Raw genomic sequence first — 72,089 nt, 5'->3', positions numbered from 1 at the left:
CTCGGTGGTGATGTGGGAGAGAGCAGAGGAGGGGGAGGGGGTCCAGGGAGAGAGCGAGGGGGTCGAGAGGGAGTGCGTGGCGTCTCCAGGGTGTCCTGGGGAAGCGGCAAGCAGGAGCTGGCGGAGCGCGGGCGCGCGCGGGGCGACCACGCGCCCAGTCCTTCTGGCAGAGGAGGAAGATGACAAGGGGGGGCACTGGTGGGCTGGGCTGGCCACTTGGGCGGCAGGTAAGCGCCAGGTAATTCCTCTGTCTCTCTTTTCTTTAATTGTTTCTATTTTCTATTTTTTGTAATTGTGTTTGGCTTTATTAAAAATGCCAGGGCATTTCCAAAAATCATGAAACTGCTCATGATCACTGTTGGGAATATATCCTACAGTAAACATTTTAGTTTATGATTATTTGAGCATTTAAAATATTTAATAGCATTTAAATGCCCAAATGCAAATAGAGTATGATTTAATCCAGAGCCCAAATATGTCATGGAAAAATGTGCATCACCTCTGGTTACTGTTTCCAGCATTTTCCAAGAATGATGAACATTTTCTGAAAGCCATTTGGATTTACTGCAAATATTTTGGTTGAACCTAGTGAATTCCTTTAATGCTAGGGTTTAGGCAATCCCCATTTCAAGTTTCTTTCAAAGTTTAAACATGATGCACACATGAAGTTAGCCTAGTGCAATGTCAGAAGCTAGGGATGTGACACGACTCCAAAATAGTTCTTATAGCATTTTTCCTCCGTTTTGGAATATTTAGAAAAATAGAAAAATAAGAAGCAGTACGGGAAGGACACGAGGCCTCCGCGAGGGTGGAGGGCGGGCCCTACCCCCTGGGCGCGCCCCCTGCCTCGTGGGCACCTCGTGTGCTCTCCGGACTCCGTTTTCTTGCACGATACGTATTTTGGTCGGTAAAAATTCATTATATAATCTCCCGAAGGTTTTCACTCTTGTATCACGCAATTATCCTATGTTCTTGTTTCGAGCTATTTCCTGTCAGGGTTGTCAAGGCCAAGCATCATGTCGTCCCCCTCCTCCAACAATGGTGATAACGATGCGTGGCTAATGAATATAGAGCTGAAGAGGGAAGAACCCATGGAGATCAACAAGGATGAAGGGATCAAGAAGGCCACGGAGGACCAAGCTCCGGCAGCAGAAGACATCCTTCAACTTGATCACAATCTTCTTACCCCAATTGAGATCGAAGCTTTCAAGATGACTGAGTTAGCTCGTATATAGAACAAGTATCTCACACGTGAAAATATTTTGTTGAAGGAGCATATCGTTGCACTCAAGGGCATTATCCGCAAGCTGGAGGACCTCTTACGCTCGATGTGCGACTATCCATCATCACCTCCACCTTCTTCACCAGCAAAGGAGACATGATCACCTGGGTATGGGCACTCCCCTTGGCAACTGCCAAGCTTGGGGGAGATGCCCCGGTATCATATCACAACCACATCTCCTATCTTTACTGTTTTTCTTAGTTCAATCTTATTAGTAGTATCTTGATCTAGTAGAATAAAGTTTATGGCATGATCTAGTTTTGAGTTTTGCTTTATGATCCCTCTTTGTAATCGAGTCCGTGAGCTATATAATAAAAATTATTGTTGAGTCAAGGGCTTGATTATTTTGCCATGATCTTGAGGGAATAAAAGAAAAGAGAAAAGAATAAAAAGAAACAAAGAGATCACATTGATCTTATGGAGAGTAATGACTTCACATAGAAAGAGTATGATGATTAAAAATTGTTGGGAGTTGGCAAACATAGCTTTGGTCATCGTTGCAATTAATAGGAAGTAATAAAGAAAGAGATGTTTCACATATAAATATACTATCTTGGACATCTTTTATGATTGGGAGCACTCATTAAAATATGACATGCTAAAGAGTTGATGTTGGACAAGGACGACAACGTAATGGGTTATGTTTTCTTATATCTGAGATAAAGTATATTGTCATGGATCATCCAACATGTTGAGCTTGCCTTTCCCCCTCATGCTAGCCAAATTCTTTGCACCAAGTAGAGATACTACTTGTGCTTCCAAAAACCCTTAAACCAGTTTTGCCATGAGAGTCCACCATATCTACCTACGGATTGAGTAAGATCCTTCAAGTAAGTTGGCATCGGTGCAAGCAATAAAAATTGCTTTCTAAATATGTATGATTGATTGGTGTGGAGGAAATAAGCTTTATACGATCTTGTGATGTGGAAGAAATAAAAGCGACGGACTGCATAATAAAGGTTCATATCACAAGTGGCAATATAAAGTGACGTTCTTTCGCATTAAGATTTTGTGCATCCAACCCTGAAAGCGCATGGCAACCTCTGCTTCCCTCTGCGAAGGGCCTATCTTTTATTATTATCTTCTACCTTATGCAAGAGTCATGGTGATCCTCACCTTTCCTTTTTATATTTTATCCTTTGGCAAGCACAGTATGTTGGAAAGATCCTGATAGATATATCTAATTGGATGTGGGTTAGCATGAATTATTATTGTTGACATTACCCTTGAGGTAAAAGGTTGGGAGGCGAAACTATAAGCCCCTATCTTTCTCTGTGTCCGGTAAAAACTCCGTAACCACAAGTATTGCGTGAGTGTTAGCAATTATGAAAGACTAAATGATAGTTGAGTATGTGGACTTGCTAGAAAGCTCTGACATAGACTCTTTCTGATAAATTGCAATCGCTTCAATGACTGAGATTATAGTTTGTTAGTTCTCAATAAAGTTTCTGATTCATACTTTGCATTGTGAATAGATTATTACTTGAGCATAAGAAATCATATGACAATATCCATATATGTTGCTGTTATGAGAATAATCATGATGCCCTCATGTCCGTATTTTATTTTATCGACACCTCTACCTCTAAACGTGTGGACATATTTATCGTTATCGTCTTCCGCTTGAGGACAAGCGAGGTCTAAGCTTGGGGGAGTTGATACGTCCATTTTGCATCATGCTTTTATATCGATATTTATTGCATTATGGGCTATTATTACACATTATGTCACAATACTTATGCCTATTCTCTCTTATTTCACAAGGTTTGCATAAGGAGGGAGAATGCCGGCAGCTGGAATTCTGGGCTGGAAAAGGAGCAAATATTAGAGACCTATTCTGCACAACTCCAAAAGTCCTGAAACTCCACGAAAGGTATTTTTGGAAATAATAAAAAATACTTGAAGAAGAATCTACGTCAGGGGGGCCTCCACCTGTCCATGAGGGTGGGGGCGTGCCCCCCTGCCTCGTGGGCCCCCTGTTGGCCCTCCGGTGCCCATCTTCTGCTATATGAAGTCTTTCATCCGAAGAAAAATCATAGGCAAGCTTTCGGGACGAGACTCCGCCGCCACGAGGCGGAACCTTGGCGGAACCAATCTAGGGCTCCGGCAGAGCTGTTCTGCCAGAGACACTTCCCTCCGGGAGGGGGAAATCATCGCCATCGTCATCACCAACGCTCCTCTCATCAGGAGAGGGCAATCTCCATCAACATCTTCACCAGCACCATCTCCTCTCAAACCCTAGTTCATCTCTTGTATCCAAATCTTGTCTCATAGTCTGGGATTGGTACCTATAGGTTGCTAGTAGTGTTGATTACTCCTTGTAGTTGATGCTAGTTGGTTTATTTGGTGGAAGATCATATGTTCAGATCCTTTATGCATATTAATACTCCTCTGATTATGAACATGAATATGCTTTGTGAGTAGTTACGTTTGTTCCTGAGGACATGGGAGAAGTCTTGCTATTAGTAGTCAAGTGAATTTGGTATTCGTTCGATATTTTGATGAGATGTATGTTGTCTATCCTCTAGTGCTGTTATGTGAACGTCGACTACATGACACTTCACCATTATTTGGGCCTAGAGGAAGGCATTGGGAAGTAATAAGTAGATGTTGGGTTGCTAGAGTGACAGAAGCTTAAACCTAGTTTATGCGTTGCTTCGTAAGGGCCTGATTTCGATCCATATGTTTCATGTTATGGTTAGATTTACCTTAATACTTTTGTTGTAGTTGCGGATGCTTGCAATAGAGGTTAATCATAAGTGGGATGCTTGTCCAGGTAAGGGCAGCACCCAAGCACCGGTCCACCCACATATCAAATTATCAAAGTACCGAACGCGAATCATATGAACGTGATGAAAACTAGCTTGACGATAATTCCCATGTGTCCTCGGGAGCGCTTTTCTCTATATAAGAATTTGTCCAGGCTTGTCCTTTGCTACAAAAAGGATTGGGCCACCTTGCTGCACTTTATTTACTTTTGTTACTTGTTGCTCGTTACAAATTATCTTATCACAAAACTATCTGTTACCTATAATTTCAGTGCTTGCAGAGAATACCTTGCTGAAAACCGCTTATCATTTCCTTCTGTTCCTCGTTGGGTTCGACACTCTTACTTATCGAAAGGACTACGATAGATCCCTATACTTGTGGGTCATCAACCACAACCCGCCAGGGCGCGCTGGGCACCCCCTGGCGCGCCCAGGTGTCTTATGCCCTCCTCGAAAGTCAGTTGGGGCGATTCTTCTGGTGCAAGAAAGATAGGTTATGGAAAAAAATCATGTAAAAATTTCAGCGCAATCGAAGTTACGATCTCCGAGAATTTAAGAAACCGTCAAGGGCCAAATCTGGGGAACGCGAAACAGAAGAGAACAGAGAGGGAGATCCAATCTCGGAGGGGCTACCGCCCCTCCGCCGCCATGGAGACCATGGACCAGAGGAGGAACTCTCCTCCCATCTAGGGGGAGGCCAAGGAAGAAGAAGAAGGAGGGGGGCTCTCTCCCCCTCTCTCCCGGTAGTGCCGGAACACCGCCCGGGCAAGGATCGTGATGGCGATCTACATCAACAATCTTGCTACCGTCAACACCAACCTTCTCCCCCTCTATGCACCAGTGTGATACGTCCATTTTGCATCATGTTTACCTACTGTTATTTATGATGTTTTTATGCATAATAATGCTTTTTGGAGTAATTCTAATGCCTTTTCTATCATAATATGCAAGGTACACACAAAGGGGGAGAATTCCGGCAGCTGGAAATCTGGACCTGGAAAAGCTACGTCAGGCCATCTATTCTGCACAACTCCAAACAAGCTGAAACTTCACGAGGAATTTTTATGGAATATATAAGAAATATTGGAGCCAATAAGTACCAGAGGGGGCCCACCAGGTGGGCACAACCCACCTGGGCACGCCAGGGAGCCCAGGCGCGCCCTGGTGGGTTGTGCTCGCCTCGGCCCACCTCTGCTGCCCATCTTCTGGTATATAAGTCATTTTGACCTAGAAAAAATAAGGGGAGGACTTTCAAGACGGAGCGCCGCCGTCTCGAGGCGGAACATGGGCAGGAGCACTTTTGCCCTTCGGCGGAGCGATTCCGCCGGGGGAACTTCCCTCCCGGAGGGGGAAATCATCGTCATCATCATCATTAACAACTCTCCCATCTTGGGAAGGGAAATCTCCATCAACATCTTCAACAGCACCATCTCCTCTCAAACCCTAGTTCATCTCTTGTGCTCAATCTTTGTACAGGAACTATAGATTGGTGCTTGTGGGTGACTAGTAGTGTTGATTACATCTTGTAGTTGATTACTATATGGTTTATTTGGTGGAAGATTATATGTTCAGATCCAATATGCTATTTAATACCCCTCTGATCTTGAGCATTATTATCATTTGTGAGTAGTTACTTTTGTTCTTGAGGTCACGGGAGAAATCATGTTGCAAGTAATCATGTGAACTTGGTATGTGTTCAATATTTTGATAGTATGCATGTTGTGATTTCGTTAGTGGTGTCATGTGAACGTCGACTACATGACACTTCAGCATATTTGGGCCTAAGGGAATGCATTGTGGACTAGTTATTAGATGATGGGTTGCGAGAGTGACAGAAGCTTAAACCCTAGTTTATGTGCTATTCCGTAAGGGACCGATTGGATCCCAAAGTTTAATGCTATGGTTAGAATTTATTCTTAATACTTTTCTCGTAGTTGCGGATGCTTGCGAGGGGGTTAATCATAAGTAGGAGGTTAGTTCAAGTAAGAACAGCACCTAAGCACCGGTCCACCCACATATCAAATTATCAAAGTAGCAAACATGAATCGAATCAACATGATGAAAGTGACTAGATGAAATTCCCGTGTACCCTCAAGAACGCTTTGCTTATTATAAGAGACCGTTTTGGCCTGTCCTTTGCCTCAAAAGGATTGGGCTACCTTGCTGCACTTTTGTTACTATTACCGTTACTTGCTCGTTACAAATTATCTTGCTATCAAACTACTCTGTTACTTACAATTTCAGCACTTGCAGACATTACCTTGCTGAAAACCACTTGTAATTTCCTTCTGCTCCTCGTTGGGTTCGACACTCTTACTTGTTGAAAAGGCTACAATTGATCACATATACTTGTGGGTCATCACAGTGTAACACCTCTTCTCCCCATTGCAATCTCTACTTAAACATGGTGCTCAACTCCATATATTATTTCGCAATGATCTATGGTTATCTTATGATGTTTGAGTAGATCCGTTTTGTCCTATGGTTTAATCATGATCTTGGTTGGTATGATTGTATGTTTTATTTATGGTGCTGTCCCATGGTGCCCTCCGTGTCGCGCAAACGGAGGGGCCCCCACTATAGGGTGTTGCAATATGTTCATGGTTTGCTTATTGTCGGTGTTGCGGGGGTGACAGCAGCCTAAACGCGGATAAGTGAGTTATGGCGTGTGAGTAAAGAGGACTTGATACTTAATGCTATGGTTGGGTTTCACGACCTTAATGATCTTTAGTAGTTGCGGATGCTTGCTAGGGGTCCAATCATAAGTGCATATGATCCAAGTAGAGAAAGTATGTTGATACGTCTCCAACGTATCTATAATTTTTTATTGTTCCATGCTATTATATTATCTATCTTGGATGTTCTATATGCAATAATATGCTATTTTATATTATTTTTGGGACTAGCCTATTAACCTAGAACCCAGCGCCAGTTTCTGTTTTCCTTGTTTTTGAGTTTTGCAGAATAGGAATACCAAACGGAGTCCAAACGAGCTAAAAATTTACGGTGATTTTTTATGGACCAGAAGAAGCCCCAAAGCACAAGAGTTGGGCTAGAAGAGTCCTGAGTCAACGATAAGGGTGGAGGGCGCCCCCCCCCTAAGGCACGCCCTCCTACCTTGTCGCTGCCTCGTGGACCCCCCTGACTTGAAACCGACGCCAAAAATTCCTATAAATCCAGAAATCCCCGGAAAGAAACCTAGATCAGGAGTTCCGCCACCGCAAGCCTCTATAGCCACGAAAAACCAATGGGGAAACCATCACCGGTGGCCATCTTCATCATCCTGGCGCTCTCCATGACAAGGAGGGAGTAGTTCACCCTCGGGGCTGAGGGTATGTACCAGTAGCTATGTGTTTGATCTCTCTCTCTCTCTCTTTTTCTTCATTTGGCACGATCTTGATGTACCACGAGCTTTGTTACTATAGTTGAATCATATGGTGTTTTCCCCCTCTACCTTCTTGTGATGAATTGAGTTTTAGCTTTGAGGTTTCACTATTATTGGATTGAATACTATTATGGATTTGAGAACACTTGATGTATGTCTTGCGTGGGATACCCGTGGTGACAATGGGGTGTTCTATTGATTCACTTGATGTATGTTTTGGCACTCAAATCGTGGATTCCCGAGGTGACATTGGGGTAATCTATGCATAGGGGTTGATGCACGTTTTCGTCCTCGTTTCTCCGGTAGGAATCTTGGGGCACTCTTTGAGGTTCTTTGTGTTGGATTGAATATTATGAATCTGAAGTTGTTTGATGCATATCATATAATTGACCCACAGATACTTGTGGTGACATTATTGGAGTATCTAGGTGACATTAGGGTTGATTGATGTGTGTCATATGGTGTTATTTTACTACGAACTCTAGGGCTGTTTGTGACACTTATAGGAATAGCTCAATGGATTGATCGGAAAGAAAAACTTTGAGGTGGTTTCGTACCCTACAAGCAATTTCATCTTATGTTCTCCGCGATAGGAACTTTGGAGTGACTTTTGTTGCATGTTGAGGGATTGCCATATTATTTAATTATGTTATCATTGTTGAGAGAACTTGCACTAGTGAAAGCATGAACCCTAGGCCTTGTTTCCAAGCATTGCAATACCGTTTTCGCTCACTTTTGTTACTAGTTACCTTGCTGTTTTTATATTTTCATATTACAAAAACCTATATCTACTATCCTCATTACGCTTGTATCACCATCTCTTCGCTGAACTAGTGCACCTATACAATTTACCATTGTATTGGGTGTGTTTGGGACACAAGAGACTCTTTGTTATTTGGTTGCAGGGTTGTTTGAGAGAGACCATCTTCATCCTACGCCTCCCACGGATTGATAAATCTTAGGTCATCCACTTGAGGGAAATTTGCTAATGTCCTACAAAACTCTGCGCTTGGAGGCCCAACACGAGTCTACAAGAAGAAGGTTGCATAGTAGACATCATATGTTAGCTCATGCCTCTCCCTCATATAAAATTACAAGAATGATTACCGGTACTTGTTATCGATTGCCTAGGGACAAATGACTTTCTTGTTGACAAAAGCTATCCACTTTTATTACCTTGCAATTTATCCATAGTCTTATTCTCGCAAACTACCCGTAGTTTTATTTCTTGCAAAATAGTTTCATACTTGTTCTAGGTAAAGCAAACGTCAAGTGTGCGTAGAGTTGTATCGGTGGTCGATAGAACTTGAGGGAATATTTGTTCTACCTTTAGCTCCTCGTTGGGTTCGACACTTTTATTTATCGAAGAAGGCTACAAATGATCCCCTATACTTGTGGGTTATCACTTCCGCGGCATTGGTCTTTGCTGTCTGGTTATATGTCCACCCAAAACTCCTCCTACCGGTCATGGCGGAATGACTTGACAGAAAAGACCAGTTTTGTGGGTGATGAGGAGAGGAACTGTGAAGTAATTTTCGAGTGGGCAATTTTTATAGCCCGGTGCTAAGTGTGAACACATATTAGTTTGATCGGTGTGAACAGATTTGCAATTACTTATTGCGTTGTAATCTATAATGTGACGAGAAACAATGTCAAAATTTATTGATGGTTCTGGGCCTACAAAGCCCATTTCTGTTGTTCTAGCGCATCGCAAACAGTTCTTATAGATCAACTGTATGCCACACATCGGAAGCCCGAAACGTGGGCCCGTGTTCTTGGATGTACGTGTACGTGTCTGCCTACTATCACACACGGTCAAGATATCACCATCGTGTCCGATGGATGCGCCGTCGCGCCTCCCACGGGGTGCCAGAAGGTTGACCACGTGGTTGCTCGCCGTTGAGGCGGCCGCGGTGCGCTCTGCTCCTCGTTGAGGCGGCCGCGGTGCGCTCTGCTCGCGTCCGTCCACGCATTTTGCTCGCCATTGAGGCGGCCGCGGCGCGCTCCGCTCTGGCATCCCTGCGCGCTCTGCTCGCCGTTGAGGCAAAATTACAATGGCAACGGTTAATAATTGTCTGACATATTCAGGATAATTTAAAATGCCACATGCGGCAACGCCCAAAACACTCACGACCTACATATGCATACAATTATAATAAAATATAGGCTAAAAGGCTGAGCTGACGGCCTTCTCACAACGGTCTTCTCGGACTCCATGATTAGCATAGCATCTGATGTCTACTACGCAACCTTCTTCTTGTAGACTCGTGTTGGGCCTCCAAGCGCAGAGTTTTGTAGGACAATAACAATTTTCCCACAAGTGGATGACCTAAGGTTTATCAATCCGTGGGAGGCGTAGGATGAAGATGGTCTCTCTCAAACAACCCTACAACCAAATAACAAAGAGTCTCTTATGTCCCCAACACACCCAATACAATGGTAAATTGCATAGGTGCACTGGTTTGGCGAAGAGATGGTGATACAAGTGTAATATGGATGGTAGATATAGGTTTTTGTAATCTGAAAATATAAAAACGGCAAGGTAGCAAGTAACAAAAGTGACCGAAAACGGTATAGCAATGATTGAAAACAAGGCCTAGGGTTCATAATTTCACTAGTGCAAGTTCTCTCAACAATGATAACATAATTAGATCATATGACAATCCCTCAACGTGCAACAAAGAATCACTCCAAAGTTTCTATTGGAGAACGTAGGACGAAAACGTGCATCAACCCCTATGCATAGATTACCCCAATGTCACCTCGGGAATCCGCGAGTTGAGTGCCAAAACATACATCAAGTGAATCAATAGAACATCCCATTGTCACCACAGATATTCCATCGCAAGACATACATCAAGTGTTCTCAAATCCAATACTCAATCCAACATAACGAAACCTCAAAGAGCAAGACTCAATTCATCACAAGAAGGTAGAGGGGGAGAAACACCATATGGTTCAACTATAGTAACAAAGCTCGCGGTACATCAAGATCGTGCCAAATCAAGAACATGAGGGAGAGAGATCAAACACATAGCTACTGGTACATACCCTCAGCCCCGAGGATGAACTACTCCCTCCTCGTCATGGAGAGCACCGGGATGATGAAGATGGCCACCGGTGATGGTTTCCCCCGCCGGCAGGGTGCTGGAATAGGGTCCCGATTGCTTTGTCGTGGCTACAGAGGCTAGCGGCGGCGGAACTCCCGATCTAGGTTTATTTCTGGGGGTTTCTATATTTATAGGAATTTTTGGCGTCGGGAACAAGTCAGGGGGGTCCACGAGGCGACGACAAGACAGGGGGCGCGCCCTAGGGGCGCCCTCCACCCTTGTGGAGGCCTCGTGGCTCCTCTGGTCCATCCCCGATATTCCGTGGGCTTCTTTTGGTCCATAAAAAAATCGTCGTAAAGTTTCAGCTCATTTGGACTCCGTTTGATATTCCTTTTCTGCGAAACTCAAAAACAAGGAAAAAATAGAAACTTGCACTGGGGTCTAGGTTAATACGTTAGTCCCAAAAATCATATAAAATAACGTATAAATGCATATAAAGCATCCAAGATAGATAATATAATAGCATGGAACAATCAAAATTTATAGATACGTTGGAGACATATAGAGCATCCCAAGCTTAATTCCTGCTCGTCCTCGAGTAGGTAAATGATAAAACAGAATTTTTTTATGTGGAATGCTAGCTAACATATTTATCCATGTAATTTCTCTTTATTGTGGCATGAATGTTCAGATCCATATGATTCAAAACAAAAGTTTAATATTGACATAAAAACAATAATACTTCAAGCATACTAACAAGGAAATTATGTCTTCTCAAAATAACATGGCCAAAGAAAGCTTATCCCTACAAAATCATATAGTCTGGCTATGCTCCATCTTCATCACACAAAATATTCAAATCATGCACACCCCCGATGACAAGCCAAGCAATTGTTTCATACTTTTGATGTTCTCAAACTTTTTCAACTTTCACGCAATACATGAGCGTGAGCCATGGACATAGCACTATTGGTGGAATAGAATATGGTGGTTGTGGAGAAGACAAAAAAGAAGGAGATAGTCTCACATCAACTAGGCGTATCAACAGGCTATGGAGATGCCCATCAATAGATATCAATGTGAGTGAGTAGGGATTGTCATGCAACGGATGCACTGGAGCTATAAGTTTATGAAAGCTCAAAAGAAAACTAAGTGGGTGTGCATCCAACTTGCTTGCTCACGAAGACCAGGGCAATTTGAGGAAGCCCATCGTTGGAATATACAAGCCAAGTTCTATAATGAAAATTTTCCACCAGTATATGAAAGTGACAACATAGGAGACTCTCTATCATGAAGATCATGGTGCTACTTTGAAGCACAAGTGTGTAAAAAGGATAGTAACATTGCCCCTTCTCTCTTCTTCTCTCATTTTTTGGGCCTTCTCTTTTTTTTGGCCTTTTCTCTTTTTTATTTATTTTATTTCCTCACATGTGACAATTCTCTAATAATGAAGATCATCACACTTTTATTTACTTACAACTCGATACTTAGAAGAAAATAGGACTCTATATGAATGCCTCCGGCGGTGTACCGGGATGTGCAATGAATCAAGAGTGACATGTATGAAAGAATTATGAACGGTGGCTTTGCCACAAATACGATGTCAACTACATGATCATGCAAAGCAATATGACAATGATGAAGCGTGTCATAATAAATGGAACGGTGGAAAGTTGCATGGCAATATATATCGGAATGGCTATGGAAATGCCATAATAGGTAGGTATGGTGGCTGTTTTGAGGAAGGTAATAGGTGGGTGTATGGCACCGGTGAAGTTGCGCGGTACTACAGAGGCTAGCAATGGTGGAAGGGTGAGAGTGCGTATAATCCATGGACTCAACATTAGTCATAAAGAACTCACATACTTATTGCAAAAATCTATTAGTCATTGAAACAAAGTACTACGCACATGCTCCTAGGGGGATAGATTGGTAGGAAAAGACATCGACCATCCCCGACCGCCACTCATAAGGAAGACAATCAATAAATAAATCATGCTCCTACTTTGTTACATAACGGTTCACCATACGTGCATGCTACGGGAATCACAAACTTCAACACAAGTATTTCTACAATCCACAATTACTCACTAGCACGACTCTAATATCACCATCCTCATATCTCAAAACAATCATAAGGAATCAAACTTCTCATAGTATTCAATGCACTTCATATGAAAGTTTTTATTATATCCCTCTTGGATGCCTATCATATTAGAACTAAATTCATAACCTAAGCAAATTACCATGTTGTTTAGAGAGACTCTCAAAATAATATAAGTGAAGCACTAGAGCAACTGACAAACTACTCCAAAATATATAAGTGAAGATCAATGAGTAGTCGAATAATTGTGTGACTATGTGAAGACTCTCTAACATTTAAGAATTTCATATCTTAAGTACTTTATTCAAACAGCAAGCAAAACAAAATAAAATGAAACGACGCTCCAAGCAAAACACATATCATGTGGTGAATAAAAATGTAGCTCCAAGTAAGGTTACCGATGAACAAAGACAAAAGAGGGGATGCCATCCGGGGCATCCCCAAGCTTAGGTTCTTGCCACTCCTTATTCCATAGTCCATCGAAACTTCACCCAAAACTTGAGAACTTCACAACACAAAACTCAACAGAAAACTCGTAAGCTCCATTAGTATAATAAAGCAAATCACCACTTAAGTACTGTTGTGAACTCATTATAATTTTATATCGGTGTTATCTCTACTGTATTCCAACTTCTCCATGGTTCATACCCTCCGATACTACCCATAGATTCATCAAAATAAGCAAACAACACAATGAAAACAGAATCTGTCAAAAACAGAACAGACTGTAGTAATCTGGAAACTATCCATACTTATATAACTCCAAAAATTCTGAAAAATTAGGACAACCTGGGCAATTTGTATATCAATATACTGTAAAAAAACAGAATTTTTTGATGCTCCGGTGATTTTTAACAATTCTGTGACTGGGCACAAAAGTTTCTGTTTTTGGACAGAATTGAATCAACTATCATCCACACTATCCCAAAGGCTTTACTTTGGAGAAGTATCATGTGGGGCCCCTCCTCTCCCCTCCAACATATATATACTAGAAGCTTTTGCACCTTTTGTACACACAAGTTTTTTGAGCCTCCTCTAGTTCTCTAGTTTTAGTTGGTCCTAGTTGATCAATTAGAGCTTGACCTAGATCCTCTAATCCTCATAATTAGAAGCCCAATGTGGTTCTAATCTCCTCTCTCTAATTCTCCAGCGACGATTAGCTCTTGACTGCGAAGCGCTGCCAGATCATGAAGACCATATGCTTGCAACTCATAGAGAGGTCGTGCTTTCGCTCTTCTGTTTGAGGGTTGTTCATGGGCGGTTCGCAGGATTGTTCATCTACGGTTTGAGGGACACCAAGAATGATCTACACCGACTCGTCTTCTTCTGCTACAACTCAGACTCAGTAACGATCGAGTCCAAACCATTAATGCATCTTCATATTGTTCCTGGGTGATCGTAGGGTGATTTTTGTTTGTTTTCTACTATGTTTCCCAACACACTCGAACTGCGCCGCCACTCCAGCTCTTCGTCTTCGTCTAGAACCAGCGTCGCTGTCATCTACCCCGACCACTTCATTGCTGCTTGTGAACTGTGTTGGGAATTCTCGGAAGAGGAGAGGATGATGATGTACAATAGAGATAAGTATTTCCTCATTTAAGAACCAAGATTATCAATCCAGTAGGAGAACCAATCAACAACTCGTTAGCAGCATCTGCACACAAACAACAAATCCTTGCAAACCAACGCGAGCAAAGGGGTTGTCAATCCCTTGGCGGTTACGGCCAAGATTAAACTGTATGGTATTTGATAGATAGATCAGACAAAAATACAAAATAAAATAAATAAAAGAAAAACGCAGCATGGTATTTGGGGTTTTAGTATATGATAAAAGATAGACCCGGGGGCCATAATTTTCACTAGAGGCTTGTCTCTTGAAAATAGCATACGGTGGGTAAACAAATTACTATTGGGCAATTGATAGAAAAGAAAATAATTATGACGATATCCAAGGCTTTGACCATATATAGGCATCACGTTCGAGACAAGTAGACCGAAATGATTCTGCATCTACTACTATTACTCCACACATCGACCACTATCCAGCATGCATCTAGTGTATTAAGTTCATAGAAAACGGAGTAACGCCTTAAGCAAGATGACATGATGTAGACAAGATAAACTCACGTATGAATAAACCCCATCTTTTTACCCTTAATAGAAATGATACATATGTGTCATGTCCCCTTCTATCACTGGGATTGAGCATCACAATATCGAACCCATAACAAAGCACCTCTCCCATTGCAAGATAAATCAATCTAGTTGGACAAACCAAATCAATAAATAGGAGAGAAATACGAAGCTATATTAATCATGCATAAAAGAGTTCAGAGAAAACTCAAATAAAATTCATGGATAGATATGATCATAAACTCACAATTCATCGGATCCCAACAAACACACCGCGAAAAGTGATTACATCGGATAAAACTCCAAGAACATCGAGAACATTGTATTGAAGATCAAATAGAGAGAAGCCATCTAGCTACTAAATATGGACCCGTAGGTCTGTGGTAAACTAATCACGCATCACCGGAAGGGCATCAAGGATGATGTAGAGCCCCTCCGTGATCAAATCCCCCTCCGGCAGAGTGCCGGAAAAGGCCTCCAGATGGGATATGTCAAGAACAAGAACTTGCGGCGGCGAAAAAAGCATTTTGTGGACTCCTCTGTTGGTTTCATGATTTTAGAGAATTTATAGAGGCAGAGTTAGGTCAAACGGAGTCACGTGGGCCCCACAAGCCACCCTGGTGCCTCGTGGGCCACTGTTCCATCTACTCGTCCCCTCCCGAAGGTTCCAGGGTCTCTTATTGCTAGAAAAAAATCTCCAAAAAGTTTCGTGGCATTAGGACTTCATTTGGTACTGATATTCTGCAAAACCAAAAACAAGCAAAAAAACAGCAACTGACACTGGGCACTAAGTTAATAGGTTAGTCCCAAAAAATGATACATAATTGCTTGAAAGTGTATATAAAACATCCAAGATTGATAATGTAATAGCACAGAACAATAAAAATTATAGATACATTGGAGACGTATCAAGCATCCCCAAGCTTAGTTCCTGCTCTTCCTCGAGTAGGTAAATGATAAAGACATATTTTTTGATGTGGAATGCTACCTAACATATTCATCATGTACTCTTTTCTTTTGTAGCATGGATATTTAGACTTGAATGATTCAAAGCAATAGTCTATAATTTGACATGAAGACATCAATACTCAAGCATACTAAGTTACTAACGAGCAACCATGTCTTCCAAAATATCAACGCTAAAGAAAGTTATCCCTAGCCCATTATGCTCAACCATTGATCCATTCATGAAACACACTCAACATTAGCTACATCCAATGCAAAAGTATGACAATTGTTCTCTCTAGTTGGTGCTTTATAAGAGAAGATGGAGACTCAAAATAAAAATAAAAATTGCATAAAAGTAAATAGATAGGCCCTTCATAGAGGGAAGCAGAGATTTGCAGAGGTGCGAGAGCTCAAGGCTTAAATTAGAGATAAAATTATTATGAGAGGCATGTTTTTCCTGTCAACAAAAACGACCGTGATTCCCAATATCTTCCATGCTAGGCAAATTATAGGCGGTTGCCAAACAGAAAATAAAGTTTATTTCCTTTCCACCATTCTTTCACAATCTGTGGCTAGCCATATCCATGGGTGCCTTCCATACCAACACTTTCCAAGGAATTTATTATTATCGTCATATTATTATTATTTTCATTTTGGGACTGGGCATCCCTAATACCTGCCACACTCTCATGCAATGACAAGTGAATAAACATTCATCGTGAGAATAAAATACCTAGCATGGAAAATATTAGCCACCCCCTGCCGCTTCATGAGCACTACGGGCACACAAAACAGAAATTTATTTTCAAAAATTAGAGTTGGCACATGCAAATTTACTTGGAACAACATGGAAATACTGCATATAGGTGGGTATGGTGGACTCATTTGGCACAACTTTGGTTTTAAGGAGTTGGATGCACAAGCAACATTCCCGCTTAGTACAAATGAAGGCTAGCAAATAGATTTAGAAGCGACCAACCAAAAAGCAAAAACGCTCATAAACATGCATTGAGCATAACTAACACTGAATAATGCATAATTAGGATGTAACTTCATTGCATAACTATTGACTTTATGTGCATGCATAGGGAATCACAAACCTTAACACCAATATTCTTACTAAAGCACAACTACTCACTAACATTACTCACATATTACTATCTCCATATACAAAACTATTGCAAGGAATCAAGTTTATCATATCCAATGCTCTATATGAAAGTTTTTATTATATCCCTCTTGGATATTCATCACTTTGGGACCAAATTCATATATAGCAAATTACCATTGCTATTATCAACTCTCAAAAAGATATAAGTGAAGCATGAGTGTAAATATTTCTTCAAAATTTAATATTATCAACTCTCAAAATAATATAAGTGAAGCATTAGAGTGTATGTATTTCTTTAAAATATAACCACCGTTGTGCTCAAAAAGATATAAGTGAAGCACTAGAGCAACTGCCTAGCTCAAAAGATTTAAGTGAAGCACATAGAGTATTCTAACAAATCATGATAAACGTGTGGCTCTCCCAAATAAGTTTGTTCAGCAAGGATGACGGTGACTAACTAAAAATCAAACAAAGCAAATAATCATATAATACATGACACTCCAAACAAAACTCATGATATGTGACGAATAAAAATATAGCTCCAAGTAAAATTACCAATAGTTGGTAGAAGAAAGAGGGGATGCCTTCCGGGGCATCCCCAAGCTTAGTTGCTTGGGGGTCCTTGAATATTACCTTGGGGTGCCTCGGGCAACCCCAAGCTTAGGCTCTTCCCACTCCTCATTCCTTCATCCATCGTGATCTCACACAAAACTTGAAAAGCTTAATCACACAAAACTCAAAAAAACCTCATGAGATCCGTTAGTATAATAAAGCAAATCACTACTTTAAGTATTGTTGCAAACCCATTCATATTTTGTTTTTGCATTGTAGCTATTGTATTCTAACTTCTCCATGGCTTATACGCCCCGATAAAATCCATAGTTTCATCAAAGCAAGCAAAACAATGCATCAAAAACATAACTATCTGTAGTAATCTGACCATTGACCATACTTTTGTAACTCCAAAAATTCTGGAAAATTAGGAAAACATGGGAAATTTGTCTATCAATCATGTGAAAAAAATCAGAAATTTATCACGCTCCAGCAAATTCACATTAATTCTGCTACTGGACGCAAAAGTTTCTGTTTTTTCATAGAATCAAAGCAACTATCATCCAAATCATCCCAGAGGCTTTGCTTGTCACAAACACAATTTAAACACTAAAACACAATCATAAAAGTAGCATAATTATGTGCTTATTGAAAAATAGAAAAGAAACAAAAAAATAAAGGATAACGATTGGGTTGCCTCCCAACTAGCGCTATTGTTTTATGCCCCAGCTAGGCATAATGCATAGTTTCAAGTGTTGTCTTCTTTGGTTTCGACAATCTTTGTAGGAGTTTTCTCAAACCCAGGAGGTTCTTTACGCTTCCCATTATTCTCGGGAAGTGAGGCCATTTTAGGATCTAGAATATCCAATCGCTTATTAAATAGAGTAATCAAAGTGTTCATGCGATTGAGGTTTCCACTAATATTTTTGAGAGGTTCGTTAGAGTTTTGCAACTCAACCAAAATTTTCTGCCTATCTCCTAATTTGTCTAATATTTGAATCCCCTCTTGAGTAAAAGCAAATCCCTTTTGTGGTGGTGGAACCCCCAATATTCCCTCATAGTCAGCATTGGCATCACTCTCAATAAAATTCCCTTTGCGGCAAAATCCAAAAGTTGTCTATGGTGCATGGTTAAACCTATATAGAAATTGCGAAGCAGAATTTTTAAATCCCCTTTTACAGATCAAACATGGTAAGATTTCATTAACCTATACCAAGCATCTTTAAGATTTCCTCCTTGATTTTGTTTGATGTAAAGAACTTCAAAATCTGGTGACAAAGGAGGGATAATTATGCTAGTCATGACGGCAAGGTAAACTAATCAAACAAAAAGGCAAATGAAAAATATGTTTATATTTCTATAAAACTTTTTAGAAGTGAGGGATATAAAAACGAGAGGCAAATGGCAAATAATGTAAATGCAAGGAGATGAAAGTTTATGCGAAGGTACTTGATAGTTGTTGATGATGTCTCCTCGGCAACGGCGCCAGAAATTCTTCCTGCTACTTGTGAACTGCGTTGGGATTTCCCCGAAGAGGAGAGGATGATGTAGTATAGTAGAGATAAGTATTTCCCTCAGTTAAGAACCAAGGTTATCAATCCAGTAGGAGAACCAAGCAACAATTCGTTAGCAACACCTGCACACAAACAACAAATCCTTGCAACCCAACGCGAACAAGGGGTTGTCAATCCCTTGACGGTTACGAGCAAGATTAAACTGTATGGTATTTGATAGATAGATCGGACAAAAATACAAAATAAAAGAAAAACGCAGCAAGGTATTTTGGGGTTTTAGCATATGATAAAAGATAGACCCGGGGGCCATAGTTTTCACTAGAGGCTTATCTCTTGAAAATAGCATACGGTGGGTAAACAAATTACTGTTGGGCAATTGATATAAAGCAAATCATCATGACAATATCCAGGGCAATGATCATATATAGGCATCACATCCGAGATGAGTAGATCGAAACGATTCTGCATCTACTACTATTACTCCACATATCGACCGCTATCCAGCATGCATCTAGTGTATTAAGTTCATAGGAAATGGAGTAACGCCTTAAGCAAGATGACATGATGTAGATAAGATAAACTAACGTATGAATAGACCCCATCTTTTTACCCTTAATACCAACGATACATACGTGCCATGTCCCCTTTTGTCACTGGGATTGAGCACCGCAAGATCGAACCCATTACAAAGCACCTCTCCCATTGCAAGATAAATCAATCTAGTTGGCCAAACCAAATCAATAGATCGGAGAGAAATACGAAGCTATATTAATCATGCATAAAAGAGTTTAGAGAAAACTTAAATAATATTCATGGATAGATCTGGTCATAAACTCATAATTCATCGGATCCCAACAAACACACCGCAAAAAGTGATTACATCGGATGGAACTCCAAGAACATCGAGAACATTGTATTGAAGATCAAATAGAGAGAAGAAGCCATCTAGCTACTGAATATGGACCCGTAGGTCTATGGAAAACTACTCATGCATCATCGAAAGGGCATCAAGGATGATGTAGAGCCCCTCCGTGATCAAATCCCCCTCCGGCAGAGTGCCGGAAAAGGCCTCCGGATGGGATATGTCAAGAACAATAACTTGCGGCGGCGAAAAAAACATTTCGTGGACTCCTCTATTGGTCTCATGATTTTAAAGAATTTATATAGGCGGAGTTAGGTCAAACGGAGCCACGTGGGGCCCATAAGCCACCAGGGCGTGCCCCACCCCTAGGCGCGCCCTGGTGCCTCGTGAGCCACTACTCCCTCTTCCCGTCCCCTCCTGAAGCTTCCAGGGTCTCTTATTGCCAGAAAAAATCTCCAAAAAGTTTCGTGGCATTTGGACTTCGTTTGGTATTGATATTCTGCAAAACCAAAAACAAGCAAAAAAAAACATCAACTAACACTGGGCGCTAAGTTAATAGGTTAGTCCCAAAAAATGATATATACTTGCTTGAAAGTGTATATAAAACATCCAAGATTGATAATATAATAGCATGGAACAATCAAAAATTATAGATGCGTTGGAGACGTATAATTCATCTACTCCGACAACCGCAGGCGACATTGTCCCCGCGCCGATTAGCGCCGCAACTGTCATCGAGTCCTTCGTGCTAGCCCCCTCAACATGGCGTACAACTTGTGCAGGTCCTCGTCTATGCATGCCCGGTGCTGGCAACATCAGCGTGTTCCCAGACCTGGCAAGCATGGATCGACGCATCGTCAACATCAACATCGTCAGTCTACGCATGCCCGGTGCTGGCAACACCGACACATGCCTTCGTCCACAATGTGTCCCGGGCTTGGCAAACCCAACGTGGCGCCTCGTCAACACCGTCTTCTTTCCGGCGCACCACTACCTCGACACCACTACGCCCATAACTAACATGGCACCTCCTTGCGCATGTGGCTCCACGCCGACTACCTCGACACCGGCCACCCCGACTCGACATCGACCACGGCGTCCCTCGCACGGCTACCTCGACCACAGCTACACCACCATACGCTCTTGGTTACATCGACATTGGCATAACAGGGCTACCACCTCTCTTGAGCAACTCGTCGGCTTCCTGTACAATCAATGCATCCGTGATGTGACATCGTCCAGGTCGCTCCCGCTATGATTGCGAGGGGTGTCAGCCCATCGGCTGCTATTCTCTCCAATCTAACCGTCTGCAATGCTCCTGTTGTATGTGACGCTACCGCTACGACTATAGGGGGTGTTAGAGTATATAGGCATATCTATGTATTTGGTAGATTATGATTTGTAATCATCTCCTGCCTTATCTCTAGGAGAGGCTTCTTGCCCTTCAAGCCTTGTACTGTATATAAACCGCCCGAGAGGCTCAATACAACATCCAATGTATTACGACAATTCCTCACTATTCCTTCTACACTGTGGAGTGTTTAGGAGTGGTGCGCAGCCTCCATAGTGAGGAGTCGAGCTCCTCGACCCAGTTTCTTGTCGGTCTGACCAACCTCGGCTCAATACTGCCGAGGACCGAGTTCGACCCATTATCCGTGATTATACTGTGGGGCGTGACATACCGATGCACCGCGCCGGAAATGAATTTAATGATCGGCTCGACTGCTTGGGTGGCAACCAGCCTTGATTCCTTTGGTGAACTTATCAATCATAACAAACATGTACTTACTACCGCTCTCTGCCTTACGGAAAGGTCTGACCATGTCCAACCCCTCATCTGCGAACGACAAGGTTATTGGGATCATCTTTAGGGCCGTAGCCGGTAAGTGGCTAACATTAGCGAAAAGCTGGCGCCCGACGTGATGTTGGATCAAATCCGTTGAGTTAGTCCTTACCATGGGCCATAAAAGACTCGCACGGTAGAACTTGCTCACTAGGGTCCCAGGAACCGTGTGGCAACCACAAGTGTCGACATGGATCTTGTGCAAAAGTTACCGCCGCTCATCGGGAGAAATACAATGCTAGAAGATGCGAGCAACGTCATGCTTGTACAACCCTCCTTCGTGGGCGGTGTGAGCGGTGGCTCATCTGATGACCCGATGTGCCACCGATTGGTCCTCGGGCAACTCCTCGCGTAGCAGGTAAGCTAGGACGGGTTCAATTCTTGAGGCAATGCCCTCCCCGGTCCTTGGTGCTCCCATTTTCCTGAATTCATTCCAGCACTATTTGTTTAATGCATGAGACGTTTTCGTCGACTACATGGCGTATGTGGTGACTTCATCAATCTCAAGACATTATGCCGGCCCAGTTTTTCAAATATGCTCATAGGGGTAAGGTGTGGGCGTATGTTCTTAGAGATGAGTGTATGTGTATATAGGGGAGCGTCCTTGATTATACTGTGTTAAAAAAACTATTTGCCATCTAATTCGGCTAACTGCATCATGATCATGCACCCAGATGATCAGAGACGCTATAGACGCGTTTGGTTGGTCGCATTAGGTCGGGTCAGATCCGCGCGGGAAGAATCTGGCCCGTTTGGTTGCCTGGGCCGCGCGAACCTCGAAGCAGACCTTAGCCTCGCTCTAGAGGAACGGCCGAATCGGCCGTTTTTTGTGAGCCAGGCTCGCTCGAGCCATGCGTGGCGAGCGCCTGCATGCCTTGGGACGCGCGGGAGACGACGCGACTACTCATAACTCCCCATGCCCTCTCCCGTCACCTCCCTCGCCAGTTCACACCTACTCCCTCTCTCTCACCTCACCACCCGTTCGGTTTCTCCAATGGCCACGCCGCTGTCTCGCCACGCCCCACCCACTCCGGTCATCGCCAGTAACAATCCCATCTAAGAGAGGTGGGTTGCCGGCCTCCCCGCGGCCGGAGTAGATCTGGTGTTGACACTGCGCGCTCCCCCTTTATGCACCAGGCCGTCGCCCCGGGCCAATGAAGCGCCAACGCCGGTCGCTCCGGCTTCGCCATCGGAGCCGATGGTCCTTTCCATCGGCTCGAACATCGCGAGGATCCAATACCCGCCGACGCCGTCCCTTGCATGCCCCTCTTATGGGGGTATGTTTACCCCCATAAGAGGGTTTTCTCCTCTGCGTCCGGTGCAAGGGGAGGGGAGCTCGAGGATGCCGGCGTCATCTTCGAGCCGGTGCAGGCCGAGGTGCACGTTCGTGACCCTGGGAATGGCCGGGTCCTCTTCATCGGCGGCGGTAGCACCCCTCTTCCCGCCGAGGTTTTCACCACGGCCAGCGTACGCTACACCGCCAACCCCCACTGTAAGCTCTCAAATCCCCATCTGCTTCTTAGTAAGGGTTCTTAGGGTAGTTCATAGTGTGCTAGATTAGATTGTGGCCCGTACATTTGACCCGATTCGATTTGATTCGATCCGATGCGACTGGATTCTACTAGATTCGACCGGAGTCGATGATAATCCACTGTTCTGGGGATGAACAAGAGTGCATGCTTACTTTGTTCATCCCACATGGCTAGATTGTTCATAATGTAGTGGTAGTTTGCATCGTTTTAGTGCCACATTGTTACTTTCTACTGCCAAATTGTTAGTTTGTAGTGCCACATTGTGTGTTCTTGATGCTATTACTAGTGTATACGCTACTATTGTTAGTGGTTACCGATGTTGTTCATGCTACTCTTTTGTTGCTGTTGTTGATGCTACTATTCTTGCTACTGTGGTTATGTTGCTCTTGTTGCTAGGGTATGTGAGTGCATGTGGCATGCAAGCAGGACATAACTGAATGCCAAAAATAGTATGCAAGTAGGACATGTGAGCGGTGGCTTCATCTGATCAGTGTTAGCACTAATAACTGTAACCACTGATAGAGTAGCACTGATAATGTGTTAGTACTTAGTAGTGATCATTGTAAGCTGTGTTAAGTGAGCATACATCATGTTCTACTTGTTAGCTTTGATCATGTGTCATATGTGTTGCTAACTGATGGCCATCTTGCTGACAAGATAATGAAGGCGGAGTGGGACAGAGCCGGCGGTGGGCGCAGGTCGTCGCTGGCGCAGAGGGGGCGGAGGACCTCATCCCCACCAACTGGTGGCTGAAGAGGATGGTGCTCCCTGGCAGGGTGGAGTTCATGAGGATGCCGCTGGGCGCTGGCAGGAGGCCGAGGACGGGACACAAAGAGGGTGCACGGGAACCTATGAGGTTCTACGTGCAGATCGCTGACCAGGAGGACATCGCCATGCTCATCATCCCGCGGCGGTTCAGGCCGGTGATGAAGCAATGGCTGGTCAGCGGCCCTCCTTGCGTCGTCAGCCTCTCCGCCAACAAGTGGTGCGAGTTTTGGGTCCAGGTGCAGATGTTCAAGGGGCACATGATGCTGGGGCGCGACTGGGAGTACTTCTGCGGCCGGCACAAGATCGTCACCGGCGACCTTGTCGTCTTCAAGCTCTCCGGCTGGGGCTTAAGGTGCAGATCTACAACGCCAACAACTCCAACATCTGCACCGTACAGTGCACGAGGCACAACTGCGTCGACGACATCACTCAGGCCCTCTAGTTCATCTATCTAGTCTGAACCATGCGTAGTACTCTGAACCATGTGTAGTACTCTGAACTTAAGTACTGTAGGTTTGAATTGAAGCCCGATCGTCTCTTTTGCTGTGAACATGTCCATATTTTGCCGAGGGAGCAGCACCCTGGGGTCCATCAGGGGCATGGGATGCCCTGCCATTTTAAACTTATGCCTAGTAGATTATGATCTGCCTGTTCTTTGCTTGTTCTTGCTGTTTTTGTGTTGCTGATGATCATAGTGTGTTGTGTGCTGTCAAATGGGTGGTAACTCCACCACATTTGAAAGAGATGAGCAGATTAAGTACTTGCACACAACCAAACAACTGTGCTTTGCATCTGCTCACACCTAAAGCGCAAACACAGGCAACCAAACAATTTGCAGCCATCTGAGCCTTGATGCAATGCAGGCAACCAATCAACATGCAGATATTGGTTTTTTGCGTGCATATGATCAAACCATGCCCCCCAAAACGATGCAACCCCCCCGCCCCCCCCCCCCCCCCCCCCCCCCCCCCCCCCCCCCCCCCAACCAAGCGCACCGGCAGAGCCACACACAATCCCACAGATCCTCACCGCGCAGAGCATCCGCGAATGCCCAAAAAGCGCACGCAGAGTTAGCAGTCGGTAGACCCATCCACATACCACTCTCTCACTGACATCGGGCCCGAACCCGGACCCCGGCCTTGACTAGCCCGCGCGTGGGTCGCTTTCTCGGTGGACGTACCCCGCCTCCCAGGCACGGCAGTCGTCGTCGCCGCACGAAAACAAAAATAAAAAAGAAGAGGCCCGCGTCACGCGTGGGCCACCGTCGTGTGACCTCACTGCCGGGTGGTCCCGCAAGGAGCTCGCGTCATCCACGGTCGGTAGCGGCACACGACTAATGTTCCTCTGCGTCCGCCCCCTGTGCACCGCTACGCGCACAACGCCCTCGCCCTCGCCCGCGCACACCTCCTCGGCTGGCCCCTCCCCCACTCGGCCCCTACCCGCTCCTGGTCGCCCGCCGCTCGCCGCTCGCCGCTTGCCGCGCCATCCATTGGACTTCGCCATGGACGCCTCTGAGTGCGCCGCCCCTCCGCCATCTTCGAAGAATCAGCCGTCGATTGTATTTCAGGGCGATTTTTTGATGGGCTCCTTGATCTGTCGCAGGTACCCGCACATGCAAGGGGGCGCGTCGTCTTCGTCGTCGTCCTGCCGCGCCGCCGACGCCGCCGCCTGGGACGCCGTGCAGCAACAGAAACGCCAGCGCTGCCAGGTACTACTCGTCGCGCGACCTTGCCGTGTGCGCAAATTCCGGCCGTAACCTCCCTTCTTCTGGTTTGCTGCCCGAGCGGTTTCCGTGCGATCCGATGTTGCGGCCGTTGCCTTGTTGTAAGGCGTCGATGCGGAGCGTGGCACGAGGGTTTTGGCCTACCTGGGTCTTGATTTTTTTTAATAATTAAATAATCCGTTTTTTCGTGGGGTTTAGGTTTGTGGATTTGGGGATTTGAGGCGTGATTTTGATTTCGAGGTGGAAAGTATCTTAATACCAAAAGGGTAGTAGGGTTCGCGGGGACAATTTTGTCTTTAGGTTTCTGGAGATTCATTGTGGTAGAATTGGGGTTTTCTGGGCACTTGACTCAAACATTGTACGGGTTTACAGTAATGTGTTTATTGACCGGATTTTGTTTATTTGTCTGTGTGCCTTTAGAGATTAGAAAGAAATGTCTGGTGTTCCTTTATAGTTTCGTTGTGTTTGTAGAATTGAAGTCTGTGCTTGTATATGTTGTTTGCCGAAGTTTTGATCTTCTTGTGGATAGAAGGACGAGTACATTAATATACACGGAAGCTGCAAGGAATACATTCTAGCATATTGAATCGATGGTGTCTCTAGGATGTCGACATATTGCTGATGTACTTAAGCTTCAAACAGTTGTTTGATTATGGAGGCGTCTGCGTGCCGAATCTAGCTACCCGAGCATCTCACTCATATTTTATAACCTTATTAATTGTATATTTGTTGGTTCTTCACCTGGGCAAAGTTGGCTACAACATATCCATGACTGTATCAGCATGATAGCCTGATAGGTGTCTCTTAAATTCGTTATGCATGAATTTTGATGCTCTAGCGTTAAAGCTGGTAGGTGTTCCGAGTAGTTTTACATGTGAATTGTTAGTAGAGCATGCAGGAGTGTGAGCTATAGAGCTATGATTTTTTTTGGGACAGTGATCTAGCAACGCAAGACACCTGTGGCAGGCCACAAGGTCTCATGTTGAACATGAGGACAATTCCCCTTGGGATATTCGAGTACCATTGTGGAAATGAGAAGGTTTTGGAGTATCATGGTTTCAATAGCACTTTCTAGATTTATGTATTAATTATTTCTGAATATATTTTCCCATGTTCAAACTTCAGGCCTCTCTGATTCACAGGATTTGCAAAATGCGGAAATAGAAAAAACGTAGGAATAGAGTGGCATGCCATTGTAAGGGTGTTTGATTGTGCACAGGAAAAATGTAAGATTATTTCAAGGAGGTTGGAGTGGATGGAAAATTTCCTATGAACTCTAGTGCAAATAATCTAAAAAAAATCCTATGGTTTCCAATCGTATGAATCAAACAACCCATGGAGGAAAAAATTCTAAGGATCAGAATCCTCCAAAATTCCTTTGAGAATCCTTTGAATCAAAGAAGCCCTTCTTTGCCTGTTAAGTTAATACTATAGATCTGCTCGACATTTCTTAGTTTGATGTGGATCTGGGCATTGCATGTATTCTGTTAGCTGTTTGTGTGTCACGGAGAGAAATTAAATAGTTGTGATGATCTTGAGCTTTTGTACTTGTTTATTTATTGGTTGAAGAAGTGACTTTTTATACCCTCTCTTACAGGGGCATTACCTGTTTTGTGGACAAAACAGTAACTTAAAAATTGTCAATTTAACTTTAGGTCATATATTTGCTAAGTCAATTTCATACGGTTGTCAGTCCACAATAGACATGGGCACCGTGGAGACAAGACAGGACCCCCCCCCATTCCACTAACCCTCTAACCCTAGTTTAAAAAACCGAGAGGAACTGGTGGTTCAACAGGAAAAAAAAATGGAGCCTGCTCTGCTCTGGTTTAGTGAGAAGGCAGTCCTGCAACTGACCCGGCCAGAATCAGTTGAACTGTGATTTTCCAACAAACATATGACTGGTCCAGCTGGCCTGCAGTGCAAGGATTATGAGTTGAACGACTAGTCTAGTAGTCTCAGTCGGGTTGTCGACTAGGTTCTTCGTGTAGACTAGCTCGTGAGTCAAGGGCTGGAGCGACTAGTCGTGGACTAGTTGGCATGTTTGAGTCGATCGACTCAATTTTGGAGCTTGTTCTGCTCCTCCCCTGGATCCGCCCCCCTGCTGTTGTGCTCCTCACCTGCTGTGCTCCCTTGTATCCGCCCCTCTTCTGCTGTGCTCCTCGTGGATCCGCCCCTCTTCTGCTGTTGTACCAACTATTTTCTCCCTTCTCTCCATCCCTTCTTCTTGGGTTTGATTTCTCCCCTGCCTTCTTGGTTGGTGGAGAAGCGAAGACTCTGGCCATGGGATATTATAGTTGACACAGCCCCAGGTTCTTCACCCACTTCCCATGCATTCAATTTTTATTGTATACTGTACTGTACTATATAGTACTCTCGCCGTCCGGAATTACTTATTGGATGTATCTAGACATATTTTAGTTCTAGATACATCCATTTTTATCCATTTCTGCGACAAGTAATTTCGCACGAGGGAGTATATACTAGAGAGAATTCCTTATTTGGCCCTTCCTTAAAATTTGATTCCCTTTTTGGCCCTAGTAAAAAATTTCTTCCTGTTTTGACACTCAAACTTCATTTTGTTCCCTCTATGACATTTCCGTCAGTTTTGACAACTAACACCGTTAAACGCAACGTGAAAAGTCCATTTTACCCCTAATGTATTTTGTGACCAAAATTATGAACTGGAAGTCAAAAGCAATGGCGACGTGGCAATGCGTCAGTGCCTTGAATGTGCGTGCATGTGTGTATTTATACATGAGCCATGCATGACTAGTAACGCTACAAGTTAAAACAAGATTAGTACATGGATAATGGGAAGATGTACACGGGTGGAGGAAATTCTCCCAAGCTAAGTACATGTGAGAAGAGAAGAATAGTTGTGGAGTTTTTCCTCTGGCTCATGTCGGTCTGACTCAGCAGTAGTAGAAGTACGAATTAATCATGAAGTAGCTAGCTATGTGGCCTGATATTTATGGGATGTACATGCATGTGCTGGCAACACTCTAGAAATACTTGGGACATTCAAATGGCTACGTGGAGACTATGCATGCTGGCCAGGTTTGTTTGGCCTTTGCACTAGCGAGAGGGGCAGCAACTAGAGGGTCTCGGGGCGTGACATCCGGCGCCGCGACTTGGGCCTGCACAGCGCCGCCTCGACCGTCCATCATTATTTGCCGCGCCTCCCTCCATGCCTCGTGCCGCAACTAGATTTTTCTGTTTTTTCCGACATGGTAAAGCAGGGGTAGATAAGACATTTCAAGTCACATTTGACGGTGTTAACAGCAAAAAGTGACAGAAGTGTCATAGAAGGAATAAAATGAATTTATGATGTCAAAAAGGGAAAAATGAAATTTCTAGGGCCAAATAGGGAACCAGATTTTAACAAAGGGCCAAATAAGGAATTCTCTCTATATACTACTCCCTCCGTCCCATAATTTAAGACGTTTTTGCAAGCTGTTAGCTTGCAAAAACGTCTTATATTATGGGACGGAGGGAGTACATACTACTCCCTCCGTTCCTAAATATAAGTCTTTTTAGAGATTCCAATATGGGCTACATACTGATGTATATAGACGTATTTTAGAGTGTAGATTCACCCATTTTGCTCTGTATGTAGTCCATATTGGAATCTCTAAAAAGACTTATATTTAGGAACGGAGGGAGCATGTATTAGTAGCTGGGTGCTGTAAGTTGGGTGCTACAGTACCATGTCGACTAGTCCAGCAGTATTCTAGATTAGTCATGATTGGTCTATGAGTGTCAACCTCGGCTTGACTCGTAATTCTTGCTTTAGTGTCACTGTGCTGGAAAAATATATTTGTGTGGGGCTGGGATTGGGCCTAGTATCTCAAGGCTCCTCGGTGAAGCGACGGACTATTCTAGCCACCTGGACTAAGGTTGTTTGGTGACATAGGATGGAAAGATAACTTATCCATACCTGATTTATGTACCATCACACTAATAATACCACAAGCAAACGTCTAATGCTGGCAGCGAAGAGCAAATGATCATGATATGTGACTTAAATTTACAACTACTGGTGGACTCAAGTTCGTATTTATTGTGGAAAAGTTTTGTGTTTGCTTATAACTACATTGGCATATTTTACAGGGATCATCATCCGGTGATAAAGTTGGATCCTGTACAGAAAATAACTCCTTCAAAGCATCTGAAGCCGAGCTACAGAATTTTGACTCTGGTGAAATTGAGGAAGAAGATTATTATATAGATGATGAAGATGAAGGCTGCTACGATGATGACAATGAAGGATCTGACTATGAATTTGATGAAAGTGATTTCAATCAGCAGCTTGCTGATAAATTTGACGACTTAGATCTGCCTCCTGGTGTGGAGGCTTCTGTACCATGGTTGCAGAAAGCTGCAACTGATGATGGCCCTGGCAATTTTAAGTCAATGTCAGAAATAGAGGATGAAATTGGTAAGAAATACAAGTTCTTCAAACAGTTTGACACCGTTGAGGATTTCTCTGATCATCATTATGCTAATAAACCTGTTGGAAAGGTAAAATCATATGCATATTGCTTTATTTTGTACCTTCTTTTCGACTCGATACTTTGTTCTTTAACTTCACTCCAGACAGGGAAAGAGTGGACAAAAAGAATTCAGCATGACTGGAAACTTCTGGAGAACGATTTACCAGGTCAGCTATTTCCAAGAAAGAAAGTATAAATATGTGCTTAAAATGCTCCCCGCAAGTGATATACATAAATTTTGAAGCACATTGAGGATCTGATTTGACCCACCCACTTCAACATTACTCAGTTTTGCTTCGAATTTTGTGCAAATTTAGTTCTTCTGAGGGCATATGTTCTCCTGTCGAAGAAAGCTCTACCGTTAATGTTTTTTAATGTGTTTTAATTTTTTTCATCTTATTATTTACTTTCACCTACAATTTTTTTTACAAAGTCTGCAGATCACTGCTGACTCTCCTGGGTTAAAATTGCTAAAGCTTAGACATGTGCATTGTTGTACTATTTACATGAATTATTGTTCTTCTGACTTCTGTGCAGCGTCCATATACGTCCGTGTCTCGGAGAATCGAATGGACCTTCTCAGGGCTGTGATGATTGGGCCTCAGGGAACACCCTACCATGATGGCCTTTTCTTCTTTGATGCTCAATTTCCTGCTAGTTATCCTGCAAGTCCTCCAGTAAGTATATCGACATTTTGGTAACTTCGTATGTAATGTATTTCCATATGTTGATTGAAATAACCGTTCTGGTGCTTTTGCAGATTGTATACTATCATTCTGGAGGACTTAGGCTTAATCCAAATTTGTATGCTTGTGGAAAAGTCTGCCTTAGCCTCCTAGGCACGTGGGAAGGTCATGGTTGTGAGAAGTGGAACTCAGCTCACTCAACCATGTTACAAGTGCTAATCTCCATTCAAGCTCTCGTATTGAATGAGAAGCCATACTTCAATGAGCCAGGATATGAAACATATGCCAACAATGCTAGTGGGCAGAGGACTGCCTTGGAGTATAATGACACAACATTTCAATACTCATGTAGGACAATGTTGTACTCGCTTCGTAGGGCTCCACAGGTAACATACTGCTAATTATCAAGCTCTCGCAGTTCCCGACATGGGTGCACAAGTACTCACTGTTCCGAAGATTAGTCCAAAATATAACTTGCTGAATGTGGATGTATGTGATGCTATTTTGTTAGAAGGGGAGATAGACAACAGAAGCAACATCAAACTATTGAAACCATCCGATTTTTTGTCCTTGGGTGGTCTCACAAATGGTCCGTTTGTTAATGTGGATACCACATGTCCACCATGTCACAGCCAGGGCCAAACAATCTAAAATAAGCTCCACCATTTGTATAAATATATCTTTCACAAGAAATGCTAGAAATGGAAGAGAAAAATTGGTAGAAACATATAAGTAAACAGAAATTGGTGACATGGCAGTGATGTGGTGCACATGTGGCATGCATGTCACCAAAAGCTACTTAACTACTTGTGAAACTACTCTAGGGTGATTTGTTTTACTATTTGAATAGTTTGTGAGCCAGACTGTTTTTGAGTTTACTGTTAAAAAGTTAACTTGCGCCAGAGTTCAGAGTTGAATGGTGGACTTCTTTCTAGAAGAGAACATCATCAATTTGTGGGAACCTTGAACATTTGAACCATGTTAGAGTGACACGGGATTACTCTTGTGGCCTAGAAGGGTAGAAGACCCTCCACTTGGACATTAGCTTGGACTCTGTTTTTGTGTTATCCTGAAACCACGCAAAGTATGAAGGATGTCAATTTTAGGGTTGCTAAGTGGACCAATGCAAGAATTCAGGGTTGAAAATATTTTGTTTTCTCCCTCTTTTTGATATGGCAGTTCTTTTTGGTGGCAAAGACAGCCATAACAGTAAAATCTTGCTAGAGTCAGTAAAGGTTGCTAGATTCCATATCTAGTTTGCCCAGTGTACCACAGCACAACAACCACAAATTTGGCACTTAATTTGGTTGTAGTATGGAAGTTGTTATTATCTTCAGTAGGGTGCGGTGCACTGAGATGCTTTTAGGTTACATATCTCACACACCAGAAAATCAAATTAACCTTTATCGTTGGCTGTTGCTTTGCTTGTTTCAGCACTTTGAAGATCTCGTTGCCGGCCACTTCCGTGAGCGCGGCCGTGCCATTCTGGCTGCATGCAAATATTACATGGAGGGTAACAAAGTTGGGTCCATGGTTCCTGACGAGGATGATGAGGACAAGGAACTGGAAAGCGCAAATGCAGAAGGATCCAGCTCCAGCAGTGCAGTGAAGCCAAAGAATAATCAGGTAGATTTGCGTGCAGGCGCAGGTGTAGTTCGCCCTGCATCCTTCAAGACCAACATGGAGGTTCTGTTTGAAGAGCTCCTGATGGAGTTCAATGTGAAGGGTGCTGACACCAAGAAGTTCTGTGCCGAGAAGTTGAAGAAGAGCCAGCCTGCTGCTGCTTGAAGGATCCGGCTGCAGCACCAGATATCTGTGGTGGTTCCATAATGGGAGTAAAATCCATAAAATGATGGTTTCATTTCTTGCCTAACTATAGGAATGCTATGTAGATAGCTCTTTTTTTGCGCCCTTTGCCGTACTGGTCCTGTGGACTCGGAACTGGAAAAAAAGTGGTGGTTTTAGATGCTAACTGAAGTGTCCACCCCCTTAGCTTTGGAATATAGCACTAAAAAAAGAGATTTGGAATATCGTTTGCTTATGAGTTACTCCCTCCGTCCAAAAATACTTGTCATCAAAATGGATAAAAAGAGATGTATTTAGAACTAAAATATGTCTAGATATATCCCCTTTTATCCATTTTGATGACAAGTATTTTCGGACGAAGGGAGTACTAGTACACGAGGCTACATGTGCATTATGTCGCGATTTAGTTGTTCATGAGATCCTCCCAATGTTTTATCCTAGATGCCAATGTAGGAATCAAGAGGGCATGTCAATACATTCTGAAAGGATAGAACATTGGTTCATGTTAGTCAATAGCAGTTGGCAGGTGGCAAGTTGATTAGTGCTACTAATCAAGTAATGCTGCTGCGCGTGAAAAAAGCTAACATTTTTCGAAGATACTGGATCTACATTTCAAAGATAGGAATAGACCCTGTTTAATGATTAATCTCTACTCGTAGGATCATTGAGCAACCGATAAACCAATTAATCATCTGATTAATTGATTAACTTGCCGATTAGCCTATTAATCTTCTACTCCCGATAAACCAATTAATTGTTTGATTAATTAATTAATTTGCCGATTAGCCTATTAATCTTCTATTTGCTAGCCAACTGGGTATGAGCTAATGACTAATTTAACAATAACTTGCCAATTAACCTATTAATCTCCTAAACGCTGTCCAACCGATTAGTCATCAGTTAATGATTTCCTCAACAATGAGAATAGAAAAGTCTACTTATGGATAATATTAGTTCAAGCTATTACTTGTCCTTTTTGTTTATTAGTGTGCAGATTAAATTACATCTGGATCCCGCAAGCCTGAAGCGCAATCAGGGTGTTTGTTGAAATGCCCGAGAATACAAATAGTCATGAGTATATGGCAAGAAACTATCACATACAAATAGTCATGAGTATATGGCAAGAAACTATCACATTACACGCTATGGCTACAACAAACTACCATTTTTCTTAATCTATACCTACTAATAAAAGAAAAATAGGGTATTCTTAGCCTGTTTTGCTATTTTATAGCAAACCCCCTAATGTTTCTAATATTAAACTCGCAGTACATATCAAATATTGTTTTAAATACTCATATCTTCTAAACCGTAACTTCAAATTTGACATGTTATAGATGGAATTTGATTAAAAAATATGTAGAATTTGAATATGATGTTATTTTACCTGTTAACTTTTTTTAAAATATGTAGAATCTAAGTCTGATGTTATTTTACCTATTAACAATTAAAAAAATATACTATTTAGGCTGCAATGTTAATCAACAATGCATTATCTGTCTTCTTTTCATACCGGTACTGATTCAGATTGGGATTAACACCTCAAGAAAATCAGGATTGAACATGACATTGAAGATAAATTTGCTAGAGATACCCAATAAATAAGGACATGCATGACAAGAAATAAAAGGACCCAATAAAGATGGGATGCCTGCTATAAAAGAAATAAAAGAGAAAGTGCAGAGGAGATCCGATGAAGATGATATGTTGAGCTATTCTCCTGTATATAAGAAGAAAAAAGAGAGGATATGCATGAGAAAAAGTAAAAAGGAGGCATGCATGACAAAAAATAAAATAAAAGACACGTTTGATAAGATATAAATAGTGATAAAACAGGGACCAATACCTATGACATGTATGGCAAGAAATAGTGATGAAATAGGGGCGCAAGTACCTGCGTCCACAGGAGACCATACAAAAATGTTCTTTTCCAGACCAAAAAAATCTCCTTTTATGATTAAAAAATCATCTATATTTTTAACAACTCTTCATGTATTTAAGAAATATGCATGTGAAAAAAGCGTTACCTAAGTTGGCGATTCTTAAACCGAAAACTGCCATTGGTGCACACATGTCTCCGTAGTGTGCTAATGTGTCATCATTTGTTTTTGTCGTTTTCTTTACTCGCACGTAACAACAGCCCATTCCGAACATGACATGAATAAATGCATGATCACTTGCCCGTTTCTTTGTAAGGATTAAATCTACATGCAAGCCGTGTTGAAACAGAACACCTGTAGAATCTTAAATTGCGTTAGTTAAGACCATCTTTGTTTGGGCCGTAGCTACAATTCTCATATTATAGACGATTTTTTGTAAATTATTCTCACGTTGAAACGCACGGGACCTTTTTTCTAGTCTTTCAAAAAACTATCACAAAATTGGTTAGCTGTTCCAAAAAAACCCAATCGCCGAACAGTTAAAAATTAAGCTGGGTTATGACAGGTAGGGCTCACCTGTCAGGTTTTGGTCGGCTCCTGGATGACGGCGCGCATGGTGACAGCCATTAGGCCACAGCCGTTCCGACCGGGCCAGGTCAACCCGAGCCGTCTCCTCTGTCTCCCCCGCTCACCCTCACTCCGCCTCCTCTCTCCTCCCTCGACCTAGGCGATGGCGTTGGCAGCGGCGAAACCGGTCGTCATCGTCGGCGACTCTACGGGGTGACCTGGCACGGGGGGCGATGGTGGAGACTATTCCGAGGTGGATAACTGGCTTAGCAGTGGCAGCTTCACCACGGAGCCGCCACCGCCGCCGCAGCCTACACCTCCGGCAGTGCCACCGTCGGCGAGGGGACAACCTACAACGGCTGCACAACCTACGCCCTCTGCACGGGAGAATCAAGAGTTGTCCCTTTAGTACGGAGCGACCAAGGCTCTTGCTGGCACCGTCGCCGCGTATCCGCTAACTCCAACCGCTAGGCCTCGACATTTGGAGGGGCTGAGTAAGTTTTCTCTCTTCATCTACTCGTTGACCAAACCCTAGTTTAATTTAGTACTGCCAGGTTAGTAGACAGTCCATGAAACCTTTTGTTAGGAGCAAACCCTAGTTTAAGCAGTAGTGATTCAGATTAGTATATGTATTTAGTTGGATGCATTAGTGATTCAGATTAGTACATGGATTTTGTACTGAGTGTGCATGAGTGGTTCAGCCTAGCACCGAATTTAAAAACGTAGTTGAACTTGTATTGAATTATGTTCAATATGGATGTAGTCACAGATTTAGTACTCAATTTTCTAGCTAGTAGGCTAAATAGGGATGCAATTATGGATGCAGTATAGTTGTGGTAGTACATAATTTTCTTGCAGTTAGGTTTCTGAATTTTGTACAAGTTACAAAAAGTTGTGAAGTAACACATTCTGTAATACAGGCTAGATGATGACATTTGGGAGGTGAGGCTGGATTTCCAGGGCAGAGATAACATGGAAAGAAGCTTCTCTATTTCAGACATCACTTTTCTCAATCTGATTGCACTTACCGAGATTGAAGGCTATAGGTTAGATGACTAGATGTATTGGGTAAAGGAAGTAGGAATTGGACAAGATGGCTTATGTCTTCTAGATAGTCAAGATGAAATGATTGACCACTCTGATTCACAGTTCTGAATATCATAATGGCCAAGGCTAATGAAGATAGAGATGTTGAAATTAATAAGGGCCAGAATGCTTATGAAGAATAAATTCGAATAGGCAGCCTAGTGGGTGGCCCTTGTTTTGTGTTAAGTCTGTCACAAGATGGTGTTGTTCACCCTCTTAAAGTTAATCTGAACACATAGCAAATTTGCAACTTGAACAATACAGAAGCTCGTGGTGAAGATGGGGATGCGGCTGAAGAAGATGAGGCCGGTGGTGAGGATGGAGATGCTTGTGGAGAAGATGATGAGATGGACAAATCATCTTCAGATTTTGAGATTGACATGGGTGATTATAGAGGATTAAAGATGTCTTACAAAGCTTGGAAGAGACGTGAAGAAAATGTTGTCAACGAAGAAGAAACTTATGTTACACAAGAGAGGCCAGAGTTTGAAGGGGATAGTGATGTTTCAAAGTTTTGGTAGGAGGAGAAAGGGGATGATAGTGGAAAGGAAACAGTGGTGGCACAAGCCAGGCCAGAGAAACTTAAGCCTGTAAGAAGAGGATCACTTAACCGAGGGCCTACTTCCAGAGCTCACAGTCAGCCAGAGATTCCCAAGTTTAAAGATTTTTTACCTGAACCTGATGAATTTTGCTTCCCCGGTGATGTTGGCATTTCTGATTCATATGGAGAGATACTTGTACTACCTTATGGAAGGAAGACAAGATTGAAGAAGAAGGAGAAGGAGAGGAAATGGTATGACCCACTACTATCTGATGCACATGAGCAGTTGTGCAAGGACCTTTGCTTCACCAATGTTTATGAGTTTAGGAAGGCACTGAGAAATTACCATGTGAGGACATTGAGAAACTTTCAGTACCATATGAATGAACCAACAAGGATTATTGTTTGGTACCCAGACAAAAATAATGGTTGTGATTTTTTCATGACTGCCTCCAAAGTAGCCCATGAAGATACATTCACAACCAAGAAGTGTCACTTGGATCACACTTGTGGAGCTAGTGGAGAGAGTACCAAGATGACTGCACAATGGGTTGCTGAAGCTGTGGAGGACACAGTTACATCTAATGTGAAGGCTGATGTACAAACAATTCTCAAACATACAAAGAAGAAGTTTGGGGTTCATGTTCCTAGGAGTTTGGCCTATAGGGCAAGGCTCGTGGCTGTTAATGTTGTGCAAGGTGATCACAAAGACCAGTATCTCGGGTTGAGGGAGTACCTACAATGTGTGGTTGACACAAACCCTGGAAGCAGGTGCATATTGACTACTTTTGAGGATCCTTTGAACCCAACACCTACACCAAGGTTCAAGTACATGTTCTACTGCCTCCAGGCTTCCAAGGATGGATTTCTAATGTTGTAGGCCTTTCATAGGTAAATATCAGTTAACTCCTCTTTGAAATGTAACTAGTGCACATAGTTATTTCATTGGATGCTAAATATCACTGTTTATGCAGGACTTGATGGTTGCTTCATCAAATTATCCACTGGTCAACAGATATTGGTAGCAACAGGGAGAGATGGGAACAACAACATATTCCCAATTGCTTTTGGGGTGGTTGACAAGGAGGATTATGATAGCTGGAACCGGTTTCTTAACCACCTTAGAGTGTGCATTGGCACTAGTATTAAATTTGGGAACTACACCATCATGTCTGACAGACAGAAGGTATTTACCGAGCTCTATAATAAAAAACCTTTAGTCATGATGCATTAGTTTTTTCCTTATTTAGTGCTTATGAAAACAACAAGGTCTTCTTAAGGCAGCTAATGAAGTATTTCCTCAGTCTGCACAAAGATATTGTCTTAGACAAATCTATGCCAACTTTCAGTTAGCTGGCTTTAGAGGGAAAGAACTAAAAAAAATATGTAGATAAGGCTAGCTATTCCTTCACTGAACATGGTCATAAAGCTGGAATGGCTAGTTTGAAAGCAGCATGTGAACCAGCTTACTTCTTGTTGAATGGCATCCCTAAGGAGTATTGGGCTAGATATGCAATCAGGGCCGTCTCCAGAAATTCGGGGCCCCGGTGCGAAAAGCAAAATGGGGCCCTAACATTTTTAAAAACATATAATAACTCAAGCATAATCACCTGACTATATAATTTAAATTTACATTATTTCTTAATGTTTAGAAAATTCTCAAGTGTCAATGCAAAATACTAAAACCAATAAACTTAACTCATGCTCTACTGAAAAGTGTCTTCCGTCTTCTTCTACTTTATGTTTCTTCTTACGCTTTAAGGCACCAGAATCATACTTTCTTTTATAACTAGAATGCATGATTGTTTCTGTTTATCAACCAAACAAAATAATATCAATGCATTTAAGCTGATGAACTCACATAAAATATAGGCTTGTAATTTATATAGATAGTTAGAATCAGATAGAACCTTGATTTTTGACTTGGACGACAGGACAAGCAACTATTGAAAATCTTGAATCTGTGACAACTTTTGAAATTCAACAACTAGACAAAAAATCATTCCAAAACTTATAAGTAAAATCTTAACACAACTTTACAGTTTGTATAAAAATTAGAGAAAAGAGGACCGCGTACGGCACCGATTACTGTTGGCAGTTGGCCTTCTGTTCGGTGGCACCGCAGCAGCGTCGGACGGTGCGATGACGTCCAATGGTCGCAAGTCTCGTGCAGTTCCACTTCCACCCATCGCCTGGCTGCAAAGCAATCGTCACCGAGCCATCGATTCGGTCGTCCCGAAAAGATAGATCGCACAGCCGCAGAAGAACATATGTACACGTAGTCTGGAAAGCAAAGAGATTAGGGAATTTGGAATGGCAGAAGTCACGGAATTACACGTACTGCGTGGATCTCTAGGATGGATAGCGCGTACGGCTCGAGGCCTTGACCGGACCAGGCCTAGGAAGGCCGAAATGAGTGTTTTCAGCCCTCAGGCGACACACAGAGGCAACGTATGGCCCAAAACTGATTTTATTTTTCAGACTATTCATACACGTATATGGCCTTAATCGGGGCCCCCTAGATTGTGGTGGCCCTGTGCAAGTGCATAGCTCGCACAGGCCCTTGGACGGCCCTGTATGCAATGGATCATGTATGCAAGACTGACTTGGTTGTCAACAACCTTAGTGAGGTTTTCAACAAGATGATCCTGTATGTTAGGTCCAAGCCAATTAAGACCATGTTTGAAGGGTTGAGGACCAAGCTAATCATTAAGTACCAGGGCATAAGAGAGAAAACAAAGAATTGTAGGTGGGAAATAACCCACATTACATGGAGAAACTTGAAGAGAGCAAGAAATGGGCTAAATATTGTGAAGCAGACATGGCTGGTCCCAACATATGGCAAGTAACTAGTGGAGAGAACACTTACCATGTGAAGAAAGATGAAGGGAGTTGTTCTTGCAAGGTGGGACATGACTGGATCACCTTTCCATCATGCAATTGCTGCTATGCACAAGATCGAAGTTCATCCTGAAGGATTATGTGCATCCATTCTTTAAGAAGGAAATGTACAAGGTAGCTTACCAGCACATCATGTACCCTATTCCTGGTCCTGAATTCTGGCCAAACACAAACACACCAGATATTGAGCCACCGGTATTTAAGGAGAAGAAAGGGAAAAAGCAGACAACTAGGAGAAAGGGTCAATTTGAAGTGCCAGCTCCTAAGGATACATCAAGGATGGGCACAATAACCTGCAGTAACTGCAACAAGCAAGGTCACAGGTGGACACTATGTGGAGACCCTCTTAAGACTAAGTTGCAGACAAGGAAAAACATGAACTAGGTAACTAATACGTCTCCAACGTATCTATTTTGATTGTTCCTTAATAGCTAATATGCAATAAGAACGATGACATGATGTAGACAAGATCTATTCATGTAGGAATAGACCCCATCTTGTTATCCTTAATAGCAACGATACGTACGTGTCATTTCCCCTTCTGTCACTGGGATTGAGCACCGTAAGATCGAACCCATCACAAAGCACCTCTTCCGACGGCAAGAAAAATCGATCTAGTCGGCCTAACTAAAGCAAAGATTCGAAGAAGAAATATGAGGCTATAAGTAATCATGCATATAAGAGATCAAAAGACTCAAATAACTTTCATGGATAAAAACATAGATCTGATCATAAACTCAAAGTTCATCGGATCCCAACAAACACACCGCAAAAAGAGTTACATCAAATAGATCTCCAAGGGACCATTGTATTGAGAATCAAAAGAGAGAGGAAGCCATCTAGCTACTAACTACAGACCCATAGGTCTACAATGAACTACTCACGCATCATCGGAGAGGCACCAATGAGGATGATGAACCCCTCCGTGATGGTGTCTAGATTGGATCTGTGGTTTCTGGAACTTGCGGCGGCTAGAATTGATTTTCGTCGTCTCCCCTAGGGTTTCTGGAATATTGGGATATTTATAGAGCAAAGAGGCAGTGCAGGAGGCGGTCGAGGTGGGCACAACCCAGGTACTTCCTTGGCCCAACTTGTGTCTTCTAGTCCAAAAAAAAATCTCCAAAAAGTTTCGCTGCGTTTGGACTCCGTTTGGTATTGATTTTCTGCGAAGTAAAAAAAACAAGCAAAAACAACAACTGGCACTCGGCACTATGTCAATAGGTTAGTACCAAAAAATGATATAAAGTTGCTATAAAATGATTGTAAAACATCCAAGAATGATAATATAACAACATGGAATAAAAAATTATAGATACGTTGGAGACGTATCAGCATCCCCAAGCTTAATTCCTGCTCATCCTTGAGTAGGTAAATGATAAAAACAAAATTTCTGATGTGGAATGCTGCCTAACATGTTCACCACATATTCTTTTCTTTGTAGCATGGACATTTGGACTTTTTATATGGTTCAAAGCAATAGTCTAGTTTTGACATGAAGATTTCAATACACAAGCATATCAACAAGCAACCATGTATTTCAAAATATCAATACTAAAGCAAGTTATCCCTAGCCCATTATGATCAATCATTGATCCATTCATGAAACACACTCGCATATTAGCTACACCCAATGCTCAAGTACAATCGTAGTGCCCCTTAGTTGGTGCTTTATAAGAGAAGATGGAGACTCAAAATAAAAATGAAAATTGCATAAAGTAAAATAGAAAGGCCCATCGCAGAGGGAAGTAGGGATTTGTAGAGGAGCCAGAGCTCAAAGCGAAAAAGATAGTGATAAAACATTTTGGGTGGCATGCTTTTCCTGTCAACGAAAATGATCGAGTAGTTCCCAATACTTTCCATGCTAGATATATCACACGCAGTTCCCAAACAGAAAATAAAGTTTATTCCTTTTTCCACCATACTTTCACATTCCACGGCTAACCGAATCCACGGGTGCCGTCCATACCAACACTTTCCAAGGAATTTATTGTTTGACAACATAAAGTAAATTCATTTTTCATTTCGGGACTGGGCATCCCTAATACCTGTGCCGTACTCTCGTGCAATGACAAGTGAATAAACACTCATCTTGAGAATAACACATCTAGCATGGAAAAATATCCGCCACCCCCTACCGTTTCATGAGCGGTACGAGAACACAAAAAGGAAATTTATTTTGAAGATTAGAGATGGCACATACAAATTTGCTTACGGCACGGAAATACCGCATATAGGTAGGTATAGTGGACTCATATGAAAAAACTGGGTTTAAGGATTTTGGATGCACAAGTAGTAATCCAACTTAGTACAAGTGAAGGCCAGCAAAATATTGAGAAGCATCCAACCGAGAAACGAAAAATCTCATAAGCGAGCATTAAGCATAACTAACACCGAATAATGCACCACAAGTAGGATGTAATTTTATTGCATAACTATTGACTTTCGTGCTTGCATAGCGAATCACAAACCTTAACATCAATATTCTTACTAAAGCATAATTACTCATCAACATGACCCACATATTATGTCATCATACCGCAAAACTATTACAAAGAATCAAGTTTACTTTGTCTAATGATCTTCGTGAAAGTTTTTATCATATCCCTCTTGAATATCTATCACTTTGGGACTAATTTCATATGTTGCTTTTGATAGCTCAAACAAATCTAAGTGAAGAACATGAGCATAAAATTTTTCTTCTCCCAAAATAATTTAAGTGAAGCATGAGAGAATTTCTTAATTTTTTTACTAACTCTCAAATAAATCTAAGTGAAGCATGAGAGCATTTCTTCCAAAACACTAAAGCACACTGTGCTAAAAAACATATAAGTGAAGCACTAGAGCAATTCCATAGCTCATAAAGATTTAAGTGAAGCATATAGAGCAATTCTAACAAGTCATAGCATAATTTTGGCTCTCTCTAATAGGTGTGTCCAACAAGGATACATGACACAAAATAAAAAGCAAAACAAAGAAGGACTCATATCATACAAGACGGTCCAAGCAAAACTCATGATATGTGACGAATAAAAATATAGCTCCAAGTAAAATACCGATGGTCGTTAGAAGAAAGAGGGGATGACACTCAGGCATCCCCAAGCTTAGTTGCTTGCTTCTCTTTAGATAATAGCTTGGGACGCCATGGGCATCCCCAAGCTTAGGCTCTTCTTACTCCTTATTTTTTCATCCATCGTGATCTCACCCAAAAGTTGAAAACTTCAATCACACAAAACTCAACAAAAGCTTCGTGAGATCCGTTAGTATAACAAAGCAAATCACTACTATAAGTACTGTTGCAAACCCATTCATATTTTATTTTTGCATTATATCTACTGTATTCCAACTTTGCTATGGCTCAAACCCCCCGATAGAGTCCATAGGTTCATCAAAATAAGCACACAACGCAAAGAAAAAAAATCTGTCAAAAACAGAACAGTCTATAGCAATCTGAAACTTCGAATACTTTTGTAACTCCAAAAATTCTAAAAAATTAGGATAACGTGGGCAATTTGTATATCAATCATGCATAAAAAATTCAGAATTTTTCTTCGGATTTTTAAAAATTATTTTACTGGACACAAAAGTTTCTATTTTCCAACAAGATCAAAGCAACTATCACCCAACATGATCCCAAAGGCTTTGCTTGGTAGAAATTTTATTCATTGGGTTGCCTCCCGACAAGTGCTATCATTTTACGCCCCTAGCTAGGCTTAAAGCAAAGATTCAAGTATTGTCATCTTTATTTTCCAACTCTTCAATCAAACACTTAGTATTCTTCAAAGATTTAACATATAAATTTTCGACAACAATACTTCTAGGAACAAGTTTGAGGAATTCAATATTCTCGGTAGGGTCTCTTATCATTTCAATAAAATCGGGGTGAATACTAATCATTTTAAGATCTTCTTTGTTACTACTATAGGTTGCACCCTTGTTTTCGGTGGCTTGAGTAATCTTGCTAATTTTTATCGGAGTTTTTTCAATAGTTTTAGCAGAAGCAAACGCCGTACCTAGATTACTAAAGATTTCTTCCAATTTATCGATCCGAGATGGGCTTTCTTCAATTCTTTCATGAATTATGGTCCCCTTTTCTTTTAACAACTTAAGAACTTCTCCCGCTTTTGACCCAATTTTAGTAGCAAAATTATGCATCTTTTTATCTAAGTTTTCAATATGTTCTTCTGCAAGCATTTTCTTTTCAATAGCATCAAGCCTTTCCATAACATGCTCGAGAGTCAAAGTTGTTTCATTAATCATAAGAGGTGGTGAACCCACTAAATTTCCCATAGCATTAAAAGCATCAAGAGAGAGACACGTCAAGAAATCTCCACCGGTAATCGTATAAAGGACGAATCTATACCAAGTAGTGATGCCCACATAAAAACAGCGAAGAAGAACAACGGTAGATTGTTTACAGATAGATCTATTATGAGCATTGCAAATCCTATACCAAGCATCTTTCAAATTCTCCCCTCCCCTTTGTTTAAAGTTAAGAACCTCGTTCTCGGGGGTGCACGCAATAGAGGAAGAACTATCCATAACGACAAAAAGGTGGCCAACAAGATTGCACAAAAAAAACAGATCTGACGAGAAAATGGCAAACGAAAAAGAGGGCGAATAAAAAGGCAAAATTTTGTGAAGTGGGGGAGATAAAAATGAGAGGAAAATGGCAAATAATGTAAATTGCAAGGAGATGAGATTTGTGATTAGGAACCTGGTAGATGTTGATGACGTCTACCCGGCAACGGTGCTAGAAATTCCTTTTGATGCGGCTTGAACTACGTTGGTATTTCCCCAAAGAGGAAGGGATGATGCAGCACAACTACGGTAGGTATTTCCCTTAGTGATTAGACCAAGGTTATCGAACCAATAGGAGAACCACGCAACACTACGTGAACGGTCCCTGCACACAAAGAACAAATACTTGCAACCCGACGTAAAAGAGGGGTTGTCAATCCCTCACGGGTAAAAAGATAGGTAAAATTGTAGTAGATTGGATAAATAGATCTCGCGGGAACGCGAGATAAAATAAATAACAATAAATTGCAGCAAGGTATTTTTGGGTTTTTGGATTAATAGATCTGAAAATAAAAGCAAATAAAAATAGATCTCGAAGGCAAATATGATAAAGAAGAGACCCGGGGGCCATAGATTTCACTAGTGACTTCTCTCGAGAAAAATAGCATACGGCGGGTAAACAAATTACTGTTGGGAAATTGATAGAACTTCAAATAATCATGATGATATCCAAGCTATGATCATTACATAGGCATCACATCCAAGATTAGTAGACCGACTCCTGCCTGCATCTACTACTATTACTCCACACATCGACCGCTATCCAGCATGCATCTAGTGTATTAAGTTCATGGAGAAACGGAGTAATGCAATAAGAATGATGACATGATGTAGACAAGATATAGTCATGTAGGAATAGACCCATCTTGTTGTCCTTAATAGCAACGATACATACGTGTCATTTCCCCTTCTGTCACTGGGATTGAGCACCGTAAGATCGAATCCATCACAAAGCACCTCTTCCCATGGCAAGAAAAATCGATCTAGCACTACTGCAGGATGCTGCTAACGCGACACTATGATCAGAGACCCTTTGACGAAACTTTGTGCGATGCATTAGTCGCAAACGGTGATGTAAAATAACCTTAAAAAAGATGCAAAATGTTGAAGGATACATCAAACACGGTTCATATTTTAGTTGTGTGTGCGATGAGGGGCATACTGTTCAGTTCAATGAACTATTTGCAATGAGGCAAAACAAAAGAAACGGGCAGCCAGATGAAGGCATGTGCGTTATACGGCATACAGTTCACTCGGATAAACTGTTTGTGACGAGGCAGAACAACAAAAACGGGCAGCCAAATGAAGGTGTGTGTGCGATATACGACATACAGTTCACTCGGATGAACTGTTTGCGTTGAGCCAAGAGAACAGAAACAGTTCAACTTAACAAGATGTGTGTGATGCGCGGCAAACAGGTCTGTAATCGGAAATGTGTGGGAAGACCGATGACAACACAGACGATTCCTGTTAACAAGCCGTGTGTGTTGTGAGCAAATGAGTGCTGGTATACAATTGTCAGTGATTGATGAAATCATCACTGACGGGTTCCATTGTTTAGTCCGTGTGCGATGTGATTTGCTCTGTCTACAGAGCATCAACATATATACTTAAAAAGACACCATTGCAAAACCAAATTAAGCATACAATTACACAAGTGACTACACACATAACATTTCGACACACCAAAGTAAGCAATTACATGCATACTAAACTAGGAGAAACGAGGATCTAATCATCTACTTATTGTTGCAACGACGCTTGCCATTGCTCTGCTTCCGGCTGGACCCCTGGCTGTTTTGGGGAAGGAGGCACTTCCTCATGTCAACGATCTGCTTGTACATGTCATAGCTCGTGTACACCTCCTTGGCCGTGTGCACGACATGAGCTTTGTCGAGTTTCTCCATCCAGGCCGAGTGCCAGGCACGCTTGTCCTTGTTGCAGTAATCCTTCATGTCTCTGTAGTAGGGGTAAATGATGGCCTCGGCGAGGTGAACCAGTGAGTCCTTCTCATGCTCCTTGCTACCCAAGATCTTGTATTGGCCTTGGATGTCGACAAGATTTTGGCAGGCGATGCCCGAATTCTTGAGCACCTTTACATCGTTGGTGATGTCCACCATAGCGAACATGTAGTGGGGGCGGTTGACAAACCTGGCGAAACGCTCGAAGGCCTTGTGGCCAGCCAGTAGTGGTAGACGAGGACGTGGTTGAGCGCACACATCTGGGCGATGGCGACCTTGGGACGAGACCCGGCACGAGCGCGGGTGTACTCAAGGTCGAACCCGACCACCTTGACTTCTCCTCGGCAAGCAACAACTCCATGATGTCGATGGAGTGCTCCACCCAGACCGGGTTGTTGGTGTACACCACCGAGAGCTTCGTGAACCTTCTGTGGGTGTCCACCACAACATGCATGGTGAACTGCTGCTCGTCGTCGGCAGCCGCTCAAAGCGCCATTGGAGCCGTGCAGGATACCCTCTAAGAATTTGTCGTGGTGGGTGTGCTTCTTGCAATGGTGGGGCGCGATCGAAAGGTTGAAGAGACACAGGGGCTAAATGGCCGCTGTAATAAATGGGGGCCGACCGGCCTGTAATCATCACCTCTTGTCACGACGTTCATAGCGGAGGATTCTAGTGCACGTTTGAAAACACCGCACCACACGCGTTTCATTTGACCACGCGTGGGCTCGAAGAGGTGCCAAATGTATCGCCCGTGAGCCTGTTCCCGCGCTACCACGCAGTTTACCGCGCAAGCTTCTCGCCCGGCTAGTTTGGCCACGCGTTGGCTAGAAGAGGGACAAATGGTGGGTGTTTATTGGCAAAAAGCTTTGTAAAAACGAAGTGTGTGGAATGACTTCAGTCATAAGTTTACCCGCGGATGATGAGGTCAAAGTTACATAGAAGGGTGATGACAGACACTCGAGTGCGATAATTAATTCCGTGCTCTATAGGGCACACGGTTGAGGAAACTAACTGTGTGCAATAATGTGAAAGATCACAGTCGAGTTAGCTATACAGATCGTGTGCTATGAGATAGACAAGGTAAACAGATTCGAGAATGGTTAATAAAATCTAAGACCATTGCATATTAAGGTCAAAACAATGCTACCAATATATGAGTCTCATAAGATGCCATTTCAACGATTGTACCACAAAAGCTCGAAATATTACAAGGTTCAAATTCCAGAGTTATATGGCTCAAATTTGAAGATTACAAGGTTCAAACTGATATTAGAAATGAAATTCAGCTCATCAGCTGCAAACGCTCGTGCCGATCCACTGAACATCGATATCAGAGAGGTTCAAACTAATATTACCACTTCTAAGTCTGGTTTCGAAACCTCATAATTTTTGCAAAGGGTCAGCCATTAGGAATTCATGTATGGGGTTGACACGATGACTTCTGATTACTCTGTCATCTTAAGTTCCAAAATGAAATCCAGCATTTTTGGAATCTATTCCATTCTGCCGCAGCCGCCGGCGCTGATCAACAAACCATTCATTTTTGCGAAATAAATGTAGGGCAAACTGAAGGAAATATGCCCTAGAGGCAATAATAAAGTTGTTATTTATATTTCCTTATATCATGATAAATGTTTATTATTCATTCTAGAATTGCATTAACCGGAAACTTAGTGCATGTGTGAATACATAGACAAACAGAGTGTCCCTAGTATGCCTCTACTGTTGGAAATATGCCCTAGAGGCAATAATAAATGGTTATTATTATATTTCTTTGTTCATGGTAATTGTCTATTATTCATGCTATAATTGTATTATCCGGAAATCTTAATACATGTGTGAATGCATAGACCACAAAGTGTCCCTAGTAAGCCTCTAGTTGACTAGCTCGTTGATCGACAGATAGTCATGGTTTTCTGACTATGGACATTGGATGTCATTGATAACGGGATCACATCATTAGGAGAATGATGTGATGGACAAGACCCAATCCTAAGCATAGCATAAAAGATCGTGTAGTTTCGTTTGCTAGAGCTTTTCCAATGTCAAGTATCTTTTCCTTAGACCATGAGATCGTGCAACTCCCGGATACCGTAAGAGTGCTTTGGGTGTGCCAAACGTCACAACGTAACTGGGTGACTATAAAGGTGCACTACGGGTATCTCCGAAAGTGTCTGTTGGGTTGGCACGGATCGAGACTGGGATTTGTCACTCCGTGTGACGGAGAGGTATCTCTGGGCCCACTCGGTAATGCATCATCATAATGAGCTCCATGTGACTAAGGCGTTAGTCACGGGATAATGCATTGCGGTACGAGTAAAGAGACTTGCCAGTAACGAGATTGAACAAGGTATTGGGATACCGACGATCGAATCTCGGGCAAGTAACATACCGATTGACAAAGGGAATTGCATACGGGATTGATTGAATCCTCGACACCGTGGTTCATCCGATGAGATCATCATGGAACATGTGGGAGCCAACATGGGTATCCAGATCCCGCTGTTGGTTATTGACCGGAGAGGCGTCTCGGTCATGTCTGCATGTCTCCCGAACCCGTAGGGTCTACACACTTAAGGTTCGGTGACGCTAGGGTTGTAGAGATATATGTATGCGGAAACCCGAAAGTTGTTCGGAGTCCCGGATGAGATCCCGGACGTCACGAGAGGTTCCGGAATGGTCCGGAGGTGAAGAATTATATATAGGAAGTCCAGTTTCGGCCACCGGGAAAGTTTCGGGGGTTACCGGTATTGTACCGGGACCACCGGAAGGGTCCCGGGGTTCCACCGGGTGGGGCCACCTATCCCGGAGGGCCCCGTGGGCTGAAAGTGGAAGGGAACCAGCCCTTAGTGGGCTGGGGCGCCCCCCCTTGGGCCTCCCCCCATGCGCCTAGGGTTGGGAACCCTAAGGGGGGGGGGAGTTCCCCCTTGCCTTGGGGGGCAAGGCAACCCCTTCCCCCCCTTGTGGCCGCCGCCCCCCATGAGATCTCATCTCTAGGGCCGGCGCCCCCCCAGGGGCCTATATAAAGGGGGGGGGGGAGGGAGGGCAGCAATACACAGCCTTGGGCGCCTCCCTCCTCCCTGCTACACCTCTCTCTCTCTCGCAGAAGCTCGGCAAAGCCCTGCCGGAGACCCGCTACATCCACCACCACGCCGTCGTGCTGCTGGATATCCATCAACCTCTCCTTCCCCCTTGCTGGATCAAGAAGGAGGAGACGTCGCTGCACCGTACGTGTGTTGAACGCGGAGGTGCCGTCCGTTCGGCACTCGGTCATCGGTGATTTGGATCACGGCGAGTACGACTCCGTCATCCACGTTCATTGGAACGCTTCCGCTCACGATCTACAAGGGTATGTAGATGCACTCCCTTCCTCTTGTTGCTAGTATACTCCATAGATGCATCTTGGTGAACGTAGGAAAATTTTAAAATTATGCTACGATTCCCAACAGTGGCATCATGAGCCAGGCCTATGCGTAGTTACTATGCGCGAGTAGAACACAAAGCAGTTGTGGGCGTTGAGTTTGCCAATTCTTCTTGCCGCTACTAGTCGTTTCTTGTTTCGGCGGCATTGTAGGATGAAGCGGCCCGGACCGACCTTACACGTATGCTTACGTGAGACAGGTTCCACCGACTGACATGCACTAGTTGCATAAGGTGGCTAGCGGGTGTCTGTCTCTCCTACTTTAGTCCGAACGGATTCGATGAAAAGGGTCCTTATGAAGGGTAAATATAAATTGGCAAATCACGTTGTGGTCATACGTAGGTAAGAAATCGTTCTTTCTAGAAACCTACAAACCACGTAAAAACTTGCAACAACAATTAGAGGACGTCTAACTTGTTTTTGCAGCAAGTGCTATGTGATGTGATATGGCCAGAAGATGTGATGAATGATATATGTGATGTATGAGATTGATCATATTCTTGTAATAGGAATCACGACTTGCATGTCGATGAGTATGACAACCGGCAGGAGCCATAGGAGTTGTCTTTATTATTTTGCATGACCTGCGTGTCATTGAATAACGCCATGTAAATTACTTTACTTTGTTGCTAAACGGGTTAGCCATAGAAGTAGAAGTAATCGTTGGCGTGACGACTTCATGAAGACACAATGATGGAGATCATGATGATGGAGATCATGGTGTCATGCTGGTGACAAAGATGATCATGGTGCCCCGAAGATGGAGATCAAAGGAGCATGATGATATTGGCCACATCATGTCACTATTTGATTGCATGTGATGTTTATCATGTTTTTGCATCTTATTTGCTTAGAACGACGGTAGCAAGTAAGATGATCCCTTATAATAATTTCAAGAAAGTGTTCACCCTAACTGTGCACCGTTGCGAAGGTTCGTTGTTTCGAAGCACCACGTGATGATCGGGTGTGATAGATTCTAACGTTCGAATACAACGGGTGTTGACAAGCCTAGCATGTACAGACATGGCCTCAGAACACACGCAATACACTTAGGTTGACTTGACGAGCCTAGCATGTACAGACATGGCCCCGGAACACGGAGGACCGAAAGGTCGAGCATGAGTCGTATAGAAGATACGATCAACATGGAGATGTTCACCGATCTTGACTAGTCCGTCTCACGTGCTGATCGGACACGGCCTAGTTGAATTCGGATCATGTTTCACTTAAATGACTAGAGGGATGTCTATCTGAGTGGGAGTTCATTAAAAATTTGATTAGATGAACTTAATTATCATGAACTTAGTCTAAAATCTTTACACTATGTATTGTAGATCAAATGGCCCACGTTGTCCTCAATTTCAACGCGTTCCTAGAGAAAACCAAGCTGAAAGATGATGGCAGCAACTATACGGACTGGGTCCGGAACCTGAGGATCATCCTCATAGCAGCCAAGAAAGATTATGTCTTAGAAGCACCGCTAGGTGAAGCACCAATCCCTGAGAACCAAGACGTTATGAACGCTTGGCAGCAGCGTGCTGATGATTACTCCCTCGTTCAGTGCGGCATGCTTTACAGCTTAGAACCGGGTCTCCAAAAGCGTTTTGAGAAACATGGAGCATATGAGATGTTCGAGGAGCTGAAACTGGTTTTTCAAGCTCATGCCCGGGTCGAGAGATATGATGTCTCCGACAAGTTCTTCAGCTGTAAAATGGAGGAGAACAGTTCTGTTAGTGAGCACATACTCAGAATTTCTGGGTTGCACAACCGCTTGTCTCAGCTGGGAGTTAATCTCCCGGATGACGCGGTCGTTGACAGAATCCTCCAGTCGCTTCCACCAAGCTACAAGAGCTTTGTGATGAACTTCAATATGCAGGGGATGGAAAAGACCATTCCTGAGGTATATTCAATGCTGAAATCAGCTGAGGTAGAAATCAGAAAAGAACATCAAGTGTTGATGGTGAATAAAACCACTAAGTTCAAGAAGGGCAAGGGTAAGAAGAACTTCAAGAAGGACGGCAAGGGAGTTGCCGCGCCCGGTAAGCCAGTTACCGGGAAGAAGTCAAAGAATGGACCCAAGCCCGAGACTGAGTGCTTTTATTGCAAGGGAAGTGGTCACTGGAAGCGGAACTGCCCCAAATATTTAGCGGACAAGAAGAAGGCCGGCAATACCCAAGGTATATGTGATATACAAGTAATTGATGTGTACCTTACCAGTACTCGTAGTAGCTCCTGGGTATTTGATACCGGTGCGGTTGCTCATATTTGTAACTCAAAGCAGGAACTATGGAATAAACGGAGACTGGCAAAGGACGAGGTGACGATGCGCGTCGGGAATGGTTCCAAGGTCGATGTGATCGCCGTTGGCACGCTACCTCTGCATCTACCCACGGGATTAGTTTTAAACCTCAATAATTGTTATTTAGTGCCAGCTTTGAGCATGAACATTGTATCTGGATCTCGTTTAATTCGAGATGGCTACTCATTTAAATCTGAGAATAATGGTTGTTCTATTTATTTGAGAGATATGTTTTATGGTCATGCCCCGCTGGTCAATGGTTTATTTTTGATGAATCTCGAACATGATGTTACACATGTTCATAGTGTGAATACCAAAAGATGTAAAGTTGATAACGATAGTCCCACATACTTGTGGCACTGCCGCCTTGGTCACATTGGTGTCAAGCGCATGAAGAAGCTCCATGCAGATGGACTTTTGGAGTCTCTTGATTACGAATCATTTGACACGTGCGAACCATGCCTCATGGGTAAGATGACCAAGACTCCGTTCTCCGGAACAATGGAGCGAGCAACCAACTTATTGGAAATCATACATACCGATGTGTGTGGTCCAATGAGTGTTGAGGCTCGCGGAGGATATCGTTATGTTCTCACTCTCACTGATGATTTAAGTAGATATGGGTATGTCTACCTGATGAAACACAAGTCTGAAACCTTTGAAAAGTTCAAGGAATTTCAGAGTGAAGTTGAGAATCAACGTGACAGGAGAATAAAATTCCTACGATCAGATCGTGGTGGAGAATATTTAAGTCACGAGTTTGGTGCACACTTAAGGAAATGTGGAATAGTTTCACAACTCACGCCGCCTGGAACACCTCAGAGAAATGGTGTGTCCGAACGTCGTAATCGCACTCTATTGGATACGGTGCGATCTATGATGTCTCTTACCGATTTACCGCTCTCATTTTGGTGTTATGCTTTAGAGACTGCCACATTCACTTTAAATAGGGCTCCGTCGAAATCCGTTGAGACGACACCGTATGAATTATGGTTTGGGAAGAAACCTAAGCTGTCGTTTCTAAAAGTTTGGGGATGCGATGCTTATGTCAAGAAACTTCAACCTGAAAAGCTCGAACCCAAATCGGAAAAATGCGTCTTCATAGGATACCCTAAGGAAACTATTGGGTATACCTTCTACCTCAGATCCGAAGGCAAGATCTTCGTTGCCAAGAACGGGTCCTTTCTGGAGAAGGAGTTTCTCTCGAAAGAATTGAGTGGGAGGAAAGTGGAACTTGATGAGGTGATAGTCACCCCTTCCGAACCGGAAAGTAGCGCAGCGCGGGAAAATGTTCCTGTGGTGCCTACACCGACTAGGGAGGAAGTTAATGATGATGATCATGAAGCTTCGGATCAAGTTACTGAACTTCGTAGGTCCACAAGGACACGTTCCGCACCAGAGTGGTACGGCAACCCTGTCCTGGAAATCATGTTGTTAGACAACGGTGAACCTTCGAACTATGAAGAAGCGATGGCAGGCCCGGATTCCGACAAATGGCTAGAAGCCATGAAATCCGAGATAGGATCCATGTATGAAAACAAAGTATGGACTTTGACTGACTTGCCCGATGAGCGGCGAGCCATAGAAAACAAATGGATCTTTAAGAAGAAGACGGACGCAGATGGTAATGTGACCATCTACAAAGCTCGACTTGTCGCTAAGGGTTATCGACAAGTTCAAGGGGTTGACTACGATGAGACTTTCTCACCCGTAGCGAAGCTGAAGTCCGTCCGAATCATGTTAGCAATTGCCGCATACTATGATTATGAGATATGGCAGATGGATGTCAAAACGGCATTCCTTAAGGAAGAGTTGTATATGATGCAGCCGGAAGGTTTTGTCGATCCTAAGAATGCTAACAAAGTATGCAAGCTCCAGCGCTCAATTTATGGGCTGGTGCTAGCATCTCGGAGTTGGAACATTCGCTTTGCTGAGATGATCAAAGCGTTTGGGTTTACACAGACTTATGGAGAAGCCTGTGTTTACAAGAAAGTGAGTGGGAGCTCTGTAGCATTTGTCATATTATATGTGGATGACATATTATTGATGGGAAATGATATAGAATTCTTGGAAAGTATAAAGGCCTATTTGAATAAGTGTTTTTCAATGAAGGACCTTGGAGAAGCTGCTTATATATTAGGCATCAAGATCTATAGAGATAGATCAAGACGCCTCATTGGTCTTTCACAAAGTACATACCTTGACAAGATATTGAAGAAGTTCAATATGGATCAGTCCAAGAAGGGGTTCTTGCCTGTATTGCAAGGTGTGCAATTGAGCACGGCTCAATGCCCGACCACGGCAGAAGATATAGAAGAGATGAGTGTCATCCCCTATGCCTCAGCCATAGGGTCTATTATGTATGCCATGCTGTGTACCAGACCTGATGTAAACCTTGCCGTAAGTTTGGTAGGAAGGTACCAAAGTAATCCCGGCAAGGAACATTGGACAGCGGTCAAGAATATCCTGAAGTACCTGAAGAGGACTAAGGATATGTTTCTCGTTTATGGAGGTGACGAAGAGCTCGTCGTAAAGGGTTACGTCGACGCTAGCTTCGACACAGATCTGGATGACTCGAAGTCACAAACCGGATACGTGTATATTTTGAATGGAGGAGCAGTAAGCTGGTGCAGTTGCAAGCAAAGCGTCGTGGCGGGATCTACATGTGAAGCGGAGTACATGGCAGCCTCGGAGGCAGCACAGGAAGCAGTCTGGATGAAGGAGTTCATTACCGACCTAGGGGTGATTCCCAATGCGTCGGGCCCAATGACTCTCTTCTGTGACAACACTGGAGCCATTGCCCTTGCGAAGGAGCCCAGGTTTCACAGGAAGACCAGGCATATCAAGCGTCGCTTCAACTCCATTCGTGAAAGTGTTCAAAATGGAGACATAGATATTTGTAAAGTACACACGGACCTGAATGTAGCAGATCCGCTGACTAAACCTCTCCCTAGGGCAAAACATGATCAACACCAGGACGCAATGGGTGTTCGATTCATCACAATGTAACTAGATTATTGACTCTAGTGCAAGTGGGAGACTGTTGGAAATATGCCCTAGAGGCAATAATAAATGGTTATTATTATATTTCTTTGTTCATGGTAATTGTCTATTATTCATGCTATAATTGTATTATCCGGAAATCGTAATACATGTGTGAATGCATAGACCACAAAGTGTCCCTAGTAAGCCTCTAGTTGACTAGCTCGTTGATCGACAGATAGTCATGGTTTCCTGACTATGGACATTGGATGTCATTGATAACGGGATCACATCATTAGGAGAATGATGTGATGGACAAGACCCAATCCTAAGCATAGCATAAAAGATCGTGTAGTTTCGTTTGCTAGAGCTTTTCCAATGTCAAGTATCTTTTCCTTAGACCATGAGATCGTGCAACTCCCGGATACCGTAAGAGTGCTTTGGGTGTGCCAAACGTCACAACGTAACTGGGTGACTATAAAGGTGCACTACGGGTATCTCCGAAAGTGTCTGTTGGGTTGGCACGGATCGAGACTGGGATTTGTCACTCCGTGTGACGGAGAGGTATCTCTGGGCCCACTCGGTAATGCATCATCATAATGAGCTCAATGTGACTAAGGCGTTAGTCACGGGATCATGCATTGCGGTACGAGTAAAGAGACTTGCCAGTAACGAGATTGAACAAGGTATTGGGATACCGACGATCGAATCTCGGGCAAGTAACATACCGATTGACAAAGGGAATTGCATACGGGATTGATTGAATCCTCGACACCGTGGTTCATCCGATGAGATCATCGTGGAACATGTGGGAGCCAACATGGGTATCCAGATCCCGCTGTTGGTTATTGACCGGAGAGGCGTCTCGGTCATGTCTGCATGTCTCCCGAACCCGTAGGGTCTACACACTTAAAGGTTCGGTGATGCTAGGGTTGTAGAGATATATGTATGTGGAAACCCAAAAGTTGTTAGGAGTCCCGGATGAGATCCCGGACATCACGAGAGGTTCCGGAATGGTCCGGAGGTGAAGAATTATATATAGGAAGTCCAGTTTCGGCCACCGGGAAAGTTTCGGGGGTTACCGGTATTGTACCGGGACCACCGAAAGGGTCCCGGGGGTCCACCGGGTGGGCCACCTATCCCGGAGGGCCCCGTGGGCTGAAAGTGGAAGGGAACCAGCCCTTAGTGGGCTGGGGCGCCCCCCCTTTGGCCTCTCCCCATGCGCCTAGGGTTGGGAACCCTAAGGGGGGGAGTTCCCCCTTGCCTTGGGGGGCAAGGCAACCCCTTCCCCCCCTTGTGGCCGCCGCCCCCCATGAGATCTCATCTCTAGGGCCGGCGCCCCCCCAGGGGCCTATATAAAGGGGGGGGGGAGGGAGGGCAGCAATACACAGCCTTGGGCGCCTCCCTCCTCCCTGCTACACCTCTCTCTCTCTCGTAGAAGCTCGGCAAAGCCCTGCCGGAGACCCGCTACATCCACCACCACGCCGTCGTGCTGCTGGATATCCATCAACCTCTCCTTCCCCCTTGCTGGATCAAGAAGGAGGAGACGTCACTGCACCGTACGTGTGTTGAACGCGGAGGTGCCGTCCGTTCGGCACTCGGTCATCGGTGATTTGGATCACGGCGAGTACGACTCCGTCATCCACGTTCATTGGAACGCTTCCGCTCGCGATCTACAAGGGTATGTAGATGCACTCCCTTACTCTCGTTGCTAGTATACTCCATAGATGCATCTTGGTGAACGTAGGAAAATTTTAAAATTATGCTACGATTCCCAACATCTACTTGACTAGCTCGTTAATCAAATATGGTTAAATTTCCTAACCATTGACATGTGTTGTCATTTGATGAACGGGATCACATCATTAGAGAATGATGTGATGGACAAGACCCATCCGTTAGCTTAGCATAATGATCATTTAGTTTTGTTGCTATTGCTTTCTTCATGACTTATACATATTCCTTTGACTATGATATTATGCAACTCCCGAATACCGGAGGAACACTTTGTGTGCTATCAAACGTCACAACGTAACTGGGTGATTATAAAGATGCTCTACAGGTGTCTCCGATGGTGTTCGTTGAGTTGGCATAGGTCGAGGTTAGGATTTGTCACTCCGTGTATCAGAGAGGTATCTCTAGGCCCTCTTGGTAATTGATGTCTACTACACAACCTTCTTCTTGTGGACGTTGTTGGGCCTCCAAGTGGAGAGGTTTGTAGGACAGTAGCAAATTTTCCTCAAGTGGATGACCTAAGGTTTATCAATCCGTGGGAGGCGTAGGTTGAAGATGGTCTCTCTCAAACAACGCCGCAACCAAATAACAAAGAGTCTCTTGTGTCCCCAACACACCCAATACAATGGTAAATTGTATAGGTGCACTAGTTCAGCGAAGAGATGGTGATACAAGTGCAATATGGATGGTAGATATAGGTTTTTGTAACCTGAAAATATAAAAACAGCAAGGTAGCAAGTGATAAAAGTGAGCGAAAACGGTATTGCAATGTGTTGAAACAAGGCCTAGGGTTCATACTTTCACTACTGCAAGTTCTCTCAACAATAATAACATAATTGGATCATATAACTATCCCTCAACATGCAACAAAGAGTCACTCCAAAGACACTAATAGCGGAGAACAAACAGAGAGATTATGGTAGGGTACGAAACCACTTCAAAGTTATTCTTTCTGATCGATCTATTCAAGAGTCCGTAGTAAAATAACACGAAGCTATTCTTTCCGTTCGATCTATCATAGAGTTCGTACTAGAATAACACCTTAAGATACAAATCAACCAAAACCCTAATGTCACCTAGATACTCCAATGTCACCTCAAGTATCCGTGGGTATGATTATGCGATATGCATCACACAATCTCGGATTCATCTATTCAACTAACACAAAGTACTTCAAAGAGTGCCCCAAAGTTTCTACCGGAGAGTCAAGACGAAAACGTGTGCCAACCCCTATGCATAAGTTCACAAGGTCACTGAACCCGCAAGTTGATCACCAAAACATACATCAAGTGGATCACGTGAATATCCCATTGTCACCACAGATAAGCACGGCAAGACATACATCGAGTGTTCTCAAATCCTTAAATACTCAATCCGATAAGATAACTTCAAAGGGAAAACTCAATCCATTACAAGAGAGTAGAGGGGGAGAAACATCATAAGATCCAACTATAATAGCAAAGCTCGCGATACATCAAGATCGTATCACCTCAAGAACACGAGAGAGAGAGAGAGAGAGATCAAACACATAGCTACTGGTACATACCCTCAGCCCCGAGGGTGAACTACTCCCTCCTCGTCATGGAGAGCGCCGGGATGATGAAGATGGCCACCAGTGACGGATCCCCCCTCCGGCAGGGTGCCGGAACAGGGTCTCGATTGGTTTTTGGTGGCTACAGAGGCTTGCGGCGGCGGAACTCCCGATCTATTCTGTTCCCCGAAGGTTTTAGGGTATATGGATATATATAGGCGAAAGAAGTCGGTAAGGGGAGCCACGAGGGGCCCACGAGGGTGGAGGGCGTGCCCGGGGGGTGGGCGTGCCCCCTGCCTCGTGCCCTCCTCGTTGCTTCCCTGACGTGCACTCCAAGTCTCCTGGATTGCTTCTGTTCCAAAAATAACTTTCCCGAAGGTTTCATTCCATTTGTACTCTGTTTGATATTCCTTTTCTGCGAAACACTGAAACAAGGGAAAAACAGAAACTGGCACTGGGCTCTGGGTTAATAGGTTAGTCCCAAAAATAATATAAAAGTGCATAGTAAAGCCCATTAAACATCCAAGATGGATAATATAATAGCATGAATACTTCATAAATTATAGATACGTTGGAGACGTATCAGTAATGCACATAACTATAAGCCTTGCAAGCAATGTGACTAATGAGTTAGTTATGGGATGATGCATTACGGAACGAGTAAAGAGACTTGTCGGTAACGAGATTGAACTAGGTATGATGATACCGACGATCGAATCTCGGGCAAGTAACATACCGATGACAAAGGGAATAACATATGTTGTTATGCGGTTTGACCGATAAAGATCTTCATAGAATATGTAGGAGCCAATATGAGCATCCAGGTTCCGCTATCGGTTATTGACCGAAGATGTGTCTTGGTCATGTCTACATATTTCTCGAACCCGTAGGGTCCGCACGCTTAACGTTCGATGACGATTTGTATTATGAGTTATGTGATTTTATGACCGAAGTTTGTTCGGAGTCCCGGATGAGATCACGGACATGACGAGGAGTCTCGAAATGGTCGAGAGGTAAAGGTTCATATATTGGAAGGTTATATTCGGACATCGGAACGGTTCCAAGTGATCCGGGTATTTTTCCGGAGTACCGAGGGGTTACCGGAACCCCCCGGGAAGGTGATGGGCCAACATGGGCCTTAGTGGAGGAGAGAGGGCCGGCCATAGGAGGTGGCGCGCGCCCCTCCTTGCCAATCCGAATTGGACAAGGGGTGGGGGCGGCACCCCCCTTTCCCTCTCCTACTCCTTCTCCCTTTCCCCCTTTGCTACTCCGGAAAAAGGAAAAAGAAAGGGGAATCCTACTAGGACTTGGGAGTCCTAGTAGGACTCCCCACACTTGGCACGCCCCTAGGGGGCCGGCCTCCTCCTCCTCCCTCCTTTACGGGGGCAGGGGGCACCCCAAAGCACAACAGACAATCTCTTAGCTGTGTGCGGTGCCCCCTCCACAGTTCAACACCTCGGTCATATTGTCATAGTGCTTAGGTGAAGCCCTGCTCCGGTAACTTCATCATCACCGTTGCCATGCCGTCGTGCTGACGGAACCCCCCCTCGTCCTCAAATGGATCAAGAGCTCGAGGGACGTCATCATGCTGAACGTGTGCTGAACAAGGAGGTGCCGTACGTACGGTACTTGGATCGCTTGGATCGTGAAGTCGTTCGACTACATCAACCGCGTTACTAAACGCTTCCGCTTTCGGTCTACGAGGGTTCGTGGACACACTCTCCCATCTCGTTGCCATGCATCTCCTAGATAGGTCTTGCATGATCGTAGGATTTTTTTTTGAAATACTACGTTCCCCAACAGTGGCATCCGAGCCAGGTCTATGCGCAGATGTTATATGCACGAGTAGAACACAAAGAGTTGTGGGCGATAATAGTCATACTGCTTACCACCAATGTCTTACTTTGATTTGGCGATATTGTTGGATGAAGCGGCCTGGACTGACATTACACAGCCGCGTTCATGAGACTAGTTCTACCGACGTGCTTCACACATAGGTGGCTGGCGGGTGTCTATTTCTCCAACTTTAGTTGAATCGAGTTTGACTACGGCCGATCCTTGTTGAAGGTTAAAACAACACACTTGACGAAAAATCGTTGTGGTTTTCATGCGTAGGTAAGAACGGTTCTTGCTAGAAGCCCGTAGCCGCCACGTAAAACTTGCAATAACAAAGTAGAGGACATCTAACTTGTTTTTGCAGGGCATGTTGTGATGTGATATGGTCAAGACGTGATGAGATATAAATTGTTGTATGAGATGATCATGTTTTGTAAAAGTTATCGGCAACTGGCAGGAGCCTTCTGGTTGTCGCTTTATTGTATGAAATGCAATCGCCATCTAATTGCTTTACTTTATCACTAAGTGGTAGCGATAGTCGTAGAAGCAATAGTAGGCGAGACGACAACGATGCTACGATGGAGATCAAGGTGTCAAGCCGGTGACGATGGAGATCATGACGGTGCTTTGGAGATGGAGATCAAAGGCACAAGATGATGATGGCCATATCATGTCACATATTTTGATTGCATGTGATGTTTATCCTTTATGCATCTTATTTTGCTTAGTACAGCGATAGCATTATAAGATGACCCCTCACTAAATTTCAAGGTATAAGTGTTCTCCCTGAGTATGCACCATTGCTACAATTCGTCGTGCCGAGACACCACGTGATGATCGGGTGTGATAAGCTCTACGTTCACATACAACGGGTGCAAGCCAGTTTTGCACATGCAGAATACTCGGGTTAAACTTGACGAGCCTAGCATATGCAGATATGGCCTCAGAACACTAAGACCAAAAAGTCCAACGTGAATCATATAGTAGATATGATCATGATGTTCACTATTGAAAACTACTCCATCTCACGTGATGATCGGACATGGTTTAGTTGATATGGATCACGTGATCATTTAGATGACTAGAGGGATGTCTATCTAAGTGGGAGTTCTTAAGTAATATGATTAATTGACCTTTAATTTATCATGAACTTAGTACCTGGTAGTATTTGCATGTCTATGTTGTTGTAGATCAATGGCCCGTGCTACCGTTCCCTTGAATTTTAATGCGTTCCTAGAGAAAGCTAAGTTGAAAGATGATGGTAGCAATTACACGGACTGGGTCCATAACTTGAGGATTATCCTCATTGCTGCACAGAAGAATTACGTCCTGGAAGTACCGCTAGGTGTACCACCCGCGCCAGCAACTGCAGACATTGTGAATGCCTGGCAGTCGCGTGTTGTTGACTACTCGATAGTTCAGCATGCCATGCTTTACGACTTAGAATCAAGACTTCAAAGACGTTTTGAACGTCATGGAGCATATGAGATGTTCCAGGAGTTGAAGTCAATATTTCAAACAAATGCCCGAGTTGAGAGATATGAAGTCTCCAACAAGTTCTATAGCTGCGAAATGGAGGAGAATAGTTTTGTCAGTGAACACATACTCAGAATGTCTGGGTACGATAACCACTTGACTCAGCTGGGAGTTAATCTTCCTGATGATAGTGTCATTGACAGAGTTCTTCAATCACTGCCACCAAGCTATAAAGGCTTCGTGATGAACTATAATATGCAAGGGATGGAAAAGACTATTCCCGAGCTCTTCGTGATGCTAAAAGCTGCGGAGGTAGAAATCAAGAAGGAGCATCAAGTGTTGATGGTTAACAAGACCACTAGTTTCAAGAAAAAGGGTAAAGGGAAGAAGGGGAACTTCAAGAAGAACAGCAAGCAAGTTGCTGCTCAAGGGAAGAAGCCCAAGTCTGGACCTAAGCCTGAGACTGAGTGCTTCTACTGCAAAGGGACTGGTCACTGGAAGCGGAACTGCCCCAAGTATTTGGCGGATAAGAAGGATGGCAAAGCGAAAGGTATATTTGATATACATGTTATTGATGTGTACCTTACTGATGCTCGTAGTAGCGCCTGGGTATTTGATATTGGTTCTGTTGCTCATATTTGCAACTCGAAACAGGGGCTACAGATTAAACGAAGATTGGCTAAGGACGAGGTGACGATGCGCGTGGGAAATGGTTCCAAAGTCGATGTGATCGCCGTCGACACGCTACCTCTACATCTACCGTCGGGATAAGTGTTAGACCTAAATAATTGTTATTTGGTGCCAGCGTTGAGCATGAACATTATATTTGGATATTGCTTTATGCGAGACGGTTATTCATTTAAATCAGAGAATAATGGTTATTCTATTTATATGAGTAATATATTTTATGGTCATGCACCCTTGAAGGGTGGTCTATTTTTGTTGAATCTCAATTGTGGTGATACACATGTTGATAATATTGAAGCCAAAAGATGGAAAGTTAATAATGATAGTGCAACTTATTTGTGGCACTGCCGTTTAGGTCATATTGGTATAAAGTGCATGAAGAAACTCCATGCTGATGGGCTTTTGGAATCACTTGATGCTTGCGAACCATGCCTCTCAAGGGCAAGATGACTAAGATTCTGTTCTCCGGAACAATGGAGCGAGCAACTGACTTATTGGAAATAATACATACTGATGTATGCGGTCCATGAGTGTTGAGGCTCGCGGTGGGTATCGTTATTTTCTGACCTTCACAGATGATTTGAGCAGATATGGGTATATCTACTTGATGAAACATAGTCTGAAACATTTGAAAAGTTCAATGAATTTCAGAGTGAAGTGGAAAATCATCGTAACAAGAAAATAAAGTTTCTACGATCTGATCGTGGAGGTGAATATTTGAGTTATGAGTTTGGTCTTCATTTGAAACAATGTGGAATAGTTTCGCAACTCACGCCACCCGGAACACCACAGCGTAATGGTGTGTCCGAACGTCGTAACCGTACTTTATTAGATATGGTGCGATCTATGATGTTTCTTACTGATTTACTGCTATCGTTTTGGGGTTATGCTTTAAAGACGGCTGCATTCAAGTTAAATAGGGCACCATCTAAATCCGTTGAGACAACACCATATGAACCGTGGTTTAGCAAGAAACCTAAGCTGTTGTTCCTTAAAGTTTGGGGCTGCGATGCTTATGTGAAAAATCTTCAACCTGATAAGCTCGAACCCAAACCGGAGAAATGTGTATTCATAGGATACCCAAAAGAGACCATTGGGTACACCTTCTATCACAGATCCAAAGGCAAGCTATTCGTTGCTAAGAATGGGTCCTTTCTAGAGAAGGAGTTTCTCTCGAAACAAGTGAGTGGGAGGAAAGTAGAACTTGATGAGGTAATTGTACCTTCTCCCGAATTGGAAAGTAGTTCATCACAGAAATCAGTTCCAGTGATTCCTACACCAGTTAGTGAGGAAGCTAATGATGATGATCATGAAACTTCAGAGCAAGTTACTACCAAACCTCGTAGGTCAACCATAGTACGGTCCGCACTGGAGTGGTACGGTAATCCTGTTCTGGAGGTCATGTTGCTTGACCATGACGAACCTACGAACTATGAGGAAGCGATGATGATCCCAAGTTCCGCGAAATGGCTTAAGGCCATGAAATCTGAGATGGGATCCATGTATGAGAAGAAAGTATGGACTTTGGTTGACTTGCCCGATGATCGGCAAGCCATAGAGAATAAATGGATCTTCAAGAAGAAGACTGACGCTGACGGTAATGTTACTGTCTACAAAGCCCGACTTGTTGCGAAAGGTTTTCAACAAGTTCAAGGAGTTGACTATGATGAGACCTTCTCACCCATAGCGATGCTTAAGTCTGTCCGAATCATGTTAGAAATTGCCACATTTTATGATTATGAAATTCGGCAAATGGATGTCAAAACTGCATTCCTTAATGGATATGTTAAAGAAGAGTTGTATATGATGCAACCAGAAGGTTTTGTCGATCCTAAAGGTGCTAACAAAGTGTGCAAGCTCCAACGATCCATTTATGGACTGGTGCAAGCCTCTCGGAGTTGGAATATACGCTTTGATAGTGTGATCAAAGCATATGGTTTTATACAGACTTTTGGAGAAGCCTGTATTTACAAGAAAGCGAGTGGGAGCTCTGTAGAATTTCTAATATTATATGTGGATGACATATTGTTGATTGGAAATAATACATAATTTCTGGATAGCATAAAAGGATACTTGAATAAGAATTTTTCAATGAAAGACCTCGGTGAAGCTGCTTATATATTGGGCATCAAGATCTATAGAGATAGATCAAGATGCTTAATTGGACTTTCACAAAGCACATACCTTGATAAAATTTTGAAGAAGTTCAAAATGGATCAGTAAAAGAAAGGGTTCTTGCCTGTGTTACAAGGTGTAAAGTTGAGTCAGACTCAATGCCCGACCACCGCAGAAGATAGAAAGAAAATGAAAGTCATTCCCTATGCTTCAGCCATAGGTTCTATCATGTATGCAATGCTGTGTACCAGACCTGATATGTGCCTTGCTATAAGTTTAGCAGGGAGGTACCAAAGTAATCCAGGAGTGGATCACTGGACAACGGTCAAGAACATCCTGAAATACCTGAAAATGACTAAGCATATGTTTCTCATTTATGGAGGTGACAAAGAGCTCGTCGTAAATGGTTACGTCGATGCACGCTTTAACACTGATCCGGATGACTCTAAGTCACAAACCAGATACGTATTTATATTGAATGGTGGAGCTCTTAGTTGGTGCAGTTCCAAGCAAAGGGTCGTGGCGGGTGAGGGAGTCCTGGATTAGGGGGTCCTCCGATAGCCGGACTATATACTTTGGCCGGACTGTTGGACTATGAAGATACAAGATTGAAGGCTTCGTCCCGTGTCCGGGTGGGACTCTCCTTTGCGTGGAAGGCAAGCTTCGTGATTCAGATATGTAGATCTCCTCCCTTGTAACCGACTCTGTGTAACCCTAGCCCCCTCCGGTGTCTATATAAACCGGAGGGTTTTGTCGGGGAACGTAGTAATTTCAAAAAAATTCCTACGCACACACAGGATCATGGTGATGCATAACAACGAGAGGGGAGAGTGTTGTCCACATACCCTCGTAGACCGAAAGCGGAAGCATTAGCACAACACGATTGATGTAGTCGTACGTCTTCACGATCCGACCGATCCAAGTACCGAACGTACGGCACCTCCGAGTTCAGCACACGTTCAGCTCGATGACGTCCCGCGAACTCCGATCCAGCAGAGCTTCACGGGTGAGTTCCGTCAGCACGATGGCGTGATGACGATGATGATGTTGCTACCGATGCAGGGCTTCGCCTAAGCACCGCTACGATATGATCGAGGTGGAATATGGTGGAGGGGAGGCACCGCACACGGCTAAGAGATCAAGAGATCCATTGTTGTGTCTAGAGGTGCCCCCTGCCCCCGTATATAAAGGAGGGAGGGAGAGGCCGGCCCTAGAGGGGGCGCGCCAAGTGTGGGGAGTCCTACTAGGACTCCCAAGTCCTAGTAGGATTCCCCTTTCCTTCCTGGAGTAGGAGAGAAGGAAAGAGGGGGAGAGGGAGAAGGAAAACGGGGCTGCACCCCTTGTCCAATTCGGACCAGAGGGGGGGCGCGCGCCTCCTTCCTTTTGGCCTCTCTCCTCTATTCCCGTATGGCCCCATAAGGCCCAATACTTCTCCCGGTGAATTCCCGTAACTCCCCGGTACTCCGAAAATACCCGAATCACTCGGAACCTTTCTGATGTCCGAATATAGTCGTCCAATATATCGATCTTTACGTCTCGACCATTTCGAGACTCTTCGTCATGTTCCCGATCTCATCCGGGACTCCGAACTACCTTCGGTACATCAAATCACATAAACTCATAATACAATCGTCACCGAAACTTTAAGCGTGCGGACCCTACGGGTTCGAGAACTATGTAGACATGACCGAGACACGTCTCGGCCAATAACCAATAGCGGAACCTGGATGCTCATATCGGCTCCCACATATTCTACGAAGATCTTTATCGGTCAAACCACATAACAACATACGTTGTTCCCTTTGTCATCGGTATGTTACTTGCCCGGGATTTGATCGTAGTGACAATCGGAGTGACAAATCCTAATATCGAAATACGCCAACCCAACAAGTACCGTCGGAGACACCTGTAGAGCACCTTTATAATCACCCAGTTACGTTGTGACGTTTGGTAGCACACAAAGTGTTCCTCCGGTAAACGGGAGTTGCATAATCTCATAGTCATAGGAACATGTATAAGTCATGAAGAAAGCAATAACAACATACTAAACAATCAAGTGCTAAGCTAACGGAATGGGTCAAGTCAATCACATTATTCTCCTAATGATGTGACCCCGTTAATCAAATGACAACTCATGTCCATGGCTAGGAAACTTAACCATCTTCGATTAACGAGCTAGTCAAGTAGAGGCATACTAGTGACACTATGTTTGTCTATGTATTCACACATGTACTAAGTTTCCGGTTAATACAATTCTAGCATGAATAATAAACATTTATCATGATATAAGGAAATAAATAATAACTTTATTATTGCCTCTAGGGCATATTTACTTCAGTCTCCCACTTGCACTATAATCTAGTTCACATCACCATGTGATTTAACACCAATAGTTCACATCACCATGTGATTAACACCCATAGTTCACATCGTCATGTGACCAACACCCAAAGGGTTTACTAGAGTCAATAATCTAGTTCACATCGCTATGTGATTAACACCCAAAGAGTACTAAGGTGTGATCATGTTTTGCTTGTGAGAGAAGTTTAGTCAACGGGTCTGCCACATTCAGATCCGTATGTATTTTGCAAATTTCTATGTCAACAATGCTCTGCACGGAGCTACTCTAGCTAATTGCTCCTACTTTCAATATGTATCCAGATTGAGACTTAGAGTCATCTGGATCAGTGTCAAAACTTGCATCGATGTAACCCTTTACGATGAACCTTTTGCCACCTCCATAATCGAGAAACATATCCTTATTCCACTAAGGATAATTTTGACCGCTGTCCAGTGATCTACTCCTAGATCACTATTGTACTCCCTTGCTAAACTCAGTGTAGGGTATACAATAGTTCTGATACACAGCATGGCATACTTTATAGAACCTATGACTGAGGCATAGGTAATGACTTTCATTCTCTTTCTATCTTCTGCCGTGGTCGGGCTTTGAGTCTTACTCAATTTCACACCTTGTAACACAGGCAAGAACTCTTTCTTTGACTGTTCCATTTTGAACTACTTCAAAATCTTGTCAAGGTATGTACTCATTGAAAAACTTATGAAGCGTCTTGATCTATCTCTATAGATCTTGATGCTCAATATGTAAGCAGCTTCACCGAGGTCTTTCTTTGAAAAACTCCTTTCAAACACTCCTTTATGCTTTGCTGAATAATTCTACATTATTTCTGATCAACAATATGTCATTCACATATACTTATCAGAAATGCTGTAGTGCTCCCACTCACTTTCTTGTAAATACAGGCTTCACCGCAAGTCTGTATAAAACTATATGCTTTGATCAACTTATCAAAGCGTATATTCCAACTCCGAGATGCTTGCACCAGTCCATAGATGGATCGCTGGAGCTTGCATATTTTGTTAGCACCTTTAGGATTGACAAAACCTTCTGGTTGCATCATATACAAATCTTCTTTAATAAATCCATTAAGGATTGCAGTTTTGTTATCCATTTGCCAGATTTCATAAAATGCGGCAATTGCTAACATGATTCAGCAGACTTTAAGCATCGATACGAGTGAGAAAATCTCATCATAGTCAACACCTTGAACTTTGTCAAAAACCTTTTTCGACAAGTCTAGCTTTGTAGATAGTAACACTACTATCAGCGTCCGTCTTCCTCTTGAAGATCCATTTATTTTCTATGGCTTGCCGATCATCGGGCAAGTCAACCAAAGTCCATACTTTGTTCTCATATATGGATCCCATCTCAGATTTCATGGCCTCAAACCATTTCACAGAATCTGGGCTCATCATCGCTTCCTCATAGTTCGTAGGTTCGTCATGGTCAAGTAACATGACCTCCAGAATAGGATTACCGTACCACTCTGGTGCGGATCTCACTCTGGTTGACCTACGAGGTTCGGTAGTAACTTGATCTGAAGTTACATGCTCATCATCATTAGCTTCCTCACTAATTGGTGTAGGAGTCATAGGAACATATTTCTGTGATGAACTACTTTCCAATAAGGGAGCAGGTACAGTTACCTCATCAAGTTCTACTATCCTCCCACTCACTTCTTTCGAGAGAAACTCCTTCTCTAGAAAGGATCCATTCTTAGCAACGAATGTCTTGCCTTCGGATTTGTGATAGAAGGTGTACCCAACAGTCTCCTTTGGGTATCCTATGAAGACACATTTTTCCGATTTGGGTTTGAGCTTATCAGGATGAAACTTTTTTCACATAAGCATCGCAACCCCAAACTTTAAGAAACGACAACTTTGGTTTCTTGCCAAACCACAGTTCATATGGTGTCGTCTCAACGGATTTAGATGGTGCCCTATTTAACGTGAATGCAGCTGTCTCTAATGCATAACCCCAAAACGATAGTGGTAGATCGGTAAGAGACATCATAGATCACACCATATATATCTAATAAAGCACGGTTTCGATGTTCGGACACACCATTACACAGTGGTGTTCCAGGTGGCGTGAGTTGCGAAACTATTCCGCATTGTTTCAAATGAAGACCAAACTCGTAACTCAAATATTCTCCTCCACGATCAGATCGTAGAAACTTTATTTTCTTGTTATGATGATTTTCCACTTCACTCTGAAATTCTTTGAACTTTTCAAATGTTTCAGACTTACGTTTCATTAAGTAGATATACCCATATCTGCTCAAATCATCTGTGAAGGTCAGAAAATAACAATACCCGCCGCGAGCCTCAACAATCATCAGATCGCATACATCAGTATGCATTATTTCCAATAAGTCAGTTGCTCGCTCCATTGTTCCGGAGAACGGAGTCTTTAGTCATCTTGCCCATAAGGCATGGTTCACAAGCATCAAGTGATTCATAATCAAGTGATTCCAAAATCCCATCAGCATGGAGTTTTTTCATACGCTTTACACCAATATGACCTAAACGGCAGTGCCACAAATGAGTTGCACTATCATTATTAACTTTGCATATTTTGGCTTCAATATTATGAATATGTGTATCACTACGATCGAGATCCAACAAACCATTTTCATTGGTGTATGACCATAGAAGGTTTTATTCATGTAAATAGAACAACAATTATTCTCTAACTTAAATGAATAACCGTATTGCAATAAATATGATCAAATCATATTCATGCTCAACGCAAACACCAAATAACACTTATTTAGGTTTAACACTAATCCCGAAAGTGTAGGGAGCGTGCGATGATGATCATATCAATCTTGGAACCACTTCCAACACACATAGTCACTTCACCCTTAACTAGTCTATGTTCATTCTGCAACTCCTGTTTCGGGTTACTACTCTTAGTAACTGAACCAGTATCAAATACCGAGGGGTTGCTACGAATACTAGTAAAATACACATCAATAATCTGTATATCGAATATACCTTTGTTCACTTTGCCATCCTTCTTATCCGCCAAATACTTGGGGCAGTTCCGCTTCCAGTGACCAGTCCCTTTGCAGTAGAAACACTTGGTCTCAGGCTTAGGTACAGACTTGGGCTTCTTCACTTGAGTAGCAACTTGCTTGCCGTTCTTCTTGAAGTTCCCCTTCTTCCCTTTGCCCTTTTCTTGAAACTAGTGGTCTTGTCAACCATCAACACTTGATGCTTTTCTTGATTTCTATCTTCGTCGATTTCAGCATCACGAAGAGCTTGGGAATCGTTTCCGTTTATCCCTTGCATATTATAGTTCATCACGAAGTTCTAGTAACTTGGTGATAGTGACTAGCGAACTCTGTCAATCACTATCTTATCTGGAAGATTAACTCCCACTTGATTCAAGTGATTGTAGTACTCAGACATTCTGAGCACATGCTCACTAGCTGAGCAATTCTCCTCCATCTTGTAGGCAAAGTACTGTCAGAGGTCTCATACCTCTCGACACGGGCATGAGTATGAAATACCAATTTCAACTCTTGGAACATCTTATATGCTCTATGGCGTTCAAAACATTTTTGAAGTCCCGGTTCTAAGCCGTAAAGCATGGTGCACTAAACTATCAAGTAGTTATCATACCGAGCTTTGCCAAACGTTCATAACATCTGCATCTGCTCCTGCAATAGGTCTGTCACCTAGCGGTGCATCAAGGACATAATTGTTCTGTGCAGCAATGAGGATAATCCTCAGATCATGGATCCAATCCGCATCATTGCTACTAACATCTTTCAACTTAGTTTTCTCTAGGAACATATCAAAATATAAACAGGGAGCAACAACGCGAGCTATTGATCTACAACATAGTTATGCAAATACTATCAGGACTAAGTTCATGATAAATTAAAGTTCAATTAATCATATTACTTAAGAACTCCCACTTAGATAGACATCCCTCTAATCATCTAAGTGATCACGTGATCCATATCAACTAAACCATGTCCGATCATCACGTGAGATGGAGTAGTTTCAATGGTGAACATCACTATGTTGATCATATCTACTATATGATTCACGCTCGACCTTTCGGTCTTAGTGTTCCGAGGCCATATCTGCATATGCTAGGCTCGTCAAGTTTAACCTGAGTATTCCGCGTGTGCAACTGTTTTGCACCCGTTGTATTTGAACGTAGAGCTTATCACACCCGATCATCACGTGGTGTCTCAGCACGAAGAACTTTCGCAACGGTGCATACTCAGGGAGAACACTTATACCTTGAAATTTAGTGAGAGATCATCTTATAATGCTACCATCGAACTAAGCAAAATAAGATGTATAAAAGATAAACATCACATGCAATCAAAATATGTGACATGATATGGCCATCATCTTGTGCCTTTGATCTCCATCTCCAAAGCATCGTCATGATTTCCATCATCACCGGCATAACACCATGATCGCCATCATCTTGATCTATATCAATGTGTCGTCACATGGTCGTCTTGCCAATTATTGCTCTTGCAACTATTGCTATCGCATAGCGATAAAGTAAAGCAATTATTTGGCGCTTGCATCTTATGCAATAAAGAGACAACCATAAGGCTTCTGCTAGTTGCCGATAACTTCAACAAAACATGATCATCTTATACAACAACTTATAACTCATCACGTCTTGACCATATCACATCACAACATGCCCTGCAAAAACAAGTTAGACGTCCTCTACTTTGTTGTTGCAAGTTTTACGTGGCTGCTACGGGCTGAGTAAGGACCGTTCTTACCTACGCATCAAAACCACAACGATAGTTCATCAAGTTAGTGATGTTTTAACCTTCACAAGGACTGGGCGTAGCCACACTCGGTTCAACTAAAGTTGGAGAAACTGACACCCGCTAGTCACCTGTGTGCAAAGCACGACGGTAAAACCAGTCTCGCGTAAGCGTACGCGTAGTGTCGGTCTGGGCCGCTTCATCCAACAATACCGCCGAACCAAAGTGTGACATGCTGGTAAGCAGTATGACTTGTATCGCCCACAACTCACTTGTGTTCTATTCGTGCATATAACATCTACGCAAAAAACCAGGCTCGGATGCCACTGTTGGGGAACGTAGTAATTTCAAAAAATTTCCTACGCACACACAGGATCATGGTGATGCATAGCAACGAGAGGGGAGAGTGTTGTCCACATACCCTCGTAGACCAAAAGCGGAAGCGTTAGGACAACGCGGCTGATGTAGTTGTACGTCTTCACAATCCGACGGATCCAAGTACCAAACGTACGGCACCTCCGAGTTCAGCACATGTTCAGCTCGATGACGTCCCGCGAACTCCGATCCAGCAGAGCTTCACGGGTGAGTTCCGTCAGCACGACGGCGTGATGACAGTGATGATGTTGCTACCGAAGCAGGGCTTCGCCTAAGCACCGCTACGATATGATCGAGGTGGAATATGGTGGAGGGGGGCACCGCACACGGCTAAGAGATCAAGAGATCAATTGTTGTGTCTAGAGGTGCCCCTGCCCCCGTATATAAAGGAGGGAGGGAGAGGCCGGCCCTAGAGGGGGCACGCCAAGTGTGGGGAGT

At 43.2% G+C, this 72,089-nt stretch overlaps 1 protein-coding gene across 2 annotated transcripts; it reads left to right on the top strand.

The window, feature by feature from the left end:
• The first annotated feature begins 25,173 nt into the window (after nucleotides 1–25,173).
• Nucleotides 25,174–32,798, top strand: LOC123180754 (probable ubiquitin-conjugating enzyme E2 25). Of its 2 annotated transcripts, XM_044592890.1 has the most exons (7): nucleotides 25,174–25,367; nucleotides 25,455–25,560; nucleotides 29,689–30,099; nucleotides 30,175–30,238; nucleotides 30,609–30,748; nucleotides 30,832–31,143; nucleotides 32,192–32,798. In XM_044592890.1, the coding sequence occupies exons 1-7, from the start codon at nucleotides 25,189–25,191 to the stop codon at nucleotides 32,543–32,545; spliced, it is 1,566 nt and encodes a 521-aa protein (XP_044448825.1). In that variant the 5' UTR covers nucleotides 25,174–25,188; the 3' UTR covers nucleotides 32,546–32,798. The 2 variants fall into 2 exon arrangements, with proteins under 2 accessions (XP_044448825.1, XP_044448823.1); XM_044592888.1 differs by having other exon boundaries at nucleotides 25,174–25,560.
• Nucleotides 32,799–72,089: the final 39,291 nt, after the last annotated feature.

This window comes from Triticum aestivum, chromosome 1D (assembly GCF_018294505.1).
Source record: "Triticum aestivum cultivar Chinese Spring chromosome 1D, IWGSC CS RefSeq v2.1, whole genome shotgun sequence".
NCBI lineage: Eukaryota > Viridiplantae > Streptophyta > Magnoliopsida > Poales > Poaceae > Triticum > Triticum aestivum.
This window is presented reverse-complemented; position numbering and strand designations above follow the sequence as displayed.

Bases quoted from the DNA above. Each gene is read 5' to 3' on its own strand.
- LOC123180754 (XM_044592888.1), top strand. From the start codon at position 25,189: ATGTTCCTCTGCGTCCGCCCCCTGTGCACCGCTACGCGCACAACGCCC. The intron at 30,239-30,608 runs GTCAGCTATTTC...ACTTCTGTGCAG, and splicing joins TCTGGAGAACGATTTACCAG to CGTCCATATACGTCCGTGTC. The intron at 30,749-30,831 runs GTAAGTATATCG...GTGCTTTTGCAG, and splicing joins GTTATCCTGCAAGTCCTCCA to ATTGTATACTATCATTCTGG.